The 72089-nt window shown below is 38.7% G+C and overlaps 1 pseudogene; it reads left to right on the forward strand.

The window, feature by feature from the left end:
- The first annotated feature begins 23121 nt into the window (after positions 1-23121).
- Positions 23122-30265, forward strand: LOC100805492 (probable trehalose-phosphate phosphatase J; annotated as a pseudogene).
- The last annotated feature ends 41824 nt before the right edge of the window (positions 30266-72089 follow it).

Below are 72089 nucleotides of genomic sequence, written 5' to 3' on the forward strand. Positions count from 1 at the left end.
TATTTGTTTTCATATAAGAGTTATGTGGATCACAAACAGAATTCAAGTAGTTGTTACAAAGTTTCTTATTTTGTATTATTGGCTTTTAATGGAGGAGCCAAATAATAAAGCAACAATTGCATTATGGGTTTTAAGAAGGGGTCTCTTGCCTTGCCTACATAAAACCTGGGATGCTCCATTAATTCACACACATTTTGAAAATGCAAAGGCTAGAAAATCTTTCTTTATCTATAAATACTGATATACTCTATATTTTTTACTTGTGAGAGCATATGGTATAGAGCTTGATAGCAATGGCTACAAGAGGTATGTTTTTGTGTATGCTTCTACTTACTGAATGATTTATTCATGTTTATATCACGAACTAATGTTTTAAATTTCTCACATTTGATATTAGAGTCTATCTTTGTAGCCTTCTTATTCAACTTGATTTCATTTTTAAATGATTAGGAATTTTAAGTTTGTTGATTTGTATGATGTGTTCATCTGTCCTCGGTAAAACCCGTAGTAAGTCACTTCACTATTGAGTATCCATGAATGTTGTAAGAAATTCACATATTGATTGCAAGGATGCACATTGGTAGAGTGTGTTCTTGATGAGTGGCTACAAAAGGGGTTTTGTTTTATGATTTAAATAGAAAGGATACTACTTTTATAAATTGGGTAATTTCAATTGAATTGTTGCACCGTGAATATTTTGTCTTGATCACTCCATACAAGGCATCACGATTAAAAGGACAATTCAAGAGGGGATGCATACACTTTCCCAAGATAAATTCCAGATTTCAATTTCAATTATTGAATGGAAATATGTTATTGTAAGCATCTATTGGGCTAAGGAGAATACGTTATTTTGGTTTCATAATTGTTATTAATTGTTTGTGCTACCTATTGTTAGGTTGAATTTCATTACAAGTTAATTGCTATTAAACATCCAATTAATGTCTTTTATTTAATGTGTTTAATTACAACTGAAAGTTAATTTGGATTGACCAAGAAAGAAATATTTCATGGCTGCATACACAAAATTCTTTTTGACATATACTAGTATAAGGTATTATTCAATGGTGTATATAATAGAATGCATCCACGTCATTTGGTTTGTGAATAGGGGACCTGCACTTATCTTTTATTTTGATGATTTCAGTTATGCTTTAAAGTTTTATTTGAAAGCATATTAAAAATATAGAACGGGTTCAATTTTTACTGTTATGCATGTTACGTTATGAAATTGTTCATAACTAAGATGTTTTAATCGCAATCATTATATTGTATAAAGTTTTATTGACATTTAGAAATTGATAATCATAATACTCTATAGGAAAAATATGGTTTTTTAGCTAAGAATTAGTTTCTAAAATTTTGGATTCACCACATTCTTTTCATGGGTATCAAGAACTAGTATTAAAACCAAAGGATCCTATTTGCTAAAGAAACAATTTTATTTGTCTAGTGATCGTTATAATTTTAGTTAATTATTGATTAGCCATATCATCTTTAATTAATTCAAATTATATATTAAGTCATTTAAGATCACATGAGGAATTAGACATAATATTGTGATTGATTATACTTATATATAATTTTTATCCACAAGAATTTTTGTTATATTTGTATAATCAATTAGGACAAAAAATTAAATTATATTTCTTAATCTACTCATAGGAATTAAGAAAAGGAACATAATTTGATACTTTTATCATAGGGTTATGTTATGAATCTAATTGAATAAAATGTTGGCCCACATGCAAGTTTTATGTCTCTAGATTCATAAATTAAGGACATGATTTACATTGGTAAACTTGATATTTGTTTTACATATTATGAAAACTTGTATGAATTTTTTAGGAGTAGCCATAGCATCCTAGACAGTGTTATAAAAGAATTATTACTTGGCCCCATAGTGAAGTAATAGTTTACCAAGTTATGGACTAAATGTCATGATAAGATATTTCTATATCCATAGGCATGATCTATTTTATTATGATGTTTATCTTTCATATATAAAGTTTATAAATTCTATACACATCTTGTACCAAAAGGTTTAAATTTACAAGTTAAGTATTATCATAGCATTGATATTATATTATCATGAAAGAGTTTATATTTTATTACCCTATACTCACATTCCAAAAGTTAGTGGGAGTGAAAATTCTTTAATAAGTGAAGGTGAATTTTGAGAAAATAAGTGGGAGTATGTGATACTCTTAAGAACTACTTTAAGGAAAGAATTTATTGAATGTTATGAAATTATTCATAGGCATAAAGTTTTTTGGTCTTAAAGTTGTCAATTTCATTGAAGGCCAATAAAGAATTTCAAGCTAAGTATTCTTTCAGAAGAAGAATAAAGGTGAAAGCCGAGGCAAGCATATTGACATAAAGTAAACATTAAAGAAAAGTTAATCTCTATTGAGTATATAGACACATAACCAATGGTCCAATAAAAGTTTGCTAGCCACAATATTTTGGGATCATATGGTTCATATGGGACTTAAGGGCTTGCATTAAAGCTTGTCTTTTTTATTCTCTGACATTGTGCACATTAAGTTAGTCATGAAAGAATTCAGATTAAATCAATAAAGTTAGGACCCTATATTTCACTAAGAAAGGGTTACATATTGTAATTCATGGAAGGAAATGTTTAATCTACAATATAACCGCCATGATTCATGTGTAATTAATTTTTAGTGACAATATCAGGTTTAAGTTAACAAGTGATGGCCATATTTGTTTGTCAAAATAAAGATTATATTAGTAGTATATGTGGGAGAATGTTAGCATATGACCATTATGTAACGACCCACCTCGTCACTACAGTATCCACACTCTAATATTTGATAATTTCAATTTTTATAAAAAGAACTCCCTTAATTTTTTATTATGAAAATAGAAGTGATTTTGTCACAACATAAATTCATCCAACAACACGCCATTACTTAAGTGAATATGCATAATTACATAGAAACAATAATTCGGTACAGTCATACACATAACAAAAATTAAATATGTTCATATATATAATTAAAATTCCAGTTTTACATCTTTAAATCAACAAAATAAAACTTAAAAAAAACCAACTACGGAGGAGTTGATTACAAAACACAACTCTCTCCCAAAATAACGCTAACGTCATCACGTCGGCTCGGCGGCTCCTCACCAGAATCTTACTCGCTACACCCTGCCACTGTCATTCTGCTCCCACGAACAAGGTTCGTGATCATCACAGGTATCGACCACACGATACAAAATTGCAAGGGTGAGTTTATTATAAAAGAACCAATACCAATTCCAAATAACCACAATTAGCAAGGAACATAGGCAAACATGATAAGCATACACAACAATCATTATTCAACACTCATATCCAACAAATATTCATCATTCACATCCAACGATTACTCATCATCCATCCATGGACCCAATCAAGACTGCACAAAATGATGCATGCACCTGACTCAACACTCAGATGCAATGTGGTACGTACCAACAACAACCAAATATCAGGAAATAGCCTAAGCGTGTCCACACGACACTCTCACTTAGGGAACTGTGCTGAGTTTGTCGAGACCACCCGGTTGTGCACGTAACAGCCCCCCTCCCATAGGTGATCAGCCTGGGAGCCCAAAGGTGTTCCCTACCAGGTGATAGCCCCCTAGTACAAAGTACACTTGGCCACAGTTACTCTATTTCCAGTGTCGTATGAGCTATGATCACGGCCAAAGGTAAATGCCAAAGACCATGGACCAATTAAAGCACCTAAGTATCCCCTCAGGAATGCTTAGATTCTCTAACCACGCTAGTTACCCACGTCTGGGCCATCCGACAAGGTCAGTGCACTCTACCCCCCATGACATACACTTCATATGACGTATGATCGTGGCCAAAAGCTAGTGCCAAAGACCCTGGAAGGTCAGTGCACAGTGCCCCCCACGATCATACACAACATCCAACGTATGAACGTGGCCAAAAGCTAGTGCCAAAGACCCTGAAAGGTCAGTGCACAGTGCCCCCCACGAACATACACAACATGCACATGCCAATGCATTTCCAACATCAATGAACAAATCGTATTTCCATGTCATTCACAACATAAATATCACCTCATCTCAATGACGTTATCAACAACAACAACAACCTCATTTCATATTCACATATTCATCAATAATAACAATTCATGTTGACATGGTCTTTATTAACAATGTCATCTCAAATCAATATCATCATAATCATCATTATCATCACATATCAATTAAAATCCTCAATAGCAACATCAACAACAATTCAAACAAACACAACAATATCATTTCCACACGCACAGTCTTCAAACAGCCAAAACAATATCATTCATCACAATACATATATATATCGCATCCCATTAGTTAAAACGTAATTTTCTTTGAAGAAAAATCAGCATGCAATAGGGACAGGCAGATATCCTCATAGCTAGGTTCCCTGACCCTAACTATGGTGTTAAAATGGTAAATTTTATAATAAACTCTCGTTACCTATCGTGAGCTACCCCGCGGATTCCTCGTCGCGTCACTTGAAGATTCCTTTTCGTCCTTGCTCGTCGATTCCACGTAAGCCTCTACTATGCCAAAATGAAGGAGACTTAGTATGGATTTCAGAAAACAAAGCTAGTAATAGTGCTCTGGGTCAAACACCCACATCACTACATGAAAGAGCTGAGAGCATTTCGGGTTTTACAAAGGAACATCATTTGGAAATTCCGACCACGCCAATGTGACCGGGGTTCAGTGTAGGTTACGAAAATAACATTCATTTCATGAAAGGATAACGTTTACAAAGTCTCTTTCTCTAAGGTTTTTCAAAGGAAGCATAAGACATGCAATGGCGGTTCCAAAGTCAGAAAAGATGCAAAGACAAGATGAAACTAATAAGAAACAAGCATAGAACCATGGTTACCTCGAAAGAAAACGAAAGGTCGGATTAGGGTTTTTGTTCTCTACCGGAACCGCAAGCCAAGTTGGAAGATTCCGCTTCGGTTGAAAGGTTCCTCTCGGTGTGGGTTTTCCATGGAGAACAATGATAGTTTGTGGTGGCTAATGGTGGATGTGGGTGATGGAGAAAGTTCTTGGAACTTTAGAAATGGCTTTGGAAGAAAGAAAGAAGAAGAAATGATGTTTTTCCTAAGCTACACCAAAGCAAAGGCTGAAATGCTTAAATAAGAGATGCTCTCGGGAATGGAAGCTTCTAGCACACTACAGACATCTTCTCACAGATCCCAACGGTCAGATCATGGACAAGTGTCTTGTGAAGTTACAAACCAAATTTCGAGAAGATCCAACGGTTAAAGAAGGCTGGGAATCATTTTTACCGAGGCAGCTCCATGTAGTTTTCTCTAGAAGCTTCATTAAGAGGCTTCTAGCACACTCCAGACATCTTCTCAAAGATCCCAACGGTTAGATCATGGAAAAGTGTCTTGTGAAGTGTAAGACCAAATTTTGAGAAGATCCAACGGTTAATGAAGGCTGGGCAGCGTTTTTACCGAGGCAGCTGCATCTAGCTTTCTCTAGAAGCTTCATTAAGAGGCTTCCTCTAGAAGCTTCCTCGTGGCTTCTTTGAGAAGCTTTCTCAACAGGTTTCTTTGAGAAGCTAGATCCTTATCTATCCACACCCCTCTATTAACTAAATTAACTTCCTTAAAAATAATTACGGATGAAAATAACGCAACAAATAATCAAACATCAAACATAATTACTAATAATATATAGATATATAAATCAGGGTGTTACAATTATGTGGCTCATAAATAGAATTTAAGTAGTTGTTACCAAGTTTTTTATTTTGTATTATTTTCTTTTGATGAAGGAGCCAAATAATAAAGCAACAATTATATTTTGGGTTTTAAGAAGGGGTCCCTTGCCTTGCCTATATAAAGCTTGTGATTCTCTATTGATTCCATACATTCAAAAAAGGAAAAAGCTAGAAGATCTCTCTTTATCTATAAACACTGATATACTCTGTATTTTTTACTTGTCAGAAAGCATATGATATAGACAGCTTGATAGCAATGGCTACAAGAGGCATGTTTTTGTGTACGTTTCTGCTTACTGAATGATTTATTCATGTTTATATCATAAAATAAGGTTTTAAATTTCTTACAATATCTTCTTGGATGTTGTCTAATCATCATCATACCCTCCTTGGAGAGAATTCGATCTCGAATTCAACTCTTTATTACCTACATGAAAGGAAAACACAAGTATTAGTTTTAGTGAAAGCAAAATATTACTTCTATGGAGACTTGAATTCCTTAAAAAGAAAAAGGAAAATGTCTTCTTATTTATGTGCTTACCTATCCATCCTCCCAGATCAAATACAAGCACAAGGAAACTACCAAACAATACCAAATGAAAATGCTTTCCTCTTTTGGATCTTGGGAACTTTAGTACAAACTCCATAGCCATGTCAATCCAATGAGAGTTAAAAACAAGTAAAGAGATTCTACAACCATGGACTAAATTTTCTTTTACCCCTTTTATGCACTATCCATCTATCTTTCAATTGAAGTCCATCATGCCTTACTAAACTTGCACCATGAATTCCTTTCATTAATAGATCATGCAGAGCAAAATTAGGCATACAAGAGATCATATTTTTTACACAAATGTTCCCCATAACTGAAGAATTCATCATGCTCACTTTCTTTACAAACAACAACACATTTGGAAAAAGTCTCATAATGATCATACAAACCTAAATGAGGTGTGTTATTCTCAAATCTTAAAGACTTGGTGCCATGACCTAAAATAAGATTATGGAAATCATATGCATCATGCACATAAAAAGTATCATGGAAATCAAGAATTAACACATGTTACATATCAATCAACACATTAGACCTAGAGATGTAATGATAAAAAATCTTCTTCTCCCAATGGTAGCCTTGATTCTCACATGCATCCACCTCTTCACCAAATTGTTGTGCCTATTGATCCTTGATGTACACTTTGTCCTTAGGCATGAAAATAGAAGACTTTGCATGGTTAGATGCACAAGCAGAATTACAATAAGAATTAGGCTCATCATTCAACATAGAAGAAAGAATTAAAGTCTTTGATTCCTCCGTTGTAACTTCAATCTCCTTCATATGATAGACTTCATCACCAAATAGAGGGTCCAAATTTGAAATTTTGAATTCTTCACTTGGGAGCTTTTTTTGAAATCCCTTGAGGAAAGAATCTCCACAAAGAAAGAAAAGTTCAAAATGAAAAGAAGAATATCCATTTTTCTCTTTATCTTTTGTTCTCTCTTTTTCACTCTCTTTTTCAATAATTTTCTTTTCTCTCATTTCTTTCTCTTTTATTTCTTTTTCTTCTACTTTTTTCTCTCTTGTTCAATTTTCTTTTTCAACTTTATTTGATCCTCAATTACTTCCTTATGTGACAGTGGTGCAAGTTTGATCTTATGACCTTCATGTACAAAAGAGATTTTATTGGTCCTTTTATGGTGATAATTTTTTTTTCAACTTCCAAGGTGTACCCAACAAGATGTGACATACTTCTATGGGAGCTACATCATACAACACAACATCTTTATATTTTCCAATGGTAAAGCTCATCAACAATTGCTGGTCTACAACTAACTCACCTTCTTCACATGGAAATTTCAAGCAATAAGGATTAGGGTATGGGGAGATTTTAAGGTAAAGTTTGCTAACCAAACTAGTGTTGGACAGATTAATGCAACTACCCCCATCAATAACTAAAGAACACGGTGATTAAGCATTTGTAGTTGTCGTAACCTACCCTTCAACGGGAGGGCGAGGCAAAAAGCCAAAGGAGCCTCTTCCAAAAGCGAAAACGCGTGGGAGTCGCCACCAACGTTTATTCGAGGAAAACATTAGAAAAACCAAAAGAAGGTATGTGAATTTTGGATATAAGGGTTTGAGCGTTGTTTACGCATGGGGAAGGTATTAGCACCCCACGCGTCCGTCACAAGGGACGACAAACTTTAATCGAGTGTGCAACGTGACTTCAAAATTATTTACTTTTCCCTTTTTACATCATTTTATTTTTGGAGTCGACAAGGGTGTTGCCTGTTAGTCGGTGAATACGACTAACTTTTGTGTTTAAAACTTGTGTAAATTGTATCAAACTCCTCCAATTTATGGTTATTCTGTAGTGTTATAAGTTCTTTTAGTTAAAGATAGGTAATAAATACTTAGTAATTCTATTTTGTGTGTTTAATAATCATTTTCTCTCAATTTCAGGTTAATTAGGCAAGTTTGTGAAGTGCTGATTTTTACCTTCTCGCTAAGCCAATCTGCTGGCTTAGCGAGTCATCCGCTGAGCGCAACCCTCCTCGACTGAGCGCGAGGTAGAATCTGGAAGAAGGATGAGCTGTGCATGTTCGCTAAGCGAAGGGTCATCCCGCTAAGCGCACCGCTTCAGTCTATCCGCTGAGTGAGAAAAGCATGTGCTAAGTCGATATTCACTAATGTGCGCTGAGCGGATCAGAGTTGCACTAAGCGCACGAGCACAGAAAAGCCACCTATTTAAGCCTGAAATCAGATTTAGAGAGAGAGTTTGGCCATTTTTCTTGAGGAGCTCTTGCATGTCTTCAGTTCTAGAGAGAGAAAGGTCCAAGTTCCAGAGAGTTTGAGAGATTTTGTTGTGTGAAGATCTGTAGAGACCAGAGCTTGAAGAGGAAGCCGTGATATGAACCCTCATGGCACAAGGGCTGACTTAGGATCGTCTAGGATTAAACCTTGATGTAAAATGCAGAAATTGATTAAGGAAAGGATGACGAATAAGGTGGTTAATTTCGTGGGTCTTAATAAGGTGGTTCTTGGCATAAAATGGAATAATGAGATGAGAAAATGTAGGTTAAGTGGTGGCTGGACAGAAATATAGAAATGGCAAAAACTCAAGCTACAGGACTCCAAATGAGGTGATTCCAAAACGAGGTGAAAGGTTTCATCTTGAAATTCAATTTAGGCTCAAGAATCACTTAATTTGAGTGCGTAAAACGGGAGTTATGGCCATGAGATAATTCTGGGCAGAAGTGGATTTTCTGGAATTGTGATTTGAAAGAACAAGGTTGAAGATGAAAGGAAGGAAAGAATCACTCTTTCCGGCGAGGGCAACACACGAAGGTTGTGAAAGTCCTTTGATACAGCCAGGGTGTTCTTGAATCACTCTCACTAAGATAAAAGAGATAAACTAATTTTCTGAATAAAATTCAACTTGTGTTTATTGATAAAATGGTTCAGCTTATATAGAAGCTTTACAACAGATTTTAGTAATGGCCCACTAACCTAGAATTAAAATAACTTAATGTCATTAACCTAGGGAATTAAAAAAAAACTTAATGGCTGAGTCTAACTGAAATTGTGGCAACCAAAAGTCACCCCCAGCAGCCAACAAGTCAACCACCATTTGGTCTCCCAAAAGGCTGATGCCTAGGTTGCCAATTGGGCCCTTATTACATCTTGAACTAAACCTACTAAAGTCCTTTTAGTTGATTAACCCAAAACATATTTTTGTTCAGCCAACTTTACAAGGATTGGGCCATTATTTATAAAAACTAAACACTCTAAAATTGAGACAAAGTGGTGCAATTTAGTCCTCCTCCATTTGGGCCATGATACAACTCACAACCTTGGACTTTTCTCCTTGAAACTTGGGCTTGTATTCAAATAGTATGGACAATACTTGTTGAAGAGCTTCCTTGGCTTTCCTTGCTCTAGCCCTTGTCATAGGCCCTCCAAGTCCTTCAAGTGGATCCTTGACCTTGCTCTTGGTCATGTCTTCATCAAGCCGTCCTGAAAGCTTGAGATGAGTTTGTGAGTGATTGTGAGGTCCTAGAGGTGGAGGAGACATCCCCACTAGTATTTATGCAATCTTTCATCTTTCTCTTCTCTTCGTTGTAAAGGAAGCTTCCCAGTTATGGAAAGCTAAATCCTATGTTGGATCTTCCTTGTAGGTACTTGATGTAAATATCTTTTTATCTATTTAATGATGTTTTGTGTGTTCACTGTGCTATCAAAACTTCATTCTACCATGCTTTTGCCTTGATCACGTAGATACATGTGTTTTTAGGATCATTCAACAGTGGAAACTAGTCTGATTCTTAGAACTTGGTAGGACAGGGCTAGTTTGTCATATTTTCACGAGGAATCGGGATACGGTAACCTAGTTGTTGTATGTTATCTTAATGCGGTCATGGTTGAGTTTAGTCCAACAAGAGGAATCTACGGATGATGCTTGATCAGGATTAGGCTAGACTATCATGAGGAATCGGGATTTAGCATTTCAGGAGACACCATAGAACACATAAGCATTGTTAAATAGAGAATATCCTTTAAGCATCAGGCACCTACTAGGAAGACCAATGTGTCACCTTCTTGTCTTCATGCATCATTGATGTGTCATTATTTTCTCCTATTTCTTACCCCTATCTATCACCATTTTAATTACTGATTATCCTTAATTGTCAAATTAATTATGCAGTTTTATCATTTGGGCCTACTTGACTAATTCTGTGTTTTAATTTAATTTCAGGAGAATTATAAGCAATTGGGCTTGGATCCGGAATTGGGCTGAACCGGCTTGGAGTTGAAGAGAGCAGACAATTTTATTTGTCGTCCAGTTTTATTTTATTTCGTTTTTGGGCTGTATTTTTGTAATTGGGCCACCAGACCTTATTGGGCCAATAAAATCAGATTTGTAAGCTTTGGGGGCCTAGTGACCTTGAGTGAGCTAGCTGCTAGGGTTTTAAGGGGGCTGGTTACTGTTCACGTAGAGAGGCATATTTTCGTAGGGTTTCATTTTCAGTTTTTGGGTTAATATTCACACGCATGGTACTGTTCACGTAGCAACTCCATTTTTGTTTTCTGCTTCAAATTCCAGTGTCGTTTTCTGCTTTTAATTCTAGTTTCATTTTCATTTCTGTCTTCTAATTTCAATTCGTTTTCTGCCTTTGATTTCCTATTTGTTCTGCATTTCGTTTCCAATTGCAATTTCATTTTCGATTTCTGTTTGTAGATTCATTTTCGTTTCTGTGTTAATGGAAGGCTGAATCTCTAGTGTTATTTTCTCTTGAGGATTAAGCATAACTCTCTTTGAGGTTTTGTTATTAATATTAGATTCTGATCAGTTTTTCCCTTTCACCAATTATTCTATAATTGTTGCTGATATTAATCCATGCATGCTTAATGCTTGATTAATTGTCTTTGTGCTTAATTAACGTTCATGCTTGATGGACATGTGACAGGAATTAATTGGTGTATGTGTTGCTTAATCACATAATGACAACCTTGTGTTAATTTTCGCTTAGTAAATTAATTTCGGGTTGGATTAAGTGGTTGAACTGACTAGGGACAAATTCTCGTAACCTAGGATAAGAGACTTGCTTTTCAATCAAGGGGAAACAACATGTTTTAGTTCTGTTATTTTTTTCAATTCAAGTTTGCTTGTTGTTTAAATTACAAAAACAAACAAATCCCCCCATTTTGTTACTGTTTTATTATTACATATTATGAACATTTGTTTGATCATTGCTCATTGGGAGACGACCTAGGATCACTTCCTAGATACTGCATTTTAATGTTTATTTGATTCGGGTACGGTCTCGATCAAATTTGGCGTTGTTGCCGGGGAGTAGTGGTCCAAAGGTTCATAATTATGTTTTTGTGTCTTTGTGTTTATTTCTGTGTGTTTTTATAAAATCTGTGTTATGTGATTAATTTTCAGTATTTAGTTGTTTTGTGTGTAGTTCTGTTGTTTAGTGTTGTTTAGTATTCTGTTTTGTTTTTCAGCGCTGTGAATAGTGCTATGAATAGTGTCGGATTTTTCTAATTAATTAGCGATTTTTGTTTTGATAGCTAGAGTTGTTATTTTTGGCTGATTTTTTGTGTGATAGTTTCTTTTGATCCATATTTTGTGTGAAAAATACCGGAAGCACTTGGTGTGGCTGAATTTGAGAGATACATAAAATTTGGGAACTTGTTTTTAGCAAAACTTAAAATGGCCATAACTTTTGCTTCGGTTATCGTTTGACTGTAGTTGTAGTTTTACCCCTAGTTTTGGTGCTTGTTTGAAAGATACATGATTTGCTGCATATAGTGCATGACTAGGGGCAATCCAGGTGATTTACAACCCTTTGATCCTGAAATAGATAGAACCTTTCATAGATTAGTTAGGCAGAGTGTGCATCCTGATCATTCTGTGCATTTTGAGCATTTTGAGCATTCCGAGCATTCTGTGCATTCTGAGCATTCTATTCATTCTGTTGCTAGTAATTCTGAACATTCTGATTTTGAGCATTCGGTTGCTAATTTTCATACTGAGAACATGGCTCAATCTCCACCTCATGAGAGGAATCTTAGGGAGATGGTTGCACCTGACTTCACTTATGAAAGCTTGTGCATTCAATATCCGAATGAGGATGTTCCATATGTTCTCAAGACTGGACTAATACATTTGTTGCCCAAGTTTCATGGTCTTGTAGGTGAAGATCCTCATAAGCATCTTAAGGAGTTCCATATTGTCTGTTCCACCATGAAGATCATATCTTTCTAAAGGCTTTTCCTCATTCTCTGGAGGTAGTGGCGAAAGATTGGATGTACTACCTTGCTCCTAGGTCCATTACCAGCTGGGATGACCTTAAGAGGGTGTTCTTGGAGAAATTCTTCCCTGCATCTAGGACCACTGCCATCAGAAAAGACATTTCAGGCATCAGGCAACTTAGTGGAGAGAGCTTGTATGAGTACTAGGAAAGATTCAAGAAATTGTGTGCAAGTTGTCCTCACCACCAGATTTCTGAGTAACTCCTTCTGTAATATTTCTATGAGGGACTTAGCAACATGGAGAGGAGTATGATTGATGCTGCCAGTGGTGGAGCTCTTGGTGATATGACTCCTGTTGAGGCTAGGAATCTGATTGAGAAGATGGCTTCCAACTTCCAACAATTCAGTGCAAGAAATGATGCTATTGTCCTTAGAGGAGTCTATGATGTGGCCACGGATTCATCTTTATCTGCTGAAAATAAGAAGCTTGAGGGAAAACTTGATGCCTTGGTCAACCTAGTAACTCAGCTTGCCATAAATCAGAAATCTGCATCTGCACCTGTTACTGTTGCAAGAGTCTATGGTCTATGTTCTTTTGCTGATCACCATACAGATCTCTGTCCTTCTTTGCAGCAATCTAGAGTCAATGAGCAACCTGAAGCCTATGTTGCAAACATTTATAATAGACCCCCTCAATAGCAAAATCAACAACAACAGAATAATTATGATCTTTCGAACAACAGATACAATCCAGGTTGGAGGAATCATTCAAATCTGAGATAGGAAAATCCTCCACAACATCAACAGCAGCAACAACAACAACCTGTCCCTCCCTTCCAGAATGCTGCTGGTCCAAGCAGGCCATATGTTCCTCCTCCAATGCAGCAACAGCAGCAACAACAACAAAGACAACAAGCAACTGAGGCCCCTTCTCAACCTTCCTTAGAGGAGTTAGTGAGGCAAATGACCATCCAGAATATGCAATTTTAGCAAGAGACGAGAGCCTCCATTTAGAGTCTGACAAATCAGATGGGGTAGATGGCTACTCAGTTGAATCGAGCTCAGTCCTAAAATTCTAACAAATTGCCTTCACAAACTGTGCAGAATCCGAAAAATGTGAGTGCCATCATCTTGAGGTCTAGCAAGCAAATTGAAGTGCCTCCACCAGTAGCAGCACATGCACCTGAACCCGTCAAGCTTCATTCTACACCTGAAAAAGAGGATGAGCTAGCTGCACAAAACAGAAAGCTTCCTGATCATGAGGGAGCTAACAAAAATTTTCATGCAGGTGGACCTTTTTCTAGTAGTTCTGACTTGTAGCAGCCTCTTATCCCTCTTCCATTTCCACCTAGAGCAATTCCAAACAAAAGATGGAAGAAGTGGATAAGGAGATCTTGGAGACCTTCAGGAAAGTAGAGGTGAACATATCTCTGCTAGATGCCATCAAGCAAATTCCAAGATATGCCAAGTTTCTAAAGGAGTTGTGCACCCACAAAAGAAGGCTCAAAGGCAATGAAAGGATTAGCATGGGCAGAAATGTGTCAGCATTGATAGGTAAACTGTTCCTCACATTCTTGAGAAATGTAAGGACCCAGGTACTTTCTGTATACCTTGCATTATTGGGAACAACAAATTTGAGAATGCCATGCTATATCTAGGAGCATCAGTTAGTGTCATGCCTCTATCCATTTTCAATTCTTTATCTCTTGGACCTTTGTAACCTATGAGTGTGGTGATTCAATTGGCAAATAGAAATGTTGCTCACCCCACAGGTTTCATAGAGGATGTGTTGGTTTGGGTTGGTGAACTTCTTTTCCTGCTGATTTTTGTGTTCTTGATATGGAAGAGAGATTTTCCCATGGTTCAGTTCCAATTATTTTAGGCAGGCCATTTATGAAAACAGCCTGAACCAAGATAGATGTTTATGCTGACACATTGTCTATGGAATTTGGTGATATTGTTGTTCATTTTAACATTCTTGATGCCATGAAACATCCATTTGAGGATCATTCTGTTCTTCGTGCTGAGATACTTGATCAAATTGTTGATGATTATATGTTTGATTTTGATTCTCTTCATGGTAGGAAACATCCATTTTTATTTGATCTACATACTTGTCATTCCTCATGCATTGAACCTGAATTTGGGTTTCAATTTGATCCTGTATCTGATTTTTATGCTGAGAGTAAATTTGAATTTGAGTCTGGTTCTGATTTTCTGGGTGTTGTACCTCTTGACGTTGCTTTTCAGAGTCAGAATGCACTAACCATCTTGCAAGAAGTACATACACTTCTGACTTGCTTTATGAGGTACAGGCTGAGGGACCTTCCTCTTCTTCTCCTACCTTGGTTCCTCCCACTGTTCAGCTACCATCCACACCAGAGTTGAAGCCCTTACCAGTAAACCTCAAGTATGCTTACTTGGAGGACAAGGAAAAGTTTCCAGTGATCATCTCTGCCTCCCTTGCTGCTGAGCAAGAGGAGAAGTTGTTGCTAATGCTCAAGAAGCACAAGAAAGCCATTTGATGGACTTTAGCATGCATTCCTGGTATTAGCCCATCTACCTGCATGCATAGGATACTTTTAGAGGATGAAGCTAAGCCAGTGAGGCAGCCACAGTGGCGACTCAACCCCATCATTCTAGATGTGGTGAAAAAGGAGGTGACCAAGCTCTTGCAAGCTGGAATCATCTACCTCATTTCTGATAGCCAGTAGGTGAGTCCTGTCCAAGTGGTTCTTAAGAAGACAGGCCTCACAGTGATCAAGAATGAGATGGATGAGCTTATCCCCACAAGAGTGTAGAACAACTGGCGAGTCTACATTGATTTTAGGAGGCTGAACTAGGCAACCAGAAAATATCATTTTCCCTTGCCATTCATTGATCAAATGCTTGAGCGCTTGGCAGGTAAGTCTCATTACTGTTTTCTTGATGGTTTTTCTTGTTATTTACAAATTCATATTGCTCTTGAGGATCAAGAAAAGACCACATTCACCTGTCCCTTTGGCACTTTTGCCTATAGGAGGATGCCCTTTGGCCTATGCAACGCCCCTGGTACCTTCTAGCGGTGTATGCTTAGCATTTTCAGTGACTTTTTAGAGAGTTGCATAGAGGTGTTTATGGACGATTTTACTGTTTATGGATCCTCTTTTGATGCATGTTTGGATAGTCTAGATAGAGTTCTTAATAGATGCATTGAAACTAACCTTGTGCTAAATTTTGAAAAATGTCACTTCATGGTAGAACAAGGTATAGTTTTAGGGCATATCATTTCCAGTAGGGGCATAGAGGTAGTCCCTGTAAAGATAGTTGTTATTTCACAATTTCCTTACCCCTCTTGCGTGCGAGAGGTTCGTTCTTTTCTTGGCCATGCAGGGTTTTATAGGCGCTTTATCAAGGACTTTAGCAAAGTGGCCCTTCCACTATCCAATTTGCTGCAAAAGGAGGTGGAGTTTGATTTTGATGATCGGTGCAAAGAGGCTTTTGATTGCCTCATGCGTCCATTGACTACCACCCCTATCATTAAGGCACCTGATTGGACAGCCCAATTTGAGCTGATGTGCGATGCATCCAATTATGCATTAGGGGTTGTCCTTGCTGAAAAGATTGACAAGCTGCCTCGGGTGATCTACTACGCTTCCAGAACTTTGGATGCTGCCCAAGCAAATTACACTACCACAAAGAAGGAGCTATTAGCAATAGTTTTTGCTCTTGAGAAATTTCATTCATATTTGCTTGGTACTCGTGTTATTGTTTATACTGACCATGCAACTCTGAAATACCTGTTGAAGAAGGCTGAATCAAAGCCTAGATTGATCAGGTGGATGCTTTGGCTCCAAGAGTTTGATTTGGAGATCCGTGATCAGAGTGTAGAAGCAAGCTTCATGATGAATCAAGATTGATTCAAAGAGTTTTGATGATAACAAAGATGATGACAAAAAGCTCAAAAGTCAAGAACACTTCATGATAACAAAGATGATGATCTCAAGAATCAAAGAATGAGTTCAAGATTGAATCAAGTACACTTCAGGGATCAAGAGGAAAGTTGAATTCAAGAATCAAGAATCAAGTTTCAAGATTCATGTTCCAAGAATCAAGATCAAGATTCAAGACTCAAGATTCAAGAATCAAGAGAAGACTCAATCAAGATAAGTATTAAAAAACAATTTCAAAAATTGAGTAGCACATGATTTTTTCTCAAAACCTTTTATTAAAGAGTTTTTACTCTCCGGTAATCGATTACTAGATTATTGTAATCGGTTACCAGTAGCAAAATGGTTTTCAAAAAACTTTCAAACTGAATTTACAACGTTCCAATTAATTTCAAAATGCTGTAATCGATTACAAGTATTTGGTAATCGATTACCAGTGTGTTTGAACGTTGAAATTCAAATTTAATTGTGAAGAGTCACATCCTTTCACAAAAAAGCTTTGTGCAATCGATTACATTGATTTGGTAATCGATTACCAGTGATAGTTTCTGAACAAAATCAAAAGATGTAACTCTTCCAATAGTTTTCAAGTTTTTCCAAAAGTTATAACTTTTCCAAATTGTTTTTAAGTTTTTATAAAGGTTATAACTCTTCTAATGGTCTCTTGACTAGACTTGAAGAGTCTATAAAAGAAAGGCTTTGATTTGCATTTTATTCATTCATTCTTTAGACAACAAACTTTTGCCAATTGATTTCTGAATCTTTTTGAACTTCTTCTTCTTCTTCTTCCTTTGCCAAAAGCTTTCCAAAGTTTTTTGGTTTTTCAAAACTTGAAAACTGTGCTATTCATCTTTTTTATTCCCTTCTCCCTTTGCCAAAAAGAATTCGCCAAGGACTAACCGCCTGAATTCTTTGTGTCTCTTTTCTCCCTTTCCCAAAAGAACGAAGGACTAACCACCTGAATTCTTTTGTGTCTCCTTTCTCCCTTGTCTAAGAATTCAAAACGACACAGTCTGAGAATTCTTTTGATACTTCCCTTTCCCATTTACAAAAGATTTCAAAGGACTAACCGCCTGAGAATTCTTTTGTATCCCCATTCACAAATTTTCAAAGGTTTAACCGCTTGAGAACTTTGTCTTAACACATTGGAGGGTACATCCTTTGTGGTACAAGTAGAGGGTACATCTACTTGGGTTGTTGACTGAGAACAAGAGAGGGTACATCTCTTGTGGATCAGTTCTAGTGGAGGGTACATCCACTAGGTTGTTCAAAGAGAACAAGGGAGGATACATCCCTTGTGGATCTTTGCTTGTAAAAGGATTTTTACAAGGTTGAAAAGAAATCTCAAGGACCGCAGGTTGCTTGGGGACTGGATGTAGGCACGGGTTGTTGCCGAACCAGTATAAAACTCTTGTGTGTTTGTCTCCTTCTTCCCTACTATTTTAATTTCCGCTGTGCACTTTAATTCTTGCTTTTACTTTTGGTTAAGTTTCTTTTCTATTATTTATTTTCTTAACAACATAATAAAAACCTAAGAAGGGTAATTTTTAATTAGTAAAGGTCTAGTAATAATTAATTCAACCCCCCTTCTTAATTTTTCTGAGGCCACTTGATCCAACACAAAGCAATGCACAGAACCTCATGGCTGACCACCTAAGTAGGATTGAGCGTGCGTCTGAGGACTCACCCATTCGGGATGATTTTCTGGATGACCATTTGTAAATTCTATATAATATTTCTGATTCCTTCCCCACTCCTTGGTTTGCTAATATTGTGAATTATTTGGTTGCTTCTGTTTTTCCTCCCTTAGCATCTAAAGCTCAAACTGAAAAAATTAAGAGTGATGCTAAGCATTATATTTGGGATGACCCCTATTTGTGGAAGTTGTGCAGTGACCAGGTTATTAAGAGATGCATTCCAGACCATGAGATTGACTCGGTCCTGCAATTTTGTCATTCTTCTGCACCAGGTGGCCATCTTGGCATATAGAGGACAACTTGCAAGGTGCTTGACTGCGGTTTCTATTGGCCCACCATCTTCAAGGATGCGTGGAGAATTTGTAGCACTTGTGAGCCTTGTTAGAGAGCAGGCGGCTCACTTTCATGGAGACAACAAATGCCTTAACAACCCATGTTGTTCTGTGAGGTGTTTGATGTCTGGGGTATAAACTTTATGGGGACTTTACCTGTCTCTTTTGGTTTTGTTTATATTCTCCTTTCTATTGATTATGTTTCAAAATGGGTGGAAGCCAAAGTCACCAGAACTAATGATGCTAAGGTTGTTGTGGATTTTGTTAGATCTAATCTATTTTGCAGGTTTGGAGTCCCTAGAGCCATCGTTAGTGATCAAGACACCCATTTTTGTAACAGATCCATGTATGCCTTGCTCAAAAAGTATGGGATCGTGCACAAAATTTCCACACCTTACCACCCCCAAACTAATGGGCAGGTTGAGATTTCAAACAGGGAGATAAAAAGGATCTTGGAGAAGATTGTGCAGCCGAATAGAAAGGATTGGAGCACCAGGCTGGATGATGCTCTTTGGGTGCATAGGACTGCCTACAAAGCACCCATAGGAATGTCTCCTTATCGGGTTGTCTTTGGCAAGGCATGTCATCTTCATGTAGAGATAGAGCACAGAGCCTACTGGGCTGTAAAGACCTGTAACTTCTCTATTGTTCAGGCTGGAGAGGAAAGGAAGTTGCAACTAAGTGAGCTAGATGAGATCCATTTAGAAGCCTATGAGAATTCCAAATTCTACAAGGAGAAGACCAAGAAGTTCCATGACAGCTTGATAGCTAAGAAGGACTTCATTGTTGGACAGAAAGTTTTATTGTATAACTCTAGGCTCAGACTCATGAGTCGTAAGTTGAGGTCAAAGTGGATTGGTCCTTTTGTATGACTAATGTTTTTCCTTATGGTATAGTTGAGATCAAAATTGAATCCATAGATAAGAGCTTCAAGGTCAATGGACACCGGCTGAAACCATTCCCCACAAATCCCTCCTTGGTGGATGTAGTGGTGGAGGAGACCTCCTTACTTCACCCTACTTCTCTTCCGCCATGACTTAGGGAGTTTTCTTTTTCTGTCTCCTTCTTTACTTTTATTGCACTTGTCCAAATTTATTGATTGTTCTGATTGCTCTTGATCTTATGATTGTGCTACATTGAGGACAATGTGTTGTTTAAGTGGGGGGGGGGGGAGATTGTTCTTTGTTTGGGGTTTTCTAGGTTAATTTTGTTATTTTGGTTTTATGTTTTGTGTACAACATTGCATGTTTCTCTTTGAATTCTAGGTTATGTACAGGTAATGGGTAATTGTTTTTGAATTAGGAGTTTCTTGGCATTTTGTGAATTGAAATCCTTGTTTTTCTTTACATGTCAAGTTAGTTTTGAAAGGTTGAATTGAAAGTGATAGATTTACCCTTGGTGAGATTTTGAACCATCATCATCTATTTTATTCGGTGTGTTTTGCCCCATTGATTGCTTGCACAATAGCCTTGGCTTGACTCTTGTTGATACTTGGTTCACATGCATGTTGGGAGATGATTTAGGCATTTTGTTCTTATAAGCCTCTAGCCAAATGAGCCTACCTTGAATTAATTCCTTTGATAGCCCCTTTGAGCCTATGTTCCCCTTTCTTTGTTTTGAAGCTCATTACAAGCCTTAAGTGAAAAACCATGATCTCACCCTACCCTTAAGGAATTTTGGAGCTTTGGAGTTGTTTTGGGAATAAGTTTTTTTTTGGGGGGGGGGGGGGGAGGTATGTTTCATTGGATGATATGTTTTTTTTGGCCATGCTTGATGATGTATTTTTGCCATGCTTGATGTATATACATATATTGCCTAATTGTTGCTTTATTGTTCAAATATTCAAAATGCTTTCAAATGCTAATGTTCAATAAAAAAATAAAAAAAAAGAAAGGGAAAAATAGAAAAAGAATGAAGTTGAATAAATGAGGTCTTGTTTTGAGGACTTGGACTGGTTTGAGGACTTGGTTGATTTTGGAGGTTTTGGGTTTACTTTTTATACTTAATTTTTAATTTTGGTTTTGGGTTTACTACTTCTGCTTGATTTCCACTTATTCCTCATTGCTTCTCTATTCCTTTGGGTTTTAACTACTTATCTCTCACTTTCCTCTACCTTGTCCCTGGCCCCATTACAACCTTAAAAGACCTTTTGATCCTCATGTGCATGTGTTTGTGGTGTTTGGTTGTCAATTTTAGAGTCTTGCCAAGTCTATGTGGTGTTTGTTTTTCATGGGTACTCTGAGAGTAAACAATAACCTAGACACTTGAGAGATAAAATGCATATCTTGTGAGCCTTTATCACTTTTCATTCAATTCTTGAGCTGATTGACTACCTTGCCATGTTTGAGATGCTTGGATGATTTTCATGACTGTCTTGATTCTTTAACTCTTTACGTGTTGGATGTTGCCCATTCCTTTCATTCCTTGAGATTCATTGAGAAATATGTAAATGTTTTTGTGTTTGTTTATCTCTCTTTAATGTCTCTGGATTTGTTCCTTGCTCTGCTTTTTGATTTTGCCCAGGAGTGCAAAAGGCTAAGTGTGGGGGAACTTGATGTGTCATTATTTTCTCCTATTTCTTACCCCTTTCTATCACCATTTTAATTACTTATTAGCATTAATTGTCAAATTACTTATGCAGTTTTATCATTTGGGCCTACTTGACTAATTATGTGTTTTAATTTAATTTCAGGAGAATTATAAGCAATTGGGCTTGGATCCGAAATTGGGCTGAACTGGCTTGGACTTGAAGAGAGCAGACAATTTTATTTGCCGTCCAGTTTTATTTTATTTCGTTTTTGGGCTGTATTTTTGTAATTGGGCCACCAGACTTTATGCCGCCTGCCATGCATGAAAACATGGATCATGCCACTCCCCCTACTTTCGAAGGACAACCTCCCTAGCCTACATGGATCATGCCACTCCCCCAAGGGGATGTCGACTCCTACCCCCTTTTCACCACTGAGGGGTCGGCGCCCAATGCGTTGCCTCAGCCCAACATCGCGGAAGTCTCTCAACCCCGCCCAATGCAACCGCTACTCTTCTCCATGGGAGGACTACCTTCGGCGGTTGAAGGAAGAGAAAAACTTGATTTCATTGAAGAGAGATTAAAGGCGGTTGAAGGGTTTTGTGATTACCCCTTCACACGGATTTATGCTTGGTACCCAATGTTGTCATCTCTCCAAAATTCAAGGTACCTGACTTTGATAGATACAAGGGGACCACTTGCCCCAAGAATCATTTGAAGATGTACTGCCAGAAAATGGGGTCATATTCTAGAGACGAGAAGCTATTGATGCATTTCTTCCAAGATAGTTTGGTCGGAGCGGCGATCATCTGGTATACCAATTTGGAAGCTTCTCGCATCCGCACACGGAAAGACTTGATTATTGCTTTCATTAGGCAGTATCAGTACAATACCGACATGGCTCCTAATAGAACCCAACTGCAGAATATACACTACAAGAAATTGTCCATGTAGCTACACACATTTTTACCTACGAACATAATTTAGTGTAGGTAGAACTCAAATAAACTTATACCTACATGTTTTTACTGTAGGTAAAAGCAAAATGACTTATACTTATCCAAGTTTGATGTAGGTAAAAATAAATAAATAAATAAAAACTTATACTTATCGATGTTTAGTATAGGTAAAATCTCTAAAAACTTATACCTACGGACACTTTTACTTATGAATATAATTAACTGTATATTAAATATATATATATAATTTATTATTTTACAAAATTATATATTTTATTGATGTAAATATGTTTTGATTTTAATTTTAATATGCATAAATAATTATTAAGATTATTTAATTTTTTATTTTATAGAAAAATATAAAATTTGTAACTTAGTTATAATATTTTATTTATTTTAATAAAAAAAATTTCCATAAAAAGATTTTCAAAATTATATGCTAACTAGCCCTTCTAACTATAGTCTCCTTTCATATTTTATATTTTATTTATTATATGAAAATGAAAAAAAAGAACAGGCACACTTTCTTTATTCTCTCAAAAACCAAAATCATTCTAACCCTTTCTTAGGATGATGCCCTCTCTTCCTAATCCCTAACGAGGCATTTCATCTACAATCTTTCCATTATCGTGAGTTTGTTTCTCCTTTTCTCTCTTTTAGTGTTCAAATGTTTCTTGTGATTTATCTTCATTTGATAGGAATTTACTAGGTTAGGGCAACAGACATCCTGGTTTGGGTTTCGATTTCACCGCATTGCCTTTTGCTACTACTAGGTTTGTTTTCTTCATTCATGGTTTCTAGATCTGAAATTGATTTAATGGTTTCATTTCAGCATTATGAAGTGAATGCATGTTTTTAGTGTTTTCATGTGCTATTTGTTTATGGTGATTTTAGAGGTTTTGCTACTTGAATTTTCTAATCAATTGGATCTATAACTAATTCTGTCGCAGTGGTCGAGGCTAGGTCTCAAGAGGGTTGAACTCGGGATAGGGAAGCCTTTGCATGTGGGGGGGTCCATGGTAGAAAGTGCCTTAGTATAAAGTATAAACCCTAGTAATTGTTTTTCTTGGAGTTAGACAGAGAGGGTTCCCTTTCCAGTGACAGGCGATAGCTGCAAGCAACTCAACCTCAGAGCTTAAGCAATGGCGGCGAAGAAGCATGACGCTGGAGACACCAAAAAGAGAAAGCGACCCAATACTGAAACTCATGAAGATCCCAAGGCTTCGAACCTCATTGCCTCAAAGAAGCACAAACTAGACTCCGTTGCTAAAGACAACAAGAACAAGAAGACACCGGCCGAGAACGTCGTCTTCATTCCAAGGTTTCTCTCCTTAATAATTAGAATATCTACAATTTCGCTTTGGATCGTTCCAGGATTTTTGCAATTTCTTTTTTTTTTTGTTTTATGCCAATTAATTAATTGTTGAGGCATTTGGAGATTATTTGTTTTGATTGATTAGATGAGATTATGATTGTTTCGTATAAGGAACTAGCAGATGCTAGATAAAGGAAGAGAAAACGACATTTCACTCTTGAGCAAGTGAGACATATTATTTTTTATTTATTGTTTGTTCTTTCATCAGTTGAATTGAGTGTTGTAACCTTGATGGGTTGGGAATTCACCAGGTGGTATTTAATTTTAATTTAATTTAATTTTGAATAGGAGCTTGTACGTCTATGGGAAAGGATGAGACATCATGAGATTGCTAAAGAGGACAGAGCTAAGTATGTTCCTACAACAAGACATTAAGGGCTGATATTTCTTTGTTTATGGCATGCTAATCCTTTTTATTTTTCATTTAATTCTATATACTATGTCTTTCTTGGAACTTTTATACAATTGAAGGCTAGTGACTAAAGCTTTACAAAAGATGAAGGGGAAGATTCCAGAGATTGCAAAAATGAATGTGTGAATTTGTAATACATTTGCTAGTTATATTTAGCCTTATCTCAAGATCGTAAAGTGTTATCGTTGTCTTCATTCTGCATAAAATGGTTACAACCATCCCAAGGATCATCATTGTTTGTCAGTATTCTCTTGGGTCAGTGCGGTCAGTGTTTGTAGAAACAACGACCTTGCTGCATCTGGGGCTGACAATGGTTCTGTTCGATTATGGTAAATTTAAAGTGATACCAAAGACATTTAGTCTCTTTATAGTGTGCCATTGGTAAGTGAAAGGAATAGCAGCTAAAATCTAGTTAACTTTTCCTAGATTAATTTTTCTTAGATTTTGATTATAGCTTCTGTTGAAAAGGCTATTGTTGTTCTTGTTTCGGTTGAATGTAGCTTCTTCTGTAAACCACTAAATCCCTTGTTATTTATTGAATAACTCTCCCCTTTTTTTCAAACCTTACTTTTTTGTGCCATGTGATGTTTTAAAATAAGCTTGCATAGAATAGAGATTGTATACCTGTAAATTCGTACATAGATTTGTAGTTTTATGTAAAAAATCAAGTTTTACTTTTGAAGTCAAAAAGTAATTTCCAAACATGCAATTCTTCATCTTTCTAGTGTTGGATTTACATTTGTACTGAGTTTTATTGTAGTTGAAAAATCCACTGCCATTTAATTTATCCTTTTGCATAACAGGCTGAGTTTGTGAATTCCTTGGCTTTTGCAAAATTAGGAGAAGTCTTAGTTGCTGGAGTAGGACAGGTGAAAATTTTCTCAAACTGTGTCCTGCTTGTATGCTTTTTTTTTTTTTGTATACTATTTACTGAAATTTCACTGGAAACATTGCCATGGACAGAAAAGCTATCTGAGCATTTCAACTTTCTAGTTTGAAAGGTGGACTTTTAGTATGATAATAAGGAAATCGATACCAGGTTATCTTATTTATGACTCATTCACACTAATAGGTGAATTTATTATGTTCTCTTGATGTTTGTGTTCTTTGTTTCTTCCTCCCCCCTAAAGCTCTCTCATTTCCAACATATTTTTTATGAAGGTAGTTGTCTCTCTGGAAAATTTCTATTTTTAGCTTGTGATTGTGAGACTTCTTGTGTTAAGTGATTAGAATGACATAATTTATAAGATTAAAGATTTCTCAGGTCCAAATTTTGCTGCACTCAGTTAGGTCTCAATCTTTCCACAGGTGTGTAAGCCTGTAACCCAATATGAGTGTAACCACATTAGCAAATAGACCTTTAATAATGATTGTCCATGGAGACAAATTTTATTGTTTTTCTCTCCTGGTGTTGGATAAGTATATGAAATTGACTAGTTTTATCTAGTAAATAGATTGCTACCAACTTTGAAGTTGAAGAGATTAGAATTGTTGAAAGAAAACATTACTGATGCCTTTAATTCTATTGAAACACTACTTACATCATTGGATACTATTTACCCTTCATTTCAGGTTGTGGAAGCAATGTCTTCCAAGGTTATTTTGATGATGCCAAAGAATCAAGAGTTAAGCAAAGTTTCAAGAAAATATTCAAGAATCAAGTTTCAAGATTCAAGATTCAAGAATAATCAAGATCAAGATTCAAGACTCAAGATTCAAGAATCAAGAGAAGACTCAATCAAGATAAGTATTAAAAAGTTTTTCAAAACATTGAGTAGCATAAGAAGTTTTCACAAAATCATTACCAAAGAGATTTACTCTTTGGTAATCGATTACCAGAAGGTAGTAATCGATTACCAGTGTTTTAAAATGTTAAGATTTTCAAAATTCAAAATGAAGAGTCACATCTGTTGATGTGTAATCGATTACACCTTAATGGTAATCGATTACGAATGACTATTTTCGAAAAATTCATTTCCAAAAGTCACAATTCTTCAAGTGACTTGTTTTTGAAGATTCTTTCAAAAGTCATAACCTTTTAAATAATTAGTTTTAAAGAAATTGCCAAGAGTTACAAGTTTTGACTTGAGTCATCAAGAAATTATAAATATGTGGCCTTGACATGAAACAAAAAAAAAAGATAATCATCTATCTTTAAAACTATCTTTCAATCTTCTCTCAACTTTTCTTTCAATATCTTTCAACTCTTTCTATAGAATTTTCTGATTCTTTTCTCATCATCTTTCTAAAAGTTTTTGTTCAAAACTTTCTCTTCTAAGAAAAGTTCTTTGTTCAAAAACTTGTGTTATTCATCTTTTTCATTCCCTTCTCCCTTTGCCAAAAGAACGAAGGACTAACCGCCTGAATTCTTTTGTGTCTCTCTTCTCCCTTTCCAAGAGAATTCAAAGGACCCCGCCTGAGAATTCTTTTGATTCTTTCCTTCCCCTTAAACAAAAGATCACAAAGGACTAACCGCCCGAGATATCTTTTGTTTCCCCTTAACAAAGATTCAAAGGACTAACCGCCTGATAATTCTTTGTCCTACACATTAGAGGGTACATAAGTAGAGGGTACATCTACTTGGGGATTGTTATACTGAGAACAAGAGAAGGTATATCTCTTGTGGATCAGTTCAAGTGGAAGGTCTTGGATCGAGTGGCCTTAGAATAGTTAAGAAGGGGAGTTGAATTAATTATTCCTAAACCTTTACTGATTAAAAAATTACTCTTCTAAGGCTTTTACTAAATTGTTAAGAGAATGAGGAGTAGAAGAGAAACTTAATAGAAAGTAAAAGCGGAAATTAAAATGCACAGTGGAAAGTAAAAGAGTAGGGAAGAAGGAGACAAACACACAAGAGTTTTTATACTGGTTCGGCAACAACCCGTGCCTACATCCAGTCCCCAAGCGACCTGCGGACCTTGTGATTTCTTTCAACCTTGTAAAAATCCTTTTACAAGCAAAGATCCATAAGGGATGTATCCTTCCTTGTTCTCTTTGAACCTAGTGGATGTACCCTCCACTAGAACTGATCCACAAGAGATGTACCCTCTCTTGTTCTCAGTCAAACCCAAGTAGATGTACCCTCTACTTGTACTACAAAGGATGTACCCTCCAATGTGTAAAGACAAAGATCTTAGGCTGTTAAACCTTTGATACTTTGTGAATGGGGATACAAAAGAATTCTCAGGCGGTTAGTCCTTTGAACACTTTTGTATTAGGGAAAGGGAAGAATCAAAAGAATTCTCAAACTGTGTCCTTTTGAATTCTTTGACAAGGGAGAAGGGAGACACAAAAGAATTCAGGCGGATAGTCCTTTGTTCTTTTGGAAAAGGGAGAAGAGAGACACAAAAAGAATTCAGGCGGTTAGTCCTTGGCGAATTCTTTTTGGCAAAGGGAGAAGAGAAGAAAAGAATGAATAGCACAAGTTTTCAAGGTTTAGAAAACCAGAAAACTTTGGAAAGCTTTTGGTACAAAGAAGAAGAAGAAGTTCAAAGAGATTCAAGGCTTGTAAAGGATTGTATGAATAAGTGTTCAAGATACTTGAAATGCAAAACAAAGCCTTGTTTTTATAGACTCTTCATGTCTGGCCAAGAGGACCATTTAGAAGAGTGATAACTTTTAGAAAAACTTAAAACCGATTTGAAAAAGTCAAAAAACCTTTTGAAGAGTTACATCTTTTGATTTATTCAGAAACAATCACTGGTAATCGATTACCAAATTTGTGTAATCGATTACACAAAGCTTTTATGTGAAAGGATGTGACTCTTCACTTTTGAATTTGAATTTCAACGTTCAAAGGCACTGGTAATCGATTACCAAAACATTGTAATCGATTGCAGCTTTTTGAAATTAATTGGAACGTTGTAAATTCAATTTGAAAACTTTTTCAAAACAATTTTGCTACTGGTAATCGATTACAACAATCCGATAATCGATTACCAGAGAGTAAAAACTCTTGGGTAAACATGTTTTGAGAAAAATCATGTGCTACTTAATTTTTGAGAAAAACTTTTCATACTTATCTTGATTAAGCCTTCTCTTGATTCTTGAATCTTGAGTCTTGAATCTTGATCTTGATTCTTGAGATCTTGAACCTTGAATCTTGATTCTTGACTCTTAACTTTCCTCTTGAGTCTTGAATTCTTCTTGATTCTATCTTGAACTCTTGAATTGTTCTTAATTCACTTGAGTTTTTCTTTGATTGATCTTTGAGCTTTTTGTCATCACCTTTGTCATCATCTTTTGTTATCATTATTGTTATCATCAAAACACCTTTGAATCACCTTTGATTCACCATGAAGCTTTGCTTCTACAGAACACTTGGGTTTTCAAAGAGAACAAGGGAGGGGACATCCCTTGTGGATCTTTGGCTTGTAAAGGATTTTACAAGGTTGAAAGAAATCTCAAGAACCGTAGGTTGCTTGAGGACTGGATGTAGGCACGGGTTGTTGCCGAACCAATATAAAATTTTTGTGTTTGTCTTCTTCTTCCCTACACTCTTTAATTTCTGTTGTATACTTTTCTTTTACGCTTTACTTTTGTTTGAATTACATAACTTAGTAGTAAAGCCTAATTGAATCTGGTAACATTAAGAAGGATAAGATTTTAATTAGTCAAAGCACATTAATAATTAATTCAACCCCCCCTTCTTAATTATTCTGAGGTCACTTGATCCAACACAGGTCTATTTGAAAATTGAAATATACGTTGTTATTTGTTAGTGTCACCTTTTTTTTCTAATTGGTCATTCTCCATTTTTAGCTTCCAAGAAACAACTAGCAGGCTTTATCTCCACTCTCGTTGGACATGTTGCATGGTTTATAATTCTCTGTGTGGTTATGCTCATCACCTGACTCTGCTTCTATTTCACCACTCTTTGCAGCTTTATCACCCTTCAGCTCTGAACACCTTTGAACAAATAGTATATAGTGCCAAAGGAAAGCAAATTGTAGTTTTTCTTGACTATGGTGGAACTCTCTCTCCAATTGTTGCAGATCCAGATAAGGCTTTCATGACTAGAAAGGTTTTCCTTTTGTTCCCATTTTTCTCTTATACTCATATCCATTGAATAAAGCTTATGTTTGTGATTAATCCGAGACTTTGTTTTCTCAAATTAGATGAGAGCAACACTAAAGGGTATAGCAAGACATTTTCCCACAGCAATCGTGACCGGAAGGTGCAGAGATAAGGTACATTTTCTTCAAAGAAAAATAAGTACAAAAAGTGACATGGAAGTGATTAAATGATTCTTTATTTATTTTTCTTCTCTTGAGAGATTTAATTGGAGTTCTTTCTGATTTATTTTTTTCAGGTATATAACTTTGTAAAATTGGCAGAACTTTACAATGCGGGAAGCCATGGCATGGACATCACTGGTCCAACAAAAAGTCCAAAAGCAAGTGAGAGAGAGTTTCTGAAACTAATCAGTGTGTTGAAGATTCTATCTTTTTGTTTCTTTCTGGTTTTGCCATTTGTTGCTTTCTTTTAGGGTAATAATAATAATAATAAAGCAGTGTTGTTCCAATCCGCGAGTCAATTCCTACCAATGATTGATGAGGTTCATTTTCTCTTTTTTCTTTTATCTAAATGCAAAACCTCTATTTCATTTCCTCCCAAATTAGCCTGTGGCAGCACATCAGATATTAACAGCGTCGTACGTTATCAAAAAATAATTTTTCAGGTGTACGAGATCTTGTTAGAAAAAATGAAGACTGTCCCAGGGGCTAAGGTTGAGAACAATAAGTTTTGCTTGTCCTTGCACTTTCGTTGTGTTGACAAAAAGGTACCAGTCAACTTACCATGTAATTGTTGAATCAATAGAATTACCAAACCCACACACACGCCAAAAAACTTTAATTGTTCGGTAACCATTTTTAAAAAAAAAAAAATTACTCTGTTTTTTCCTTAGAGTTGGGCAGCATTGGTGGAGAAAGTTAGATTGGTGCTTAATGAGAATCCACAACTTAGGCTAACCCAAGGGAGAAAAGTGCTAGAGATCCGTCCAACCATCAAATGGGACAAGGGCAAGGCTCATGAATTTTTGTTAGAATCATTAGGTGAGTAGATAACTATATATATTAAATCATGCAAAAATAGCCTTACTTTGATATCTCACCTACCTATGCTACATATATAAGTCATATATTTGTTCTGATTCACTATAATAATACTATTTGCATATTTCTAGGGTACAAGAATTTGAATGATGTATTTCCAATCTATATTGGTGATGATTGAACTGATGAGGATGCTTTTAGGGTAACAAATGCTGCCACGCCTAGCTTGCTAGTTAGTTAGTTAAAAGTATATATATTGCTATTCTATATATTTCATTTTCACCTGCATATGTTTATTAATTGACTTGTTAACATTATGGATATAATATAATTAACAAGTTTTGCACAGTAGGGGTCAAGGAATTGGGATTCTTGTTTCTAGAGTTGCAAAAGAAACAAATGCTTCCTATTCCTTGCAATGCAGGTCAAATTCCTTTCTCTAATGAATATTTTTCTGTTTTATATTTAATTATAAAATATTACTTTACTTTTTATTTTATTTTATTTTGTATTTTTAAATTCTTTTTATAGGAAGCAGAGACAACAAAAAACAATAAAATTTATTTTTAGTGTTTTCCATAAAATAATGTCTTTTATAGGAAGCATAGACAACTAATGTCAAGCAAAACTATAGTTTGTGGTTGGGCTTCAAAAACTACTTTGGGTAACAGCTAAGAGCATGTTTGGAACTGCATCAAAAACTCCAAATATGTTCTTTGGATGTGTGTTTCCAAACACGTATTTAGTATAACTTTCCCTTTGTGGAATTTGTGTGATAGTACTTACCATTCATTGTTTTCTTTTTGTCTTGTCTAGGTTGCAAGTTGGAGGAGTGCAACTTTTTATACTGGACCTCCTGTAATAAAGTGGGCTACTAGAAGTCTTATGTTTGCTACAGGATCATCTGAGTTGTCATTCTGGGTTCCTGATTTGTCTAAGTTGGGATCCTATGTTGTTGACAAAGGACTTTGAGTCCTATGAAAGCACAAAGACAGAGGACTTTGAGTCCTATGAAAGACAAAAGCGAGGACTTTGAGTCCTGTGAAAGATAAAGGTGAGGACTTTGAGTCCTATAAAAGATGAAAGTGAGGACTTTGAATCTTGTGAAATATAAAGTGAGGACTTTGACTCCTATGAAAGATAAAAGTGAGGACTTTGAGTCCTATGAAAGACAAAGGCGAGGACTTTGAGTCCTACGAAACAAGCCAATAGGTACAGGTACCAAAAGGCTTAACTTTATGAGAAAGCAAGAGGTTGACCCTTTGAGAGGGCCTCTCATCCTAAACTCAAAAGGTAGGACATTAGATTTGGGAAATTGGTATATAAAGAGAAATCTATGCACTGCACATGATTTTTGGGATGCAGATGCATGCAACCTTTATCTTGAAAAGTAGTAAATGCAGCTTTGTACGCAACAATGCAATGCAATGGAAAATTGTACAATGTTCATGACATTCTTTCCTATTTTTGTGATTTTATTTTTTTATTCTTGCTTCTTTTTCTTTTTTATGGAAAACACATATTGACTATCTTTTTCTGAAAGACGTGATAACTCATGAAACCTCATCCAATCTTTTTGCAAATCTCTTCGGGGACTCCCTTAGAGTGCATGTTTTGCTTGATTTAGCCACTTGACAATTTTGGAGTGATGGCAATGGAACCGTTTGACATTTAATCAATCAACCGAAATATTGATCCTAGGGTTTTCCCCTTTCTATTTTAAAAACTTCAATTATTCTGCACAACAAGAAAATATATGGCTTTGGGGACCGATTGCATGCACCGTTGAAGGATGGCAATGGACCATTACACTTTGGTATATAACCAAGTGAAACTTTCCTGATTTAAGGTCATAGAGCAATGCCAAGGGTTTGTCGATCCCACTAAAACTTGATGACATGGGATGATCCTGAAAGAATTTATATGGCGAAGGCTACCCTTGGATTCGAAGAGAATCCTAAGGAATTTTGCATGAGCAATTTATATCAGGTGTACCCTATTATCATAATTGTCTTTGGGCTTTTCCCATGAGCTCTTAGTCGAATAAGTTTTCTCCTCAAATGTGCAAGTGTGAAACCTCGAGGATTCTCTTATATATATATATATATATTTCAACAATCACAAGTGTGTGCGGGTTCCATTCCAGAACCCAAATTTTAAAAGCAAAATTAGTCATTCCTTGATCCATATGGTCTCTATTGGGCTCGTAAGGTGTTCAGGGGTAAGAGGGCTATGAAAGAAAGGATTAGGGAGGCTCAAAAAGTGTTTGAGGGTTACATTGAGTAAGAACCTTGAGAGCGTTGCTCGTACCTTGGTTCCTTTCAACTATTGGGTTGGGCTCTACTTCTTTTGTCTTATACATTAATCTTCCGTTGCACTTTTGTGCCTTTCTTGTAAGATTTGGAGATCTTTGTCTCTTTTTATTTTCATCATTCACCTTTGGCGGATTTTATTTTCTTTTTTTTTCATTGTTGCCCAACTTCATGCATGTGCTGCTTACATTGCTCTTCCCACTAGTTTAGCGGTGGTTCCTACTCAGGGTTTCAATTTTGTTTTTGCTGTTTTTTTTTTTGTTTTTAGAAAACAAATATGCTTTGGCTAGGAGGGGGTAGCAAAGGATAAACTAGTGTTTGGGATGTGGAAACATGGCCATGTGTCATTTCAAATCTTGACTTAGATCCTTTTGTAGTTTGAATTTTGGGACAAAACCTTAATAACAAGCCCCTAATTGTTGTTTTTCTTTTTTTCCTTTATTTTTTTCAATCCTAATTTTTGCTTAGGCCGCCCTTTCTGGTTTTCAACCTACCGGGTAAGAAATTTTTATCTGCCCCTAGGTTCGCATAAGGCTCATGCACGATGCCTCTCATTGCCCCAGTGTAGGGCTCTGAGGTATCTATTGATGTCTTTTGTCATGACCTTGTAGCAAGGAAAACTGAAAGAAATTGTGCAGAGTCTAGAAAATGAATTTTCAAGGACGAGAAACGTTTAAAGGATTTTCAATTGATAGATTAAGTCAAACAACTCTTGTTTTCTCTAAAAAAAAACAACTTTTAAGAAGGATAAAATGAGGTCACATGAATTTCTGTACTTTTTATTTGAAACACAGTCAATCAAACGTTTTTTTTAACTTTTTACTTTACTCGTCGTTTACAGCACCCTTACCAAACGTGTAGAACAAGCAATTTCTGATTGAACAGTCTTGGAAGTCAAACTCAGGAGCACAGGTTGCTTGAGCAAACAAACCATCGGCTTAAATTCAAATTTCAGTGAAAGTTAAATAAACAAAGATATAATTGAGAGAATGAGAGACATCAAATTTATCCATATTGTTAGCATTATGATTGTTGTTTACAGAAATGACATAAACATGAAAATCCTAATGAGTCATTGGAGACATCTAAAAACAACCTTCACATTGCCCCAAGCATCATACATAGTATTGCTTGACAACATCAGAATTCATGAGCGATTCTCCTCCTCAAATTTTAGTCAGCCCGCATCAATTAGACTTTGCACCTTATGTTTCAGGGTCCTACAATGCTCAATGGAATGCCCCGGAACTCCCCCATGATAAGCACATGTCATGTCGGGGTTGTATCGTTTGGGAAATGGAGGTTGAGGAGTCTTTGCTAGGCTTATGACTGCCATTGCATTATCGAGCAGATAGGGGAGTAAGTCAGCATATGGCAATGGAAATGGGATGAATTCTACAGGCTTATTTTCTTGAAAATTCCATCCCTGGTTGGTGTTTTGATTTGTGTTAAGGGTGGTGTCGTAACCTACCCTTCGGCGGGAGGGCAAAAAGGCCAAAACAATGGGCCTAAGCGTTTGTCTCCAAGGGAGAAAACAAGCGGAGTCACCACCAATATTTATTTGAGGAAAACATTAGAAAAACCAAAAAGGCGATGGTCTGCGTATTTTGAAAATGAGGGTTTGGGAGTTGTTTATACATGGGAAAGGTATTAGCACCCCACGTGCCCGTCACAGGGGACAACAACCTCTAATCGAGTGTGCAAAACATGACTTCAAAACTATGTACTTTCCTTTTTTATATTTTTTTTACGTGTTTTCCCTTTTTATGTTTTTTAATTTTTGGGGTTGACAAGGGTATTGCCCTCACTCCTACGTATCCTCGGGTGCAATGAGTAAATGAAACATACGTAGCTCTTTAAGTCTGAAATTGTGTGTTAAATGGATTTTTATCTTTTTTAAAGATTGATTTTAGCTGCGAACAAAATCGTCGTCTAAGGCGTTGGACCTTGAAACAATGTTTGAAAAGCAGAGAGAATCGTTAAGGCATTGGACCTTGAAACAACCTTCTCAAGTTTGAAAAACGGAGAGAATCGTTAAGGCGTTTGGACCTTGAAACGATCTCTTGATTTTTTTTATGAAGTAAAGAAGTTTGAGTTTGTTTTATTTTGGTTTTTTTTGTTAACCTTCAATCCTTTTTTAAAGATAACTTTGGCACTAATGATCAGTTAAAACTTACTTTAAAAAAGAAAAGCGATTACCAATGATAGGAGAAGGAGATGAAGATGCACAAAAAAATAGAGAGGACCCCTAAGGGTCCATAACACAAGTTCAAATTCTTAAAAGCAAACACTAATCGGATGAAGAACAAAGAACGAACGCAGAACGATGTAGAAATTGATTGCAGTCGTGATTCGGCAGCGCTTAGCTTTTTTTTATCTTCTTTCTTCTTCTTTTCTCTTCTTTCTTCTCAATTCTAGACCTTTGGACCTTGGGACTCCATTCTCAGCCTCCCTTCATGCTTGTTTATAGCAAAACAAGGCATTTGGGATGAAGGTAGCTCACTCAGGCAAGCTAAGCTCGCCCAGGCGAGCTGTTACTTCATTCTGAAGCAACCTTGCTCACCCAGGCGAGCTGGTTACTTCACCATGAAGTTATTTTGGTGGCCCAGACAAGCCAGAGGCTAGCCTGGGCGAGCTAGGGGTCAGAAAAAGTGTAAAAAAGACCCTTTTGCCCTCCCTTTTGAGTATTTTCCACATTCCTTTCCGAAATGTCGAAAAACCTTTCGGATTGCACGACAACTGGTGTTAAGCAGCTCAATTCGGCTGGCAAGAATCCAAATGTTTGCAAATGATCATCCCCGGATGAAATTAGGGTATAACAGGTGGTGTTTGGTATCAGATGTGTGGCAGACAGGCTTTGCGGCTGATTTAGGGGTGGCCTTTGTGAATGATTGAGCGTTCTTGGTTGATAGGGTGTTGGGTAATGAGAAGGGCTGATATTGGCTGAGTATTGATATTATGGAGCTGGTGGGAAATTTGGCCATGTAGGAATGACAATCATAGCATGGGTTCCTCCCTCATTTTCATTCTCTTCATTTGCCCCCGGCTTCCTATTCATCAAAGCGGGATAATCAAATTTGCCTCTTCTCAAACCCACTTTGATTCTTTTGCTGGTGAAAACTAAATTGACAAAGCATGAAGGCATGTAATCCACCATCTTTTCAAAGTAGAACACTAGTAATGTGTCTACTATCATTGTTATCATCTCCTTCTCCGTCATTGGGGGTGCTACTTGAGCTGCCAGGTCCCTCCACCTCTGGGCGTATTTTTTGAATGACTCATGCTCCTTCTAGCACAAGTTCTATAGTTGCATTCTATCCAGAGCCATATCAGAATTGTACTGATACTGCCTAATGAAGGCAACCATTAGGTCTTTTGAAGAATGGATTCAGGAAGGTTCCAAATTAGTATATCATGTGACAGCTGCCCCAGTAAGACTTTCCTGGAATAAATGCATCAACAATTTTTCATTTTTCGAGTATGCCCCCATTTTCCTACTGTACATTTTTAGGTGATTCTTAGGGCACGTAGTCCCCTTGTACTTATCAAAGTCCAGCACCTTGAACTTCGGAGGAATGACCACGTCGGGTACTAGGCACAACTCTTCCATGTTAACAAAGGCATAATCTCCACCTCCTTCAATGGCCCTTATCCTTTCCTCTATATGATCCAATTTCTCCCTTTCCACCATAGCAGGAGGGACTTTTCCCACCGCAAAATGCAAGGGTTGTAGTAGTGGGCAAAACTGAGGGCCCTCTAAAGTGTTTGGCAGGGGTACACCACCAACTGCTTGCCCCTTAGTGGCATATTCGAGGTAAGGTTCGAAGTCTGCTAAACTGTGATCTCGAGGTGCTTCATGTGTCTTCCCCATGGGTTGAGAGACATGTGCATGATCAAATTGAGGTTGTTGGCCCTCAATGGGCATGGGTATAGAGATGTCGACATTCTCCTCGGGAGTGTGTGCAACATTGGGTGGCGTATAGTTGGGAGGCAAGCCATACGGTGGGAAGGAATGCTTGTTTCGGACTTGCACAAAATGGGGGCCACCTATACTTCCTAACGCTTCGCCTCCCTGCCCTACCATATCCGAGGCTGGATGATTTACTTGATCGAAGCCAAGTGGGTGAGTTGGCTCCATTTTTGTGGCAGTACTTGGGGCAACAACTGTAGCCGCATTGACCTCCATCATTCTTTTCATACTCATCACAACTTCCATAATTTTGGTCATTTTCTCTTTCATGGCCTCCATGTCAGCCTTCATCTGCTCTTGCACCTCCTCTATTTTACTCATTACTCTAGCTTGGGCACGTGTTCGGTAAGGGCGTGGTAAAGCGCGTTCTTTCCTTTTGATTATAATGATTACAGTTCTGATTTCAAGGAAAGAATGCAATGAGCAATACCACCAATGTGAAATGAAAAAATAAGCATAGATGTATGTGAATGATGCATTGTCAAAGTATTGCAAATTTTACATAGGACATTCAGTAGAACATAGGGTTGAATCAATTCAGATTTTCATTAAAAGAACATTGTTTGTCACATATTGTCAAAGTGAAACTGGAAATAAAACATGGACGTCAACAGTCCTTAATTTTTGTAAATAATTTAGCTCAATCATGTGTTGGCAATAGACAAAGAAGCGATATAACTCGATCCTTCTTTTGCCCCAACTTTTACAAGTTGGTTACTTCCATACTTGACCTTGACTTGATGAACCTTTCCTTAAAAACATGTGCTTGGTTCAACGCCATAATGTTAGACAAGTGGCCCCAGATATCTTAAGAAGGGGGGTTGAATTAAGATATCACAATCTTTTCTAAATTAAAAAATTCTATTTTGATTTTAACCCAAATCCCAAGATTCCTTTCAAAATGAACTCCTAAAGAATTATGCAAATTAATATTACTGAATAGAAGTAATAAGCAATAATAAATAAAGGAGTTTAAGGGAAGAGAAAATGCAAACTCAGATTTATACTGGTTCGGCCACACCCTAGTGCCTACGTCCAGTCCCCAAGCAACCCGCTTGAGAGTTCCACTATCTTTCAAAATCCCTTTACAAGTTCTGAACCACACAAGGACAACCCTTTGTGTTCAGATTTCTTTACAACAAGAGACCCTCGATCTCTTAATCCCTTTTGAGAAATAGAATGAAGAGAAGAAATCTCTCTTGAAAGAGATAGATTGAACAATTTGAGCACTCAAATAATTCCTTATTGAATTGCAAGTGTATTGGCCAAGGAATTTTGAAGAGGATAAGATGATTTTTCTTTTTAAGAGGATAAGACCTTTTTGTTCTGAAAAACTCTGAGCAAATTCGTATTCCAAGTCACATATAAATAGACCTTTGATGGCCATGTAAAAACCAATTGAACAGATGTGACCCTTGGAAATAATTTTCTGAAAATCTCCACTAGTAATCGATTACTAGACTTGTGTAATCGATTACAAGCTTTAAAATTTGAATCAAAACATTCAGTAATTACTGGTAATCGATTACCATTCATGTGTAATCGATTACTGTGTAAAATTTAAATTCAAATTTGTAATGGTTGTTATAAATCATTTTGGCCACTGGAAATCGATTACATCCTCTGGTAATCGATTACCAGAGAGTAAATCTCTTGAAAAAGACATTTTAGCTTAAATTTCTTGGCCAAACCTTTTGCTATTTCAATTTGGAATTCCCTTCCTAAATCACTAGAGATCTTCTTGATGTTGTATCTTGTATTCTTGGATTTTTGTCTTGAATTAAACTTGAGAAGCGCATTTTCATAAGGCATCAAAACATCATGATCATATGGCATCATCAAAACATCAAAGTCAAAGTCTTTGCTTCTACACATAATCCAAGGAATAGAAATTTTGACTGTTAATACTTTGACAACATATCATAGAGATGAATGACTTGGGCATACTTATGCATGGCAAATGTAATTATGAGATCGACATGAGATGCCCGACGAACCATCATTTTCCTAGTTAACCATGCATTAGGTACCATGTTCACATGATTTTCAATCATTTTTTAAGAGAAATGAGTGTATAATCCCAACATGGTTGGTTTATAGCCATCATCATGGTACCCAACACATGTAACTAAGAATGTGGTGTAAACTTTCACGCTTTATTGCGACTTTCTTTTGTTTTATTTTTTTGCTCTAGTTTTTTTTGTTTTTTTTTTTTTTGCAGAGGAAAATGCAAATATCATGCATGAGTGAACATAACATGCGAACAATGGAAATAGAATATATGCAGTTGGTAGAACAAAAGCATGCAAAATGAAGGTGTATGATAATGCAGTGATTTATGCAAATGCAATGCATGAATATGATAAATGATAAATGATAAATGCAGGAATGATATGTCCATTGCGATGCCATGAAGTGATGCATGATGTGATCAAGGAACAAGCCAGAGTGAGTTTGCTTTGTGCCCCTAATGGAAAGGATCCAAAAGTCCCCTTTTAGTGACAACTCCCAAGGGTGGTTTCATGTACCTTTACTGGCTTCTAGAGATATCATCCTCTTAGGTAATACATTGTGGCGATAGGGATTGTCAGTGACAATGCATCACCAAAAGAGGAAAACTCTAGATGAGGCGTCACTGTTATCAAGCGACTCAAAGACCCAACATGACCACAGATCAACCTCCACTCCTTATGGCTCACATAGACCCGGATATAGGGCCTAATATCTCAACACGTGTGCAAGGTGTAGGTGCCATGTGTGCATAGAAAAAATATTTCTAACTATGAATGTAATAGATAGACACACACCAAACACAACAACATAGCAAAGGTTACATACAAATATGGACAACACAAAAGATAAAAGGGAAAAAAGGAACATAAATAAAGAAGAAGTCATTATAAAAAACATTACACACTGACTGAATGACCTAACTCTCAAACAGTCTCCAACGGAGTCGCCAACTATCGCAACCTACCCTTCGGCAGGGGTGCGAAAAGGCCGAAATAGAAAGGCCAAAGGGTTTTGTCTCCAAGGGAGAAAATGAGCGGAGTTGCCACCAACGTTTATTCGAGGAAAAAGTTAGAAAAAACCAAAAAACAACAAAGGTATGCAGATTTTAAAAATGAGGGTTCGAGAGTTGTTTAGGCACGGGGAAGGTATTAGCACCCTACACACCCATCACAAGGGACGACAACCTTTAATCGAGTGTGCAAAACATGACTTCAAAATTGTGTATTTTCCCTTTTTACGTTTATTATCTTTTTGGGGTCGACAAAGGTGTTTCCCTCGCTCCTACATATCCTCAGGTGCGATGAGGAATTCAGACCTATGTAGTTCTTTGACTCTGAAAGTTTGTTTGTTAAATTGTTTTTATGTTTATTGAAAGATTGATTTTAATTACGAACAAAGTCGTCTAAGGCGTTGGACCTCAAAATGATGTTTTAAGCTTTGAAAAGCGGAGTGAGTCATTTAAGGCGCTGGACCTTGAAACGATCTTTTGATTTTTGAAAAGCGGAGAGAATCGTTTAAGGCGTAGGACCTTGAAACGATCTTTTGATTTTCTTTTGAAATGAAGAAGTTTATGAGTTGGTTTTATTTTGGTTTTTGTTTATTAACCTTCAATCCTATTTTTAAAGATAAATTGTGGCACTAACAATCGGTTAAAACTTACTTTACAAAAGAAAAGCGATCACCGATGATAGGAGAAGGAGATGAAGATGCACAAAACAATAGAGAGGACCCCTAAGGGTCCATAAACCATGTTCAAATCCTTAAAGACAAACACTAACCGGATGAAGAATGACAAACGATGTAGAAATTGATTATAGTCGCGATTCGGCGATGATTTAGCTTCTTTTTCTCTTCTTCCTTCTTCTTTTCTCTTCTTTTTCCCCAATCCTTCATCTTTGGACCTCAGAACCTCTTCCTCCAGCCTCCCTCATGCCTATTTATAGCAAAACAAGGCATTTGGGATGAAGGTAGCTTGCCTAGCCAAGCTATTACTTCATTATGAAGCAACCTTGCTCTCCTGGGTGAGCTCGTGAGCTGAGCTCACCCAGGGGAGCTGAGCTCGACCAGGCGAGCTGGTTACTTCACCATGAAGTTATTTTGGTGGCCTAGGTGAGCCAGAGGCTAGCCTGAGTGAGCCAGGGGTCAGAAAAAGTGTAAAAATGACCTTTTTGCCCTCCCTTTTGAGTATTTTCTGCATTCTTTACCGAAATGTCGAAAAACCTGTCATATTGTGCGGCAACTAGATACCCCTCCAACAATTGGTATCAGACATACTTAACAAGGCCCAAGTGGAGAAGGATGAAGGCCAAGAGGGGAGACACTACCAAGAATCTTAATTTGAAGGCCCATGCCAAATATTTTTTTTCTATTTCTATTTTTTCGTTGTCATTTTGGCCCAAACTAATTCGAAGGCCCATGCATATTTCTATTTTTCATTTTTATTTTAATTAAATAAAGTTGGTGTCTTTTCTGCTGCACCTCAGATACACTGTACGTAAACTTGTGAGAGCTTCTTTTTGGGTTGCTTGTTGAACCAATCTCAGACTTATCAAGGTAATCCTTGTGGCGTCTACCCTGACTTATCTTCCCTCTCCGGAAGTGGCTTCATCCAAACTCTGTGACCTATATCAAGCGATCCGCTCCTAGTAAGGATCACATCACCTTCTCCTATCAAGTGAAACATCCCTTAGCACTGCCATACCTCTTGAGCTTCAGGTTATTCCTCAAGTAAAGGAGTTGTTGGGTGAGGGTTTGGTTCACAAGAGCTTAAATCCTTGTGCTTTGTTGGTCCCAAAATAGGTATTATGAGGCACCAAATCCCTATGATAGGTGGTATGATGAATGTGTTAAATGGTGCAACCCTCTTTTGTAAAATCACCCATGCATCCAACGTCTTCATGATTCACATACATAGGGACCCATTAGGTAGGTTTATTCTTGTTTTTGGTTTCAATACAAACATAGGTGCTCATATGGGACATCTTAGGTTTGTCATACTTTTTGGTAGGAGTAATCAACATGAAAACATAGAAAAAGGTGTGTTTTATTACATTACTTTCTTTATTTTTTTTTAAAATAGTGATCAAGGGGTTCTCACGGACCCTAAGAGAATAAAGGGCATTCTTGAGTGGCCCACTCCACCAAGTATAAGGGAAATTTGGGGCTTCCATGACTTAACAAACTTTTACAAAAGGTTTGTCCTATATTTTCCTATACTTGTAACACCACTCGTTGAGTTGGTGAGGCACCATGTTCCCTTATGGGAGGATGCCCATTAAAGGGGTTTTAAGACCTTACCCTACTCTAACATACCCAACGCCACTAATATATGTTTTTATTCTTTTTACAGGTGTCGAGGGAAGAAGCCCAAAGTTTTGAGAACCTATGGATTTGAGGTAAAATTCTTTTCAAGAGGGAGGGGATGATGAAATCCTACCCCCCAAGAGCATTGGATAGAAGACTCCAAGAAGATTGGGCCAGAGATGCAGGAGAAAGCCCTAGGGTTCTGTCATACCCTAATTTCGTCTGGGGACCATCCGTTGTTGGGATGCGACCCTCGTTTGACCACTTTGAGGTATTTGGCATCCATCGTTAGGCAATTTGTGAAGTTCCGAGACATGCCGGAAGCCAAAAGAAAAGCTTTGTAGCACAATCCGTGAAGTTCCGTGACATGCCGAAAATTAAAAGGAAGTGTTAGTGCGCAATCCGTAAAGTTCTGTAACGTTCCGGAAGGCAAAAAAGGGATGATTACGTAATCCGTAAGGTTCCGCAACATTACGGAAAGAAAACAAGTATTGTTACGAAATTCATAAGTTTCCGTAACTTTACGGAAAAAGAATTACCAAAAAAAAGGCAGAGGGTGTATTTAGTAAAAATGGGGGTTCAAATAGCAACCAGATCCTCTTGGGCCTTCCAGGATGTTCCTCCAGAAGGCGGTTGCTTTTGGAGGAAGCAACCTAGGGAGGCAAGCTCCTCCCCTATTTTCCTATAAATAGGGGAAGGAGTGAAGGAGAAAAATGTTCAACCCTTCTGGTATCTGAGAATCACTTAAAATTAGTGAGAAAAATTGTTTCTGTGAAGAAAATCCAAGCCGTGGCGCTTCGGTAACGTTTTCGTGGGTGATTTCGTGAAGATTTTCAACCGTTCTTCGACGTTCTTCGTTCGTTCTTCATCGTTCTTCGGTCTTCAACCGGTAAGTTCTCGAAATCGAACTTTTCAATTCATTCTATGTACCCTTAGTGGTTTTCATTTTTTTCACGTGCTTTTATTTTCATTTCATTTATTTTCCGTACCCCCTTTTGATGTGCTTTAGTCATTTACTTAAGTCATTTTCTCGCCTAATCAAAAAATAAAATAAATTTCCACCGATCATTTGAATTGTAACATCCATTAGTTTCTGTTAAAATGAAATCCGGCCGTTCGGTCATGCCTTAACCACGTTGGAAACCAAAAAGAGGTAAAATAATAATATAATAATAAAAAATATCTTTTAGTAAAATAAATAAAAAAAAATCAATCGGACGTTTTTCTTTGGGATTTCTCTTTCTTAATCGAATCGACTAATAACCAAAGTGAAACTAAGGCTAAAATCAATTCATAAACCAAACTTTTGTCATCGCCTAAAAAAGCCATTTTCAAAGGTCCAACGCCTTGAAATGGTCTTTTCCGCTTTTATTGGTTAAGTGTAGATTTCTAAAAAGCCTAAAATCAATATGTAACTTTGTTACCTCTTTCAAAAATAAAGAAATCATTAATGGTCCAATGCCTTAATGTTTTCTCACTTTTCAAAAGAATCGAAAGATTGTCTAATGGTCCAACGCCTTAAATGACCTTTCATTCAAAAAACATATCTTGCGAAAAAGGATAAAAAAATAACCCAAACGCTATGTTCACAAAAGAACTACGTAGGTCTGATTTCCTCATCACAATTGAGGAATACGTAGGAGCAAGGGAAATACCCTCGTCGACCACAAAAGGATAAAAACATAAAAAGGCATAAAAAAGACATAAGAACGTAAAAAGGGAAAAGAATATAAAGTCATATTTGCACATTTGATTAAAGGTTGTCGTCTCTTGTGACGGACGCGTGGGGTGCTAATACCTTCCCCGTGCGTAAATACAACTCCTGAACCTTTCACTTAAAGTTCGTAGACCACGTCTTTTCCGGTTTTTCCGATGTTTTCTTCAAAATAAACATTGGTGGTGACTCCGCGCGTATTCCTTTCTTGGAACACGCACCCGTGAGTCACGCGTCGCCCTCCGGCCGAAAGGTAGGTTGCGACAGTTGGCGACTCCACTCGGGACTATTTTTTGAGAGTTAGGCCATTTAATCTTGTGCAATGTTTTATCATAACATCCTCCTTTGTTGGTTTCCCTCTATTTTCCTTATGTTCTTGTGTATATAACTCTTTGATGCTTTTAGTGTGTTTTAAAATGTATGCATGAGGTAAATATTTTCATTTGATGCACACAAACACCCAACACTATTTGCACACACGGTGATTTGAAAAAAAGGGCCCTATACCCGGGTTCGTGGGAACATAAGAAGTGGAGGTGAATATGTGATCATGCTAGGTCTCCGACTTGCTTGATTACAGTGAACCCTCATCTAGAGTTTTTCTCTTTGATAACATATTGTTGCTAGTAGACCCTACTGCTGCAATATGTTCTTCGAAGAGGGTGATACCTCTAGAGACCATCAAGAGAGATATGACCACCTTGGGGATTATCACTAAAAACCCTTTTAGCTCTCTCCCATATAGGTCCCTTGAATAGGGGCACGAAGCGGACACGCTGCGTGCCATTTTCACACTGCCATGCATAAGTGTCACGTACCCTTTTGCTTATATTTTGTGAATATTGTCATACTGTACATTCCCGTGATGCGCCTTTCGCATATGCATCACGCACGGATTCTATTTTGATCCCCTCTCTTTGGCAAACTAACGGAGGGTCTGTGCCACCTTCTTAAATACGGAGACCATTTCCCAGGCTCCCGTATTCATAAATTGCATCTGTGTCATATGCATTTCTTCATGCATTCATCCACTCCACCCATGATAGATGTCAGAGTTTTAATTCGCACCGATTTTTGTTCACTTTAGTAAAACATGGGATCAAGTCAAATGCCTTCACTTAAAAGGGGGTTCTATCAAGTCAAGGTCAAGAGCCTAGGGACCACCAGTCTAAAGGAGTAGGGCAGTTAATGGGTCAGATCCAGCGACAAGCTTTTCGCAAAGCTTACGGTAAAATCTGGGACTTAGCCATGGTAGAAGTCTCCACAAAGGCCATTGCCTCCCTTGCCCAGTATTATGATCGGCCGTTGAGGTGCTTCACCTTTGGGGACTTCCAGCTATCACCTATGGTAGAAGAATTTGAAGAGATCCTAGGATGCCCTCTAGGGGGAAGGAAACCTTACCTCTTTTCAGGGTTCTATCCCTCATTAGCTAGAATTTCCAAGATAGTCCAAATCTCGGCACAGGAATTAGACCACAGGAAGCAAGTCGAAAATGGGGTGGTTGGAATACCGAGAAAATATTTGGAGGCAAAAGCAAGAATCTTGGCAGGTAAAGGCGAGTAGGCCCCGTTCATAGATATTCTCGCACTGTTGATCTTCGAAGGAGTCCTCTTTCCGAATGTGGATGGGTTGGTGGACCTAGCAGCGATCGACGCTTTTCTCGCCTATCATAACCACAAGGAAAGCCCGGTTGTCGCTATGCTAGCCGACCTATATGACACCTTCAACCGAAGATGTGAGAAGAGCAGTACGAGGATTGTTTGCTGTACTCCAGCTCTTTATGTATGGTTAGTTTCACACCTTTTTCGCCAAGAGGTGAGGCATGCTTGCCCGCTAGAAAGCCACCGTTCATGCACAGAGAAAGGAGGGGCAAATTGGGACCAACTCTTAGCAAGCAAAGAAGGAGCATCTGTCAACTAGTTCCCTCGATGGAAAGAAGGAAGAACTGGAGTTCTTATTTCATGCGGAGGATTTCCGAATGTTCCCTTGATGGGGACAAGGGGTTGCATCAGTTACAATCCCGTTCTTACTACAAGACAACTTGGCTACCCTATGAGAGGGGCACCACTAGAGGATGAGCTCACGCCTGTCATTTCACGAGGTTTCAGTGAGACCAACATGGAGACACTTTGAAAGGTCCGCAAAGCATGGGAAGTGGTACAAAAGAAGGACAAAGAGCTCAGAGGCAGCAACAATGGGCCTATTGGTGGCTACCGTAAGTGGTTGAAAGCCCACGTGCAAAGTTTGGATTGGCTCCCGAGTTTGAGAACCGCTAAAAGGGAGGAAGTTGAGGCACCGGAGGAAGACGAAGAGGTGCAAGCCCTTAGGACGGAACTCAAGCAAGCTCAAACAGTCAAAGAAAGGTTCAAATCAGCAGCTCTTAAAATCCGAAAGGAGAATGCCGAACTGAGAGATGTAAATATAGCTACCACCAAGGCCTTGGAACAAGAGACCAAGAGGGCTCGTAGGGAAGATCACAGCCGGAACAAGTTCCGAGGGGCTCTGTGGGGTAGTAACAGCGAGCTCAAGCTTCGGAGGGAAGAGAGAGACCAGTCACGAGCACATAGCATGGTCTTGAAAGAGGAGTTAGCTGCTTGCTCAAGGTCCAAGAAAAACTTGTCTCAGCATTTATGCGAGACAAAGACCAACATGTTAGCCATCGTCAGCAAGTACGAAGAAGAATTAAATCTAGCCACGGCCCATGAGCACAAAGTGGCAGACGAGTATGCCCAAGTGTACGCAGAAAAGGAGGCTAGAGGAAGGGTGATCGACTCGTTACATCAAGAGGCAACAATGTGGATGGACCGATTTGCTCTTACCTTGAACGGGAGTCAAGAACTTCCCCGATTGATAGCTAAGGCCAAAGCGATGGCGGACACCTATTCCGCCCCCAAGGAGATCCACGGACTTCTCGGCTATTGTCAGCATATGATAGACTTAATGGCCCATATGAAACCGCTAGGAAGTTTGTATTGTCACTCAGATCTTGACTAGTTAAACTTTCTCTAGATCACCGCGAATCAAATCACTCCTGCATTTTATCTCTAGCATGCATTCATATCATGCATCGCATAAGCATCTCTTCATGGCATCATAATGAACATATCGTTCCTGCATTTGTCCGTTGTCATATTCCAGCATCGAATTTTGCATGAGTCATTACATCATCATGCATATGTGTTCAACATACTTTTGTTTTACAAACTGCATACCTTTTGTTTTCATGCATGATCCTTGCATTTTCCTCTACAAAACAAAAACAAAAGGGAAGCATGAAAATTCATGATGCATTCTTGGTTGCAGATATTTAGTACCATGAGCCAACCATGTTGGGATCATAAACCCGTTTCACTTAAAAACAAAATGAGTGAACATGGTACCTAATGCATGGTTAACTAGGAAATGATGTTTCTTCGGGCATCTCAATTTCATAATTACATTTTCCATGAATAGCTTAAAGTGTGCTCGAGTCATTCATGAGTATTGGCGATCAAAATCGCCATTCCTTGAGTTATGGGGTTGAACTAAGCTTATGCTTTTTCAAAAAAAGTTCATCAAGTCAAGTTGAAGTATGGAAGAAACCATCTTGCAAAAATTGGGGCAAAAGATGAATCGAGTTACATCACTGCTTCGTCTACTGCCAAGCACATTTAGGACCGTTGATGTCCTTGTTACTTCCAGTTTCACCTTGACCAAGATGTCATGGACCATGTTGAAAAATCTAAATTGATTCAACCCCCATGTCCTGCATAAAAATTCGCAATACTTCAACTGTGCATCATTCACATACATCCATGCTTTTCATTGGTTGCATTGTTCATTACATTCTTTCCTTGAAAAAAAGAAAAACGAACTTAATCATTGTTATAAAAAAGAAAAGAACACACTTTACGGCGCCCTTACCGAACTCGTGCTAGAGCTAGAGTAATGAGTGAAGTAGAGGAGGTGCAAGAGTAGAGGAAGGCCGACATGGAGGCCATGAAAGAGCAAATGGCCATAATGATGGAGGCCATGATGAGCATGAAAAAGATAATGCCAATGCGGTTGCAATTGCCGCTACCAGCGCTATTGCTAAGGTGGACCCGATGCCCTCATCTGATCTCAACCAAATGAATCATCCAACCTCAGATATGGTAGGCAAAGATTTGGGGAGTACGGATGGCCCCATGATGTGCAAATTCAAAACAAGCACGTCTTCCCGATGGCTTGCCTCCCAACTATACACCACCCAATGTGGCGTACACTCCTAAAGAGGATGTCGATAACTCCGCTCCCATACTCATTGAGAGCCGACAACCTCATCATGTACATGTCTCTCAACCCATGGGGGAGATACATGAAATTTCCCACCACAATCTAGCCGACTTCGAGCCTTGCCTCGGATATGCCACTGAAAGGCAAGCAGTTGGTGATATACCTTTGCAAAACACTTTGGTGGGCCCTCAGTATCACCCACAACCACACCCCTTGCATTCCAACAACGGGTAAAAACCCTCATGCTATGGCAGAAATGGGAAAGTTGGATCATCTAGAGGAAAGGCTCAGGGCCATTGAAGGAGGTGAAGATTATGCCTTTGCTAAACTAGAAGAGTTGTTCCTAGTACCCAATATCATCACCCCTCCCAAGTTCAAGGTGTTGGACTTTGACAAGTACAAGGGGACTACTTGCCCCTAAGAACCATCTAAAGATGTATTGTCGGAAGATGGGGGCATACGCAAAAGATGAGGAATTGCTTATACATTCCTTCCAAGAAAGTCTTACTGGGGTAGCTGTTACCTGGTACACTAACTTGGAACCTTCCCGAGTCCATTCTTGGAAGGACCTAATGGTTGCCTTCGTTAGGCAGTGTCAATATAATGGCTTCAGATAGGATGCAACTACAGAACATGTGCAAAAAGAGGGCACAAATCTTTCAAAGAATACGCCCAAAGGTGGAGAGACCTGGCAGCCCAATTGGCACCCCCAATAATGGAAAGAGAGATGATAATCGTGAAAGTAGACACATTACCAGTGTTCTACCGTGAAAAGATGGTGGGCTACACACCTTCAAGCTTTGTTGATTTAGTTTTCGCCGATGAAAGGATCAAAGCAAGTCTGAAAAGGGCCAAATTTAATCATCCTGCCTGGACGAATGAGAAAACTGGGGCAAATGAAGAGGGTGAGAATGAGGGAGAAACCCTAGCTATGACTGCCATTCCTATACGGCCAGGTTTCCCACCAAACCAACAATGTCATTACTCAGCCAATACCAGCCATTCTCATTACCCACCACCCATTTATCCATAAAGACCATCCGTAAATCAACAACAAAACCCACCTACCACACAACCAATGCTAAACACCACCTTTAGCACAAACCAAAACACCAACCAAGGAAGGAATTTTGCAACAAAAAGCCTGTAGAATTTACCCCAATTCTGGTGTCCTATGCTAACTTGCTCCATTATCTACTTGATACTGCAATGGTAGCCATAACCCTTGCTAGGTTTCCTCAATCTCCATTTTTTCGAGGATACGACTCGAACACAATGTGTGCTTATCATAGAGGAGCCCCGGGGCATTGTAGAGCCCTAAAGCATAAGGTGCAAGGTCCAATTGATGTGGGCTAGCTGAAATTTGAGGAGAATTGCTTGTGAATCCTAACATTGACAGACGACACCACACATGGGGCAATTTTGAAAGCCGTTGTTAGATGTCTCTAATGACTCATCAGGATTTTCAAGTTTATGCCATTATTATAAACCACAGTTACAATGCTAAAATGGATGAATTTGACATCCTTGTCTCTCTCATCCTTTCACAAACACATCTTTGCTTATTCAACTTCCACCGGAATGTGAGTGTAAGCCATAGGTTTGTTTGCTCAAAGTGACCTGTGCTCCTGAGTGTTGACTTCCAAGACCGTTCAATAAGAAATTACTCGTGCTACACATTTGGTGGGGGTGCCATAAAACAATGGGTAAAGTTTAAAACAAATAAGTTTCAAAATAAAAGAAAAAAGGGGCATTTGATTGACTGTGTTTTCAAGTAAAAATATAGACATTCATGTGACCTCATTTTATCATCCCTAGAGAAGTGAATTATCAAGAATAGAAGTCATTTGACTTAATCCATCAATTGAAAAATCCTTCAACTATTTCTCGTCCTTGAAAGTCCTTTCTGAGAATCAATCGCTTCTTCCTTGCTACAAGGTTGTGAAAACAAGTCAACGATTGATACCTCAAAGCCCTACACTGGGGCAATGAAAGGCACCATGTATAAACCTTAAGTGAACCTAGGGGTAGATTAGAAGTCCTCACCCAATAGGTTCCCTGCTACAAGGTCATGACGAAAGACAATGATTGGTACCTCAAAGCCTTATATTGGGGCAGTGAGGGGCATCGTGCATAAGCCTCAAGTGAACCTAGGGGCAGATTAGAAGTTCTCACCCAATAGGTTCCCAACTACAAGGTCATGATGAAAGATAACAATTGGTACCTCAAAGCCTTACACTGGGGCAATGAGGGGCACCGTGCATAAGCCTCGAGCGAACCTAGGGGCAGATCAAAAGTTCTCACCCGTCAATGTTTTTAAACAAAAAAGGGGAGGGGGGGACAAACTCGAGAATTTCAATGGATTGGTTAAACATCAAATGGCTCCATTGCCGTCACTCCAAAATGGTCAAGTGACTAAATCAAACAGAACATACACTCTGAGGGAGTTCCCAGAAAGATTTACAAAAGATAGGATAAGGTTGCATGAATTATCACCTCTTTCGAAAGGACGGTTAATCTGTGTTTTCCAAAAAAATCAAAATCAAAATCACAAAATAGGGAAAGAATGTCATGAACATTGTACAACTTTCCATTACATTGCATTGTTTCATATGAAGTCCGCACTTACCAAATTTCACGACAAAGGTTGCATGCATCTGCATCCCTAAAAATCATGTTAACTGCATAGATTTCCTACATCTAATGTCCAAATCTTGTGAATTTGGGATGACTGGCCCTCTCAATGAGTTGATCTCTTGCTTTCTCATAAGGTTGGACCCTTGGGTACTAGTACCTATCACCTTCAGAGGACTGCACGTCCTCAACTTCAGACTACTGCACGTCCTCGCCATCAGAGGGCTATGCACCCTTACCTTCAGAGGACTGCACGTCCTCACCCTCCGAGGGCTATACGTCCTCACCTCTAGAGGACTACACGTCCTCGCCTTCAGAGGGCTATGCACCCTCACCTTCAGAGGACTGCACGTCCTCACCCTCCGAGGACTATACGTCCTCACCTCTAGAGGACTACACGTCCTCGCCTTTAGAAGACTACACGTCCTCACCTTCAGAGGGCTTCACGTCCTCACCTTCATAGGGCTACATGCCCTCACCTTTAGAGGACTGCACATCCTCACCTCCAGAGGACTACACGTCCTCACCTTCAGAGGACTACACGTCCACACCTTTAGAGGGCTTTACGTCCTCGCCTTCATAGGGCTACATGCCTTCACCTTCAGAGGACTACACGTCCTCACCTTCAGAGGGCAGCATGCCCTCGCCATCATAGGGCTACACGCCCTCACCTTTAGAGGACTACGCGTCCTCGCCTTCGTAGGGTTACATGCGCTCACCTTTAGAGGACTACACGTCCTCACCTTCAGGGGGCTACACGCCCTCGCCTTCAGAGGACTACATGCCCTCGCCCTCAGAGGACTACACGTCCCCACCTTCAGAGGGCTACACGCCTTAGCCTTCAGAGGACTATATGTCCCCCTTTTCAAAAGGCTACACGCCCTCACCTTCAGAGGACTGCACATCCTCAACTTCAAAGGACTACACGTCCTCGCCTTCAGAGGGCTACACACTCTCGCCTTCAGAGGGCTCTTCATCTGCACCTTAAGATAATTTAAGGTCCTCTGCCCTTAAATGCTTAACCGAGACTTGCATTCCCGGTTAAGGGGCCAGTAGTTTCCTTTTATCAGTTCTTGGGCCAGCCCCTGATCCTGGAGGAGGGCCACCTATGCAAGTACAACTAAAGGAGGAGGCTATCGTGCAACTACTATGCATACCGGGGCAAGATTTCACCCGTGCCGCTGCAAAGAAACGAGTGTGGATCATGCGCACCAACATGACCACTATTACACAGATATGGATGACGTTGCTACTTAGCAACATTCTGCCCAGCGACCGTAATGTCGATCTCCCCCTGCGGAAGTATCAGTTGGTCTGTGCCGTCCCGACATAGGTAGGTATGCATTATTTCCAACTGATTTCTAATGCCATCTACTATTTGCAGGGGTTGCGCCCACAAGACGCCTAGTGGACCCAAAGAAGTCCAACAGGGCCCTGGGGTTTCCAGCTCTGGTTACAGGCCCCTGTTAGTCCTACAGGGTGCCCGTTCCCCCCAGCAAGGTCACGCCATCATGACATAGGTAAGTATGCATATGGTTCAACTGATTTCTAATGCCATTTACTATTTGCAGGGATCGTGCCCACAAGACACCCAGTGGACCCGGAAAAGTCCAACAGGGCCCTGGGGTCTCCAGCTTTGGTTACGGGCCTCTGTTAGTCCTACAGGGTGCCCGTTCCCCCAGCAAGGGCATGCCATCATGACATAGGTAAGTATGCACTTCTCTCAACTGATTTCTGATTTCATCTATTGTTTGCAAGGATCACACCCGCAAGACACCCAGTGGACTCGGAGAAGTCCAACAGGGTCTTGGGGTTTCCAGCTCTGATTACGGGTCTCGGTCAGTTCTACGGAGTGTCTGCCGCCCCTAACAAGGTCATCAGGCCCCCCTACTAACCGAGCTTTCATCAAGAAGTACTGTGCCCCCAGGCAGGCGTAGGGCAAAACACCATAGCAGTCTGGGGATGGCCAGCAGCGGGCAACAGACGCACTGCCACCACCTCTAGAGTTCACCTCAGCTCATCCACAAAAAGGTTAGAGTGTTGCCTACGACACATGGTCGACCAATAGGCGACCAAGTCCAAAGCCAAAGGTAAGCAAAGTACTAGGTCCGTGGCCGACAAGTCATCACGCGTCCAACTCAAGACGTTAAAGAAGCGCTACGAGGAGGCAACCTAGTACCTTTAAAATCTCTGCTTGTTATTTGATCACCTTTGTTTCTCAAGTCATAGTAGGACACATCTAGTTGCTCATGATCCTGGGAATTTAAATAAAACAAGCACAAGCTCGGAAGGTAGTCATACCTCACAATATATATATATATATATATATATATATATATATATATGTGTGTGTGTGTGTGTGTGTATGTTTAGGTAGTGAAAATACCTTAGATATGCATGTATGTAAACAAAAAAATACTTCACAAAATATATATGTATGTTTAGGTAGCAAGATACCTTAGATATGCATGTATGTAAACAAAAAAAATACTTCACAAAATATATATATGTATGTTTAGGTAGCAAAATATCTTAGATATGCATGTATGTAATTTAGGTAGCAAACAACTACCTCACGAAATATATATATGTATGTTTAGGTGGCAAGATACCTTAGATATGCATGTATGTAGCAAAAAGATACCTCACCAATATATATATATATATATATATATATATATATATATATGTATGTATGTATGTATGTATGCATGTATGTTTAGGTAGCAAGATATCTTGGATATGCATGTATATAGCAAAAATACCTCACAAAAATATACACGTGTTTAGGTAGCAAAATACCTCATGAAAAAAAAAAAAACAACAAAAACAAACAAGGAAAAGAAATAAACACATGATAAAAAGGAAAAGAGAAAAAAGAAAAATAAGTTGTCTAGCTGAAAAACCAACATGCTTTTGAAAAGAGATGACTTCCAGCTTTTCTTTGAAAAAAGTTCACTAATCATAACTAGTTTTTGAAAAAAAAATGTGTATACACCTGAAGGGTGAATGCTGTGAAAATTTTCCTGAACACCCAAAAATAGACTCGGATGAATGCACAAATTGATAAAAGAACATATTTTGGAAACACTGGGTTGACTAAAGTAGAGAAAATGAATTATGACCCCTAGCATCACATGACCAAAAATTTTTTGACACTTGAGTGTCCGCATAGGTGAATGCATGACTAGTTTTGTATACAATTTCCAAATCATCATTGTTGCATTTGTGTCATGGAAATAATGTGGGACATCCCCTTTTATTATTGAACCAAACCAAACCCTGATATATATCATGTCCAGCCGTGCTACAAGCCTTGAGCCAAAATCCCAACTTACCATAAACCTTGACCCAGGGTGAGAATATCAATCCTTGCCCTCGGAAGAAAACACAAAAAGAAGGAAAATTCCCAATCAAAGAAAGGGAGAAAGCAAAAAAGGAAATAAAATTCCCAATTAAAAGAGGGAGAGAAAGCAAAAAAAAAAAAAGAAAGAAAATCCTCGATCAAAGATCGGAAGAAAACAGAAGAAACATGCAGAAAGGTCTTTGGATCAGACAATATCTAAACAATACAAAATTGTCACCAAAGTAAACATGAAAAGAAAGGAAACCACGACCTAAAGTGGTCCTCTCCCTTTGATTGCCAACCAAAATCCTGTGCGTCGGTGGCTTGTTCACCTCACACTAAACAAAAACAGAAAAGGAAAAGTCCAAGAACACTCAAAGCCAAAAATTCCCACAAAGAAACAAACCGTTCCCAAGACAAAGTCCTATTGATCCATGATCACGCATGTAATCTTTGATTTGATAGGAAATAATTTGCAAAATCAAGTCATTGCATACCTATGGTTCGGAATTAGGATGAAACACTTACCTGTGTGAGATTGATACACTTTGAGTGATTTTCTTCTATTTTTGTTGAACCCAGTGTTTCCTCTAAATGGTCATTTAGAAACGAAATGCTAACATCCAAAATCTCATTTGTGGTTATGAGAAGATTTCATCAGCATACTCCCCTTCCCCGGCAGACACATTGTTTTTCATCCGAAAAGCATATGTTGCTCTGATTAGTTGGAAGTTTTCTCTCTTTACTAAAGCATGTTCGCATTTTTAGTGAAGAAAATACCGAGACTATTTTTAGTCTCACAAGTTATCCAGAACTACGTAGGTCTGAGTTCCTCATTGAGGATACGTAGGAGCAAGAGCCTCGCTTTTGTCGGCCGCCCCACAATCTCTGTCATACTGACCTTGGAGTCATGCGACAAGCAAAAATACCCTAGCGGTTATCCATATAAACTTTTGCTATCTATAAGACTCAAAGCATGATAGCACGCAGAGACTAACGTCATCTTCTGCACCTTTTGTCATCCAGAGGCGGCGGGCCCGATGACATGTGGGAACCATTAGGTCCCGCACTTTCTTTTGCTATCTATAAGACTCAAAGCATGATAACACGCAGAGACTAATGTCGCCTTCTGCGCCTTTTGTCATCCAGAGGCGGCGGGCCTGATGACATGCGGGAACCATTTGGTCCCGCACTTTCTTTTGCTATCTATAAGACTCAAAGCATGATAGCATGCAGAGACTAACGTCGTCTTCTGCACCTTTTGTCATCCAGAGGCGGTGGGCCCGATGACATATGGGAACCATTTGGTCCCGCACTTTTAAACTTTCTTTTGCTATCTATAAGACTCAAAGCATGATAGCACACAGAGACTAACGTCGTCTTCTGCGCCTTTTGTCATCCATAGGCGGTGGGCCCGATGACACGTGGGAACCATTTGGTCCCGCACTTTTAAACTTTCTTTGGCTATCTCTAAGACTCAAAGCATGATAGCACGCATAGACTAACGTCGTCTACTGTGCCTTTTGCCATCCAGAGGCGGTGGGCCCAATGACATGCGGGAACCATTTGGTCCCGCACTTTCTTTTGCTATCTATAAGACTCAAAGCATGATAGCACGCAGAGACTAACATCGTCTTCTACGCCTTTTGTCATCCAGAGGCAGCGGGCTCGATGACATGCGGGAACCATTTGGTCCCGCACTTTCTTTTTCTATCTATAAGACTCAAAGCATGATAGCACGCAGAGACTAACGTCGTCTTCTGCGCCTTTTGTCATCCAGAGGCGGCGGGCCCGATGACATGCGGTTATCCGCATGCTCGATGAGTAATAAATGCGCAGAGACAGATTTTGCGCCCTTTATCATTCAGGAGCAGCGAGTCGAGTGGCAAAAGCGCATAGACGAATTCTGGGCCTTTTGCCATTCAGATTTCACAAATTGGGTGATAAACGCGCATAGACAAATTATGCGCCCTTTATCATTCAAGAGTAGCAAGCTGGGTGATAAACGCGCATAGACGAATTATGCGCCCTTTATCATTCAAGAGCAGCAAGCTGAGTGGATAAACGCGCATAGACGAATTCTACGCCCTTTATCATTCAGGAACGACAAGTTGGGTGATAAATGCGCATAGACGAATTCGGCGCCCTTTATCATTCAAGAGCAGCAAGCTGAGTGGATAAATGCGCATAGACGAATTCTGCGCCCTTTATCATTCAGGAACGACAAGTTAGGTGATAAACGCGCATAGACAAATTATGCACCCTTTATCATTCAAGAGCAACAAGCTGAGTGGATAAATGCGCATAGACGAATTATGCGCCCTTTATCATTCAGGAACAACAAGTCGGGTGGTAAACGCATAGAGACATATTTTGCGCCCTTTATCATTCAAGAGCAGCAAGCTGAGTGGATAAACGCGCATAGACGAATTCTGCGCCCTTTATCATTCAGGAACGACAAGTTGGGTGATAAACACGTATAGACGAATTCTGTGCCCTTTATCATTCAGGAACAACAAGTTGAGTGATAAACGCGCAGAGACAGATTCTGTGCCCTTTGTCATTCAGATTTTGCAAGTCGAGTGGTAAACACGCAGAGACAGATTCTGCGCCCTTTGTCATTTAGATTTCGCAAGTCGAGTTGTAAACGCGCAGAGACAGATTCTGCGCCCTTTGTCATTCAGATTTAGCAAGTCGAGAGGTGGGCGGAGACAAATTATGGTGATTCCGTGCACCTTTTCGCCATCCAGAGGCGATCGTGTCCGTTGGCACGCATAGACAAATTATGGTCATTCTGTGTCTCGCCGCCCAAGCTCGATCGTGTCCAACAAAATGCAGAGACAAATTATGGTCATTCTGCGTCTTGTATCAACCAAGAGGAACAAATTCGACAGTATCAGGATGATGTGTTGGTACTGATCATTTTCAAATTTTTGCAGGTTCCGCTGGCAGGGAGATTCACTGGCCGAATGGTGTTCCGCTTGAACGAAATTAGTGTCTTATCTTTACTTCCCTTTTATCTCCAATAAAAGACAAGTAAAGAGGGGCAATTGTCATACCCTAATTTCGTCCGGGGACCATCCGTTGTTGGGATGCGACCCTCGTTTGACCACTTCGAGGTATTTGGCACCCATCGTTAGGCAATTTGTGAAGTTCTGAGACATGCCGGAAGCCAAAAGAAAAGCGTTGTAGCACAATTCGTGAAGTTCCGTGACATGCCGGAAATTAAAAGGAAGTGTTAGTGCGCAATCCGTAAAGTTCCGTAACGTTCCAGAAGGAAAAAAAGGGATGATTACGTAATCCGTAAAGTTTCGTAACATTACGGAAAGAAAACAAGTATCGTTACGAAATTCATAAGTTTCCGTAACTTTATGGAAAAAGAATCACCAAAAAAAGGAAGGGGTGTATTTAGTAAAAATGGGGGTTCAAATAGCAACCAGGCCCACTTGGGCCTTCCAGGATGTTCCTCCAGAAGGCGGTTGCTTCTGAATGAATCAACCTAGCTCACCTGGCCGAGCTGGGTGGCAAGCTCCTCCCCTATTTTCCTATAAATAGGGGAAGGAGTGAAGGAGAAAAATGTTCAACCCTCCTGGCATCTGAGAATCACTTGAAATTAGTGAGAAAAATTGTTTCCGTGAAGAAAATCCAAGCCGAGGCGCTTTCGTAACATTTTCGTGGGTGATTTCGCGAAGATTTTCAACCGTTCTTCGACGTTCTTCGTTCGTTCTTCGTCGTTCTTTGTCGTTCTTCGGTCTTCAACCGGTAAGTTCCCAAAATTGAACTTTTCAATTCATTCTATGTACCCTTAGTGGTCCTCATTTGTTTTTGTCGCAACCTACCCTTCGGCGGGAGGGCGACGCGTGACTCGCGGGATGCGTGTTCCATGGCAGGAATACGCGCGGAGTCGCCACCAACGTTTATTTGAGGAAAACGTCGGAAAAACCGGAAAAGACGCGATCTACGAACTTTTAAGTGAAAGGTTCGGGAGTTGTATTTACGCACGGGGAAGGTATTAGCACCCCACACGTCCGTCCCAAGGGACGGCAGCCTTTAATCGAATGTGCAAACATGACTTTGATTTTTTATGTTCCCTTTTTATGTCTCTATATCCTTTATACCCTTTTTATATTTTCTCTTTTTGTGGTCGACAAGGGTGTTTCCCTTTGCTCCTACGTATTCCTCAATTTGGGATGAGAAAATCAGACCTACGTAGTTCTTTCAGAACAAAGTGTTTGGTTAAGTTGTTTTTGTCCTTTTTTGCAAAATATGTTTTTATTGAACAAAAGGTCATTTAAGGTGTTGAACCATTAAACGGTCTTTTGATTTTGAAAGGGGAGAAACGTTAAGGCTTTGGACCATTAACGATCTCTTGTTTTTGAAAGGAGAGAAACGTTAAGGCATTGGACCATTAACGATCTCTTGGGGTGGTCGACAAAAGCGGGGCTTTTGCTCCTACGTATCCTCAATGAGGAACTCAGACCTACGTAGTTCTTTCTTATCAAGTGATTCTTTTTTACTTAAGTGGTGATCATTTTAAGGCGTTGGACCTTAAAAATGATCCATTTTACTTAGTGAGAAATTGAAATGACAAACTTCAAAAAGCCTATTTTTGTGGACGAGCTTGACTAGGCGAGTTGATTTTAGCCTTAGTTTCACTTTAGTTATTAATCAATTCGATTAAGAATGAGAAATCCCAAAGAGAAAACGTCCGATTGATTTTCCGCTTTATTTTACTAAAATATGTTTTTTTTTATTATTATATTATATTATTACCTCTTTTTTGATTTCCAACGTGGTTACGACACGACCGAACGGTCGGAATTTATTTTAACCGAAGTTAACGGATAATACAATTCAAACGTTCGGTGGAAATTTATTTTATTTTTAAGTTAAGCGAGAAATGACTTAAGTAAAATGGCTTAAGCACGTCAAAAGGGGGTATAAAAAGTAAACAAAACGAGAATAAAAATGCACGAAACACAATGTGGACCACCATGGGTGCATAGAATGAATCGAAAAGCTTGGTTCGAGGTACTTACCCGTTGAAGATCGAAGAACGATGAAGAACGAATGAAGAACGTCGAAGAACGGTTGAAACCTTTGCGAAATTCCTCACGGAAAACGTTACGGAAACGTTTCGGAAGCGCCTTGGCTTAGATTTTCTTCACGGAAACAATTTTTTCAAGCAAATTCGAAAGAGAGAAAAGTGCCTAAGGGGCTGACCCCTTCCTTCTTCACTTCCTCCCCTATTTATAGCAAAATAGGGGAGGTGGTTGCCGCCCAGCTCGCCCAGGCGAGCTCAGCTCGCCCAGGCGAGCAGGGTTGCTTCCTCCAGAAGCAACCGCCTTCTGGAGGAATATTCCGGAGGGCCCAAGTGGGCCCGGGTGCTATTTGCACCCCCATTTTTACTAAGTACACCCCCCTCTGCTGTTTTTTGGTGATTCTTTTTTCGTAAAGTTACGGAAACTTACGAATTTCGTAACGATACTTGTTTTCTTTCCGTAATGTTACGGAACCTTGCGGATTACATAATCATCCCCTTTTTGACTTACGGAATGTTACGGAACCTCACTTAATTATGCAACGATGCTTCCATTCGATTTCCGGTGTGTCACGGAAACTTACGGATTGTGCATCAATATTTTTTTTGGTTTTTCGGCATGTCCTGGAATTTCACAAATTGCCTAATGATGGGTGCCAAGCACCTCACGAGGACCAAAGAATGGTCGCACGTCATCGAGCAAAGGTCCCCGGACGAAATTAGGGTATGACAGTTTTCACGTGCTTTTATTTTCATTTCATTTACTTTCCGTACCCCCCTTTTGACGTGCTTTAGTCATTTACTTAAGTCATTTTCTCGCCTAATCAAAAAATAAAATAAATTTCCACCGATCATTTGAATTGTAACATCGTTAGTTTCTGTTAAAATGAATTCCGACCGCTCGGTCATGCCGTAGGTAGGGTACTCTAGTAATGTAGGATTTTTCAATCCTTGTATTTTAGGGCACCTAGACTAGTTTTTTTTATTAGGGTAGTTTTGTAATTTCACTTGCATTAAGTGAATATTTGATGTGTGTGTTGGGAGATAAATTTAATTGAATTGGGAGAAGCCCAATCCAATTAAATTTTAGAGGGGGTGGTGAGAATTTTCTTGCTACACCCCATTGCCACATCATATAGTCACACTTTGTGCATGTCCTTCATGCTTTACATGTCTCATGACACCTAAGCACACTTAGTTGAGAATCTTGGACTTGATCTTGGATTAGTGGGCTGAACCATAGCTAAAATTCACTAGTTAAGTTTTGGCTCCAAATTTGGCTCCACAAATTCAAAATTCAAATTCAAGTGAAATTTGAATAGAAATTTAAATTTCCCTCCAATTATGTGTGACACTTAGGCTATAAATAGAGGCCTTATGTGTGCATTTTTTCAACTTAGATGAATGAGAGTCTTGTGAGACACACTTCAAAGTTCCACTTCTCTCCCTCCTTTTTTTCCTTCAATTTTGTGCCCCCCCCCCCCCCCTCTCATTCTTTTCCTCCATTGAAGCTTCCTCTCTAAGCTTCTTATCCAAGGCACTCTCTTGGTGGTGAAACTCCTTCTTCCGCTACCATTAAACTTTAAGAAGAAAAGGACTCCATTGATGAAGAAGATCCAAAGCCTACAAGCTCCACATGGAGCTACATCACTTCTGGCTTACAAGTATTCTCAAGGCCACTACTAGCACAAGCCTTAGACTCCCCTTGAATCTAAGAACACCCAAGTATTGTTTTGTCACTAAGTCAATCATGGCTTTCAAAAACAAAATTTTGATATAGAATCAGAGATTATTTGCAACACTCAAAGAGTAAACTTAAATGAAGTTTTGATCTCTCAAAAGTACTTTGTATATCACAAAGGACGAACTCTCTTAAGCTCAATGTGCCCCTCACTATTGCTTTTCTTTTCTCTTGTTTCTTAATCCACGACTTTTGTTTTTTTTTTTCATGTTCGTTGTTGTTCTTCAACCCTTGATGTTTGTATTTATAGGTAGAGAAAAACTCGTAATTTTAGAGAGTATCTTTGGGATTGAACAATATGACCATTGTGCATATTGATATTGTTTCCTAGAATAACTAGATCTTGTGTGTTTTTGCATGATAGGATCAGAACTTTTCATATCTGACATTCACAACTTAATATGGTTGTTAAAATCATAAGAGAAAATATAAAATTGGTTAGTGATGAGCGTCAAATTTACTGGATTTTCATATGCATTTTGTGACGTTTATTTGACATTTTAGTTAGCTTTAGGCCTTTTTTTGAATCAAATTAACTTCAAATTCAGTTTTTACTTTGTCTTATGTAGAATTTTATGTTTTAGTTATTTTTTAATGAATTTATGATAATTTTTCAGCAATCTTCCACTTAAGCGCCAGAGCTCAAGGGGCCCAAAATGAGCAGAAAGTTCTGGAAGGAGAAATTGTGAAAAATTGAATATAAAAGATAGGAAAATCAAGAGCAAGATATTTTTCAAGGATAAATAAGCTGAAGAAGAAGAAGATAATTACTTGAATTAATTAGAGATATTATTGGTTTGTAATTTCTTGTGATTATCTCCTTAATTAAAGCTAACTATAATTCTATAAATAGGAGGCTAGGCATTTATTGTAAAAGTGTAGAAGTCTCAAGCAGTTGTTAGAATTATATTTTAGACTTCCACTAATGTAGCTCCATGTAGAGCTTGTAGGCCTTGGATCTTCTTCATCAATGGAGTCTTTTGCTTCTTGAAGATCAATGGCAGCAGAATGGAGAAAGGGGAAAGGTGATTGGAGATGTGACTTGTTCGAAGGTCGACAAGTGCACCGGATCACACAAGTAGTATAAAATGGTAAGAATCGAGTATCAAACTCTCAGGGAACTTGTTTTACTTGGTAAAGCAGTGGTTCAATAAATAAGCGTCTTGTTATAAAAGGTTTGTGTGTAGTATGGACATGTGTGTAAACTAACTAAATAAAGGTAAATAAAAGGTGAGCAGTGGTGGGTGCGAAGGTAGATGGTCAACGTGTTGGTCTTCCTACTGGGCAACTGATGCTACTAATTCTCTACCTAACTGTTGGATCGAGTGGCCTCAGAATAATTAAGAAGGCGGGGTTGAATTAATTATTCCTAAACCTTTACTAATTAAAAATTTACTCTTCTAAGGCTTTTACTTATGTTGTTAAGAGAATAAGGAGTAGAAGAGAAACTTAACCAAAAGTAAAAGCGGAAATTAAAAGAGTAGGGAAGAAGAAGACAAACACACAAGAGTTTTTATACTGGTTCGGCAACAACCCGTGCCTACATCCAGTCCCCAAGCGACCTGCAGTCCTTGAGATTTCTTTCAACCTTGTAAAAAATCCTTTTACAAGCAAAGATCCACAAGGGATGTACCCTCCCTTGTTCTCTTTGAAACCCTAGTGGATGTACCCTCCACTAGAACTGATCCACAAGAGATGTACCCCTCTTGTTCTCAGTCAAACCCAAGTAGATGTACCTTCTACTTGTACCACAAAGGATGTATCCTCCAATGTGTTAAGACAAAGATCTCAGGTGGTTAAACCTTTGATACTTTGTGAATGGGGATACAAAATAATTCTCAGGCGGTTAGTCCTTTGAATACTTTTGTATAAGGGAAAGGGAAGAATCAAAAGAATTCTCAGACTGTGTCGTTTTGAATTCTTTGACAAGGGAGAAGGGAGACACAAAAGAATTCAGGCGGTTAGTCCTTTGTTCTTTTGCAAAAGGGAGAAGAGAGACACAAAAAGAATTCAGGCGGTTAGTCCTTGGCAAATTCTTTTTGGCAAAGGGAGAAGGGAATGAAAAAGAATGAATAGCACAAGTTTTCAAGGTTCAGAAAACCAGAAAACTTTGGAAAGCTTTTGGCACAAAGAAGATGAAGAAGTTCAAAGAGATTCAAGGCTTGTAAAGGATTGTATAAGATTGTATAAGATTGATTGGAAAAGTATTAGAAAGATTGATTGAATGAATGATTAAAAATACAAAACAAAGTCTTGCTTTTATAGACTCTTCATGTCTGGTCAAGAGGATCATTTTGAAGAGTTATAACTTTTAAAAAAAACTTAAAACCAATTTGAAAAAGTCAAAAACCTTTTGAAGAGTTACATCTTTTGATTTATTCAGAAACAATCACTGGTAATCGATTACCAAATCAGTGTAATCGATTACACAAGGCTTTTATGTGAAAGGATGTGACTGTTCACATTTGAATTTGAATTTCAACGTTCAAAGGCACTGGTAATCGATTACCAAAACATTGTAATCGATTACAGCTTTTTGAAATTAATTGGAACGTTGTAAATTCAGTTTGAAAACTTTTTCAAATCCATTTTGCTACTAGTAATCGATTACAATAATCTGGTAATCGATTACCAGAGAGTAAAAACTCGTTGGTAAACATGTTTTGAGAAAAATCCATGTGCTACTCAGTTTTTGAAAAAACCTTTTCATACTTATCTTGATTAAGCTTTTTCTTGATTCTTGAATAGCCTTTTCTTGATTCTTGATTCTTGAATTCAACTTTCCTCTTGAATCTTGAAGTGTTCTTGATTCTATCTTGAACATCTTGAACTCATTCTTTGATTAACCTTTGAGCTTTTTGTCATCACCTTTGTCATCATCTTTTGTTATCATCAAAACATCTTTGAATCACTCTTGATTCACCATGAAGCTTTGCTTCTACACTAACAATGTTCCTGTGTTCTATGTAGTCTCCTGGACTACTAAACCTTGATGTCTCGTGCATTTTTAGCCTAATCCTAGCCAAGCGTCATCCTCAGATCCCTCTTGTTGGACTAAACTTGACCAGAACTGCATTAAGACATACATACCAACAACTAGGTTATCGTACCCCGATCCCTCGTGAAAATACGATAAACTAGCCCCGTCCTATCAAGTTCTAAGGATCAAACCATTTCCTAATGTTGAATGACCCTAACTAAGCATGCATCTACGTGATCAAGGCAAAAGCATACTAAAAATGAAGTACTGATAGCACAGAGAACACATGTAACATCATTAGATAGATATAAGAGTATTTACATCAAGTACACCGTAGGAAGAACCAACTGAGGATTTAGCTCTCCATAACTGGGAAGCTTCTCTTACAAAGATGAAAAAGAGAAAATGAAAGATTAGGAAGTACAAGTGGTGAGGATGTCTCCTTCACCTCTAGAAACCTCACAATCACCCCAACTCTCATCCAATACTCCACATGATAACTTCCTCTTTAATCTCTATTGTCCCTCAAGATCTTCACACCAGAAGTTCTCTCCACCACTCAGCCACTCAGATGAATGCTTCCAAGAACAGAGAAAACACCAAAAATTGAGAACTCTCTTCCATTTCTGATTTCAGACTTTAAATAGTGTTGCTGATTTTTGGTCGTTCGCTCAGCCACATTCTGGTTCGCTTAGCCAAATTAAGTGACATTTGGCTTAGCGCGCCTCTTCTCCGCTCAGCCTGGAGGTGCAAGCGGTGCGCTTAGCAAGTTTGACTCTCGCTCAACGCACCTGTACAGGTCATCTTTTTCCAGATTCTTCTATGCGCTCAGCCAATCATGTTGCGCCCAGTGGATTATGCGCTCTTCCAGAAGAGGATGGCTCAGCGAACTGCAAAAATCAACTTCACCAAGCTTGCTTATTTTACCTGAAATTGAAATGGAAAGGTTATTAAATACACAAAAGTGGGATACTAAATACTTATTACCTAAATTTACAAAAAAGTACTTACAATACTACAAAAAGAACTAAAAATGGAAGGAGTTGAATACAATTTACACAGTTTTTTTACACAAAAGTTAGTCATATTAACCGACTAACAAACTCCCCTAAATTTACAGTTTTTCTTGTCCTCAAGCAAATAAAGAACAGCTCATTGGTCCCCAAGTGACAAAACATGCAGTGATTTTGAACAAAGGTGTGTAACTTCCAAAATATTAGTTGCATGATAAAAAATGAAACAAAAATGCCTTTATCAATTTCTTTTCACAAGGCATGCAGTTTTTCAGAGAAAAGAACATGTTAGCAAGCAACACAACTCAATAAAGCTAGGTAGGAGACAAATTTCATGGAAAGATGCTTAACCAAAATCTCACGGCTTCTGTTTCACTCAAGCACAAGTGTTTAAGCTTTTTATCATTAACGACTAGCAAGAGGTCCAATCTTTGAACTTTATCTCATGTCATAAAGTCAGAAATGCACAAATTGAATTAGAAGGACTTTTATTGGCTTGTAATGAGGCTGGGCTACAAAAATATTGGTTTTTCTAGGATTCAAAGGCTTAAATTCTAAGAAAGCACAAATCCTAGACTTAACCAATTAGTCTTTTTAATATCCTTAGCTTGCTCATTAGCCTTTCACTTGACTTGTTCTAACAACACATACACTTATTTGAACTCTTTTCTTCTTCTTTTTTATTTATTTATTTGTTGTGCATGTTGTTGCTTCTTACCTTTAAACATTAACCATCTAACATACTCCCCCAAATTTGGGGTGAAATTGTCCTACACCAATGTGCCCTCTTAAAACCTAAGCAAGGTAAATAGGAATTACACTTCAAGGCTCACAATTCAATACAATTTCAGAGATTGATGCAAAAATTATTACTCTATGCTAGTCGTTCACTCACAATTTAAGATCACACTCTCACCGGGTTATGATCAAGCCTTTCTTTCACAATCAACTTGTCTACTGACTAACATTTCTAATTGTGAGCCTACTTTCTTGTTCTTTCTCATCTAACATACACACTTGCTCAACTCATGATAAAACACACTCTTCATTTCAATCATGCATTCAATCCATAATCACCATTTCAAACTCATATCAACACTGCGTTTTCAAAGAGTCAAGTTAAACTATTCTTTATGCATCAGGACTTTCAAAATGTTTTCAAAACAAAAAGTATGATGTAAACCATATTCACATGCCACAAACCAAAATAGTTCATACGTACTAAAACCATACAACCACTATACTACACAAACATAATAAATAAAATGTACTCAGAACGATATAATTATAATAATAATAAGGACAGGTAATCAAATCCTGTCATTCATCTCGATCCTGCTCCTTGTTAGTCGCTTTATACGACTAACTTTTGTATAGAAATCATTTTCCAAAGCTTGTATAGTTCCCCAATTTATGGTCATTTTGGTGTAAATTTGGTAAATAAATCTTGTTTTATGGTTAGCGTTGTCTCTAGAACATTTCCATTGGATTTAATGATGAAATCTGTGCATTTTTAGATGAAAAAGAGGCTAAGTTTTGAATTGCAAAAAGCAGCAGTTGGGCTAAGCGCATATCCACCGCTAAGCGCAACTTCAGAGCGTTTAGCGCAAAAAAGAATCTGGCAGAGCATCAGCATCAAAGCCACGCGCTAAGTGGGAGATTAATGCGCTAAGCGCAGCAGGTGCCTTTAGCCAGGCTAAGCTCGAGACTGGCACTAAGCCCGAATCCACTTACTCGCGCTTAGTGCGAGGGTGGCGCTAAGTGCAGTGTCGCGATTTCAGAGCCTATTTAAAGCCTGTCTTGTGCAGAATTAGGGTACCACCTTTTATGACACTTTTATGAAAGCTTCAACATATGGCCAGGGCACAGAATTCCAGAGCAGCCACAGGACTATTTGGGGTAAAAAGCCCTAGAAGCAGAAAAAAGGGAGCAGCTTGTGCATTGAAGCCTAGGTTTTGTCATTTGAGAGATTATTGAGTAGAGAGTGAGTGTGAGATGCTGAGAAGAGGAGGAGGAATACCCCTTCTTGTGTAAGGAACTATCATTCTCTGCTTTTAGTCTCATTTATTGTTAGGGTTTCTCTATAATGGCTGGCTAAACACCCTAGTTGGGGATTTCTAATGAACAGCTGATGTAAATACCCAATATCTAATTGATTATGTTTTCTGTGTTCAATGCTTCCTTCAATGCTTAATGTTTGTATGCTCTTGGTCTGATCACCCATTTGAGTGCACAGTTAGGTGACTTTAGCATTGGGAAATGTACTATTGCCTTAGAACTTGATTGAAGTAGGATTGAAACTTAGTGATTTAAGCTCCATTGGAGCTTGTAGGCCTAGGTACAAAGTTCGACTAGCTCATCTAGGTCCCTATATGGAAGGAGTTCAACCTTGTCCCTCAATTCCATATTAAGCCCACTAAGGAACCTAGCTATGCTTGTTCTTTCCTCCTCCCTAAGTCCAGCTCTTAAAAGGAGTAGTTCCATCTGTTGTCTATATTCTTCAACACTCATACTCCCTTGTCTAAGCCATTGGAGCTTGTAGGCCTAGGATCTTCTTCATCAATGGATTCCTTTGCTTCTTGGAAGATGAATGGCAGCGGAATGGAGAAGGAAGAGAGAGGAGACGCCACTTTAAGGAGAAGATGAGTCTAGAAGAAGCTCACCACCATAGGAGGCCATGGATAAGAGCTTGGAGGAAGAAAGAGATGAATGAAGGGAGAGGAAGAGAAGAGCACAAAATTTTGTGCTCTAAAAGAGCTCTGAAATCTGAAGTTTAATTTTCAAATGATCAAAGTTGAAAAAAAGCACACACATGACCTCTATAGCCTAAGTGTCACACAAAATAGGAGGGAAATTTGAATTTTCACTTGAATTTGAAATTGAATTTGTGGAGCCAAACTTTGGAACCAAAATTTCACTAATTATGATTAGTGAATTTTAGTTATGGTTCAGCCCACTAATCCAAGATCAATTCCAATATTCTCAACTAAGTGTGCTTAGGTGTCATGAGGCATGTAAAGCATGAAGGACATGCACAAAGTGTGACTATATGATGTGGCAATGGGGTGTAATAAGCAAATGCTCACCTCCCCCTCTAAAATTTGATTGGATAGGGCTTCTACCAATTCAATTAAATTTATTTCCCAACACACACATCAAATATTCACTTAGTGCACGTGAAATTACAAAAGTACGCCTAATACAAAAAAACTAGTCTAGGTGCCCTAAAATACAAGGGCTGAAAAATCCTATATTTCTAGGGTACCCTACCTACATTATGGAGCCCTAAATACAAGGACCAAATATAATGACATCCTAGTCTAATATGTACAAAGATAATTGGACCCAACCTTGGCCCATGGACTTAGAAATCTACCCTGAGACTCATGAGAACCCTAGAGCCTTCTTCAGCAGCTCTAGCCCAATCCTCTTTGAGCCTCTTGCTCATGGCTCTAGTGACTGGTCCCTTCCTAGGGAGGATTGCATCACTTAGCCTTACATGAGGGATCTGCGAGTTAAGTTTTGGTTTTAATTATGTTGTTACAATAATGTTGTTTAGTTTAGGCCTAGTCTTACATGAGGGATTTGCAGATGAAGCTTAGGCTAAATTAGGCTAAACTTTAGTAAGCTACTTGAGCTGAGTAGTCTTACATGAGGGATCTATGGACGAAACTCAGTTTAAGTTAGTCTAAACCTAAGAGGACTGTCTAAATCAGGTGTAGTCTTAAATGAGGGATCTACGGACAAAGCTTGGATATTCAGCCTGACGAGGGATCGAGGGTTTAGTAATTTAGGCTACAACATAGAACACAAGAACATGATTGATTTGAGAAATATATTTCTATGCATCAACTTGTTTGTTAGAAAGACCCAACATATCTACCTACTGTTGTCATTTTATTTACCTTGCATTTTATATTTTGTAGCATACAAGTTTAGTTTAAATTCTGTTTGAAATTATCACTTATACATGTTCTCTCAACAATGCTTCGATTCTGAACTTAATTCAGGCTACCATTAGTTCCCTATGCTCGATACTCGGATTCATCCGTTTTAATTTTAAATACTTGACAACCCAGTGCACTTTTCGGTAAACCCCCATTGAAATTTCCTCGAGACATAAATGCACAAAAAGTAACTGCAATGGGGGGTGATCACTCCTCATCATCCAAATGTAACACTGGCATCCCCAAAGGAGTAGTAATCAGTCCCCCTTCCTCATCTGAAAACTAAAGCTCAAGTATGGCTGGAGGAGTAGGAATCCATTTAGGTGTTCACACTGTAGGGTCATCAAATATAATAATAGGTGTAGATGGGAGAGCTGCTTTTGGCGTAGGAGAAGATGGATCCACCACTGGAGATGGTGGATCAGCTGGTACTGGTACTGGCTAGGATAAGCAGCCTCCTCGGATCTCATTTGTGATCTACCTTTTGCAACATCAAAAGCTCCAGGAACAATGGCTTCAGAGGATTGGTCGTCTTCTAGCTCTGGCTTTTGCTGCTAAGGTGCCTGGGCTGTAGAGCTTCCATTATCACTAACAAAAGAAGGTCGAGCTCCAGGCCAAGACACCTGCTCAATGAACTTCTCAACAATCATGATTGGCCTCTGGTGGGCCAATTCTTGCAAGTTCTGCATAATGAGAATCTATCCCTCGAATAAACTCTACAACTTAGCATCTGAAGTTTGGGAGCTTTGGGCAGATGGGGTTGTTGATGCTAGAGAAGAAGGAACACCAGCTGCTTTGGACCTGGTTTTCCTTGCCCCTGGAAAATTAACTGTTTGGTCATTCACATTCCAACATTTCCTTTTAATATAGGCCAAGTTAATGACCGGCCTCAGGCTCCTGTAAGAAGTAAGAGCATCAGATCCAACTCCCCTTGACCTGCACAAGGCTGTGATTAAAGCTGGGAAGCCTAGGCGAGAAGAGTTGGACTGAGCCATAATGGTTATCTGTCCAGAGATCAAGCCGCCAATGTTCATGTCCATCCCTGTGACTAAGCCATAAACCAACCTAGCTCTGCCCATATTCAAGTCTGAGGTGTGGGAGGTAGGAGCAAGGTTGGAGTAAGAGAAGACACTTCATTTCTGGGCCAAGGTAGTAAGATCCTTTCTGAGGAGCTTCCATGGTTGGCCCTCAACGTTCAGAACAAAGCCCTTGCCAGGAATGTACAGGATAACCTCCATCTCTCTGGGATCAGACCTCAATCTGCAAAATCTAGAGTAAGTGGGTAACAATTCCCCCTCCTCTAACAACATTGGGGTATGAAGAAATTCATTCAGGTTGTCTGCATCTATCTTGATCATACGACCTCTTACTTTGGAACACTTGGGAACTTGGTCTTCTGAGCTGTACAGGATGGCATAGAATTCTTTAACCATCGCCACATCTATGCTTCCCTCTTGAAGGTTGGCGAGGTGTTTATGAAGGTTACACCTCTCCAAATCTGCCTTAAACTCATCAAATTCAGTATGATAAATCCTAACATTCCTTTCCGGAAGGATCCTCCGGTCCATAATGTTATCTGTATATCGGTTCCAGGCTTCCAAGGATTAGAATCTCCTGGTATCAAACTAAACCTATGGCTTATAAGAAATGCTATTCCTCTTTCTGGATGCCATCTACAATAAAAAGAACCCATTAGTTTATTAGACCAGACACTATTAAAATCAAAACAAAAAATAAAAATGAAATTGGCAGCATGCGCTTAGCGAGACGTAGCTAGCTTAGCGCGCCTTAGTAGAAACAACACAACGGCTTAGCGCAACAGGGTTGCGCTTAGCCAGTGATGACAGAAAATTTTTCTCTGCATTATTGGCTTAGCGAGACAGGCACTCGCTTAGCGCCGAGCACTTTTATTTCAAACAATGGCTTAGCGAGTAGTGCTAGCTTAACCTTATGCATGCCGCAACGAATAGCGCTTAGCCCACGGGGGCGACGCTTAGCGCGAGCAACACTTCCAAAAATTTGACTAAGTTATATGGGCTTAGCGACTAGGCTCGCTTAGCCCACCCACTGCCACAACGAATGACGCTAAGCTGGGCCAGGCGCGGCTTAGTGTGAGGCATTCAACAAAAAAAAAAAACTGTCTAAGGTACCTGGGCTTAACGAGACAACACTTGCTTAGCCATAGGTTTGTCATTAATGATGTGTACAGTGGCTTAGCGCACCCAGATGCCGCTTAGCCGCAATGTTCATAGTGAAGATGAACATTCAACAACCTGGTTGAACTCGCTTAGCGCATGCATGCTGGCTAAGCGAGTATATCTGGAAATGTATATGTTCAAGGCTTAATTGATGAACTAGCTTAGCGCACCAGCCGCGCTTAGCGAGTTTGTCACATTTTCTAGAAAAAACACAGACAAGTTTCGACTTCCTCCTTTAGGCCTCTAATAGGCCCCTATCTGACATGCAACACAATCAAAATTATCTACCCCTAACAAATCCTAACAAAGTCTTAACTTTTATCTATTATACTTACAATCTAAACCTAAAAATCAAATTGTTAAGTTAATGTCTTCTATCCTAAGGTATTAACAAAAGAAGAAGCATAAATGAAGTTGGAAGCTTACTTGGATCGTAGATGCATAGTGGAGACTCGGTAAAGGATGCAAAATGAGCCAAGAGTGCAATGCGAAAGTTTTAGAAGAAAGAGGTTGCAGGAAAAGCTTAAGATTTTTGGTGTAAGTGTGAGTGTACTACTGTTGCACTTCACTTAACCATGTTTCAAAAAACTCTCTTAACGAGACGATCCGCTAAGCGAGAGAGACGATTGGCTTTCCGCCTCCTCTCTTGGCGGGCCAACATGGGCCCATTTAAAAATCTTTGGCTTAGTGAGCCATCCACTAAGCGGTAGCGAGAGACATTTGGTTTCTTAACACACTCGCTTAGCGGGCCGTTTCGCTTAGCGGTCCTAATTTATATATATATATATATATATAAAATTGCGCTTAGTGAAAAGTAGCGTGCTAAGCGATGTGTGCAAATAAGAAAACTTGCAACTCTCGCTAAGCTGCACTCTTGGTCGACTTAGCGAATATACCGCACCCTGCATATAGGGGGGCATACCCTTAGCGAGTGGTTACTAGCTTAGCACGTATGGGTCGCGCTTAGCTCAATTAAACCAGTGATTTGGCCGCAAAGAATGGGGCTTAGCGCAAGTGCATCGCGCTTAGCCACTAAACATGATGCACTAAGCGAATGTACTCTCGCTTAGCCCAATTCAGATCAAATTGAATTAGGCTAAGCTCGCTAATGGCCAGCTTAGTGAGCCAATCACCTTGAGATGCAGAGATTTGTGCGCTTAGCGTAGGCTAACCTCGCTTAGGAAGAAACGGAGATGCGCTCAGCGCATGATATGCGCTTAGCGAGTGGACTGTTTCTTGAAAATGTTTGTAAGTTATTTTCAGTCCACTTTCTCAAAACATGTAGAACAACCCCCCAATATCTATGACTCATTATAAGCTAATATCCCCCATTTTCAATGATCAAAAAGCAAAATCCAACTTATGCAATGCACGAAAAACAAAATGAAAGGAGTCAGAACTAGGTTGCCTCCCAGGAAGCGCTTCTTTAACGTCATTAGCTTGACGCTTTTACCTCAATGGGTGATAAAATCGTGCGTCATGGAAAAATTTCTTCCGCTACTGCCAAGTGAGATCTTTGGGAATGATCCCAACTGCCTTAAAATTTGCCATGTCAGCAAACCATGGTCTATCTGCAATCAAAAACAAAAATTCATCAAGAAATTCATCTTTTATTCCAACTTCCTTTAAAGTGATCTCCTCATTGACTAATCTCGATAGGTGGTCTGCTACCACATTTTCAGATCCCTTCTTGTCCTTGATGACTAAATCAAATTCTTGATGTAACAATATCCATTTGATAAGTCGTGGTTTGGAATTAGCTTTGCACAACAAATATTTAATTGCTGCATGATCAGGTTAA

This window comes from Glycine max, chromosome 7 (assembly GCF_000004515.6).
Source record: "Glycine max cultivar Williams 82 chromosome 7, Glycine_max_v4.0, whole genome shotgun sequence".
NCBI classification, from domain to species: Eukaryota; Viridiplantae; Streptophyta; class Magnoliopsida; order Fabales; family Fabaceae; genus Glycine; species Glycine max.